Source organism: Lissotriton helveticus, chromosome 1_1 (assembly GCF_964261635.1).
Source record: "Lissotriton helveticus chromosome 1_1, aLisHel1.1, whole genome shotgun sequence".
Classification (NCBI taxonomy): Eukaryota; Metazoa; Chordata; class Amphibia; order Caudata; family Salamandridae; genus Lissotriton; species Lissotriton helveticus.
In genome coordinates this window covers 249,081,386-249,153,474 of record NC_136057.1, presented here as the reverse complement: position 1 = coordinate 249,153,474, position 72,089 = coordinate 249,081,386, and the positions used below count along the sequence as shown (strand labels likewise).

Sequence of the window (72,089 nt, the reverse complement as noted above, 5' to 3'; positions counted from 1 at the left end):
ATGCAGCCAGTGACCTATATGCAGTGTGGGGCGGGCTGGCCAGAGCAGGGGAGGAGTGGTGTGCACTCCCAAAGTGCGTATGAACTGTTGGGCCTGCCCTCTTGGGCCGACCAAACTGTTCATGTGCACTTTGCATGTTCCCCACCAGGCTGCATTACACAGCCCGGTGAGGATCATGCAAAAGCTCCCTGTTCCAGTCTGAGAACCGATCCAAGGTGCTTAGACCAATCACAACGCTGCACTGCAACATTGTGATTGGCTCAGGGGAGCCTGTGTGCCGGGTGCTTACTGCTGCCGGCTGAACTGCAGAAAGGAAGAAGGTAGAGGACACAGGGGAGGTGGTGGCTGGCCGGGCGTTGCAAGGCAAGTGTTTTATTTTGTTAATTAGCCCCTGTCCCCCCACCACCCCTGTCTGGTAGCAGTCGCTAATGGTAGGTAGAGTATCCACCAGAAAGAGCATTACTGAATGTACATAACTTGTTCTTCTGGTGCATTTCAGAGAATTGTGCATGTGTTCGTATTAAGAAAGTTCTGCCACTGCTTCACAGCTAACTTTGCACATTTTATAGTAAGATTAGAGATGCCCCATTGATGTTTCTAGCTTCAGTGACTGGCTCTCCTCTGCATTCGATAAGGTTGCCCTATACAACCCATATTCTCCACCAGACAAAAACCCTCCGCGCCTTGTTTCACCCCTGCGCTACGCACCGAATAAAGTTGGTGCAAAAAACTGGAACAAAGCTGGAGACTCACTTACAATACTGAGGCCAAAGCGATCTATAGAGCCTCAATCAAGAACTTTCATGGACTGAAGCGCACTGAAATGAAAGATTACTATGTTAAGAAGATGAACTCTGCCAGTAATTCCTCCAAAACCCTTTTTAAAATTGTCCAAGAATTTACGAAGTCTGCCGCCCTATCCAGTGTGATTCCTCCTACTCAGGAACTCTGCGATGGCCTATCAGATTTTTTTCTATGATAAAATTCTGGACACCTTCTCCATGTTAGGCCCCATGTTAGGTTTCTAATCACGGCTCATTTACCTCCTTCGCCTCCTATTCCTACAGAGCTTGCTCTTCAAAAATGGATTGCCTGCAAATCTGGCTCTCTTAAGGACCTGTGCCTGGCATCACTTTTTAACTCAGTGGCCCCCCTCATTATTCTCGCCCTTGAACTCCATATGGAATTCCTCATTAAAGTCTGGAATCTTGCCCTCTGCCTGGAAAAAGGCCATACTGATACCAATCCTGAAAAAACAAGATGCTGACCGCTCGGTTTTTAAAAAATATTGCCCCATCTCTCTCCTACCAAAACCTGCCAAAGTTCTTGAAAAAATAGTCAGGACCAGTTAGCCACCTATCTTGAATCAGGTCGCCTGCTACATGACTCTCAATCCGGGTTCAGATCCGGCTATAGCACGGAGAATTCACTACTGGAGGTTTCGGAAACTATCTGGGAATGCGTGGACACATGCGGTGCTCCTCGACTTGTTCGCAGCATTCGATACGGTCTCTTATAATATTTTGATTCAGAGACTATTCAGCCTCCGGATCCAGTGCCCCCCTCTTTCCTGGATCAGATCGTTTTTAACCGCTTACCCGCAGCGCAAATTCTGCTGCGGTGTGGCGGTTTTAATCAGTGGGCGGGCCGCGTCGGCCAACGGACGTGTGCAGCACTACGGAGGTAGTGCTCGCGACGGCCGTTGGCCGACAAGCACACTTAAGGGGTTAAATCCCCACACTCAACAGCTTTTCCTTCAGCCTTTTGTGTCCAAGCAGAAACCTCTGAACTGTGGTGTCCCTCAAGGCTCCGCACTTAGTCCATTATTCTTTAATATCTATCTGTCCCCTTGGCAACTGTAATAAAATTTTGTGGAGTCAGAGTAATCTCCTATGCTGACGACACCCAATTAGTGTTTTCTTTCAGGGACCACTCCGAAGCAACCTTCTCCAATTTTAGACGTTGATGGCTGAACATTTCCTCCTGGATGGCCCTTAATACCCTCAAGCTCAATTCGGATAAAACAGAGGTGCTATTCTTCAATCAAACCAGCCCTCCACTCCTCCTCTTTGGTGGCCATCAGAACTCAACCCCCCTCCGGAACCAGTGACGTCAGCCAGGAATCTGGTATTCCGGTTCAATAACAAAATTTCCTGTAAAAATCCAATTGATCAAGTTTCTGCAGCCTATTTTGGTAAACTCCACATGATCCCAAAAATGTTCCCCTTGCTCCCTCGGGACTCCAGGGGGACCATTGACCACGAACTGATCACCTCACATCTGGACTACGCTAATAGTCTGTATGCTGGGGCCCCTGCGTATCTGATGATTACAGCCTGTTCAGAATGCGGCTGCTAGGCTGATGTATAATATTCCTTATCCCCACTCGATCTCCCCATACCTGAAGAAGCTTCACTGGCTTCCAGTGACCAACACGCCTAATTCAAATCAATGGTTTTGGTTTTTAGATCACTGCAGGGTACGGGCCCGGCCTACCTTAGAGCTCGGCTTAAGCATGCACAATCTAGCCGCGTACTTAAATCAAACCACCTGCGCCTCCTTGTCACCACCCACTTTTTCCACGCTCAAATGGGCAGCAGAGCCTTTGCGGTGTTCTCACCCAAAACCTGGAACAGCTTCCCTCTGCCGTTGCGGCTGACCAAATCTGAATCTATCTTCCGACGTGACCTTAAGACTTTGCTCTTCTCAAGTGCTTAAACCTGCTGAGTGTACTCCCATCCATCGCCTGTCCAAGCGCCAGGACATCCCCGTTGGGGGTAGCTGCACGCTCTAAGATTCAAAATAAAAACAAATAAATACATTCTTCCTGTTGCCACTCAATAACACATATGGGGACACATCAATGGTGAATTCCCACTGTAAGGGGAACCCAAATGCTTTGTGCTGTTCCTCCATCCACTCTTTTTTGCTTTATTTGAATACGTGGGCAAAGATTTATCAACACTTTGGGCCAATGGAAAGACAGCAAAATTGATTCTAAGTGGCCCAAAGTATTTCTTTGCTACTTACTTTCCAGTGCAAATTTTGAGTTGGAAAGTTGCCTAAAAGTACTGCATACCAGTGCTTTGCACTTCTTTGTGTCAAGGGGTTGTCCTATGAGTGGTGAATGGTTCCCATGCTACCACCCATGGTTTGTGACACAAATACCTATCTACTTATCTCTGTAGAAAGGGCTTTGTGCCAAAATGAATACGTACTTGAGGCAGGCGTTAACTTGGAGAAATGTTTATGTCTCCAAACTCTTCTAAGTTTGCATGTGTGCTGCACAGTAAACCACACACACAATGGTTAAACTGTGTCAACATTTGCCTTACCAGTAAAAACCCTATGGTAGACAGCATACATACCTTTGCAGTATGTTACAAAGGTGAGAGGAGAAGCAGAGCCATATCTATGCAGGTATGGCACTGCCCTGCTCTTTCCTGCTAGAGCAATGCAGAGTAGCAACTTTGGTTACTCAACTGCATTGCGCTATGAAATAGGACATCCCCACCAGTCTTGATGTATGCTGTTCATTTTAGCTGCTGTATCAAATGCTCACAAACCAGAGAGGTGTGTGTTCTTTTCATGTGGAGCCCTTCTGTCTTTCAGTGCAGCACCTGTGCCAATGGGACTAGCCTACTACATACTGGCAGGCTAGAAACTTGCACAGAAGAACTCCAATAAGATGATTGTCCAGTCATTGATTTACCTTAGTAAGAAACAGTGCAGAATACTTCAGTCAAGAGGCAAATTATGTTGTCCCAATCATTACAGCATAATACTTGGAGGAAATGCTAATCCTGCTGGTACTAGATAGATTTTGACTTGCAGAGTGTTACATTCCAAAGAATCCAAATAGAATATATTTAAGAAATGTAGTTTAATTATAAGATCCAGAATAGTACAGCTTGTCAAGTCAGGAGCTACAGCCAATCTGACTCAGAATATAGAATGCTTAACATATCAAAGCAATCCAATACTAAGAGAGAATTCTGAAAGTATTTAAAGTCATAGCATACAAAATATAAAGAGAATATAACACACCCCTCCCCTTAACAATCCAAACATAATCCCTTATTCTAGTGGGAGGTCTGATATTCCTGATACTCGTTTTAATTCTGGAAGCAATAGAGTCAGACTCCTTGGAGATTTGGGTTCACAAAGAATGGAGCGATCCGGAGGGAAACAACATTTAGCAATTCTTCCATCTTGTGTCATTACACTGTTGAAATTAGCCAATCTGGCTCAGAATATAGAATGCTTATCATACCAAAACTATCCAATACTAACAGAGAATCCTGAAAGCATTTAAAGTCATAGCATACAAAATATAAAGAGAATATAACACAGAGTAATAAGTGATTGAGCTCTTGATCATGAGGTTGAGTCTATAAGCTTTCGGTGCTGCTGTTTTATTGCTACAAGTGCATCCCTGACAGTCTTTATGCTGGCAGATTTCTCGCAGTCCGGAGACCAGAATATTTAGAACCTCATTTATCAAACTTTTATGCAGTTCAATGTTATCCTATTGAGGAAAACAATAGTGTGGTTACAGAGGTAAGTACGCAACTTACAATTCCAGTTTTTGAGACCAAAGGTCAGCAAGGGTCAGGTAAGTACCAACACTCCACCGCCAAGCGGCACAGGTCAAAATTGGAGTTCGGCCCAATGCGTTTTAATGGAGACCGGGGTTGGCTTGAAGCCATACTGCTTGCAGGTAAGTAGATCAATAGCAGGGGCCAAGCTTTGGGGGTTAGAGCAAGCACAATAGAGAGCCCACAAGGCAGCACCAAACATACACCACCAGCGGCACGGAGCGCGGAGGCAGGGTGCACTTTCAGCATTGGACACCCAATGCTTAGTCTTAGGGTCACCGTCGATTCAGTTCACCAGGGCCCAGGGGCTTTGGGTAGAGGGGTGCCTTTAGACGTCGGAGTCTTCTTACAGGAGCCATTAGCGGCAAGAGGAACGTCTGGATTCAGGTTGCAGGCATTGTCATAGAGTCCAGGAAGGGTCAGCCAAAGCTTGACTTGAGGTCATGATCGCAGGAGAACCTGTCCTGGGTCAGTAGGCCGCCTGGATATGGGCTGCAGGCATCAGGTGCAGAGTGGGCAGGACTCGCGGATACTGAGGGAACCGGAGTACTTTGATTTGGATTCCTGGGGACAGAACTGCTGTCCTCTGGAGTTCTGGTGTTTTTCAAAGTTCAGGCAGTCTTTCTCAGGTTTCTGGCAGCTGCTGACAGAAATAATCTTCTTGCAGGGTTGTGGAAGCTGGAGACAGCCTGTCTTCAGTCTTCACTGCACTGCGTCTTTTTAGTCCTTATGTCGCGGGTAACTAGATCCAGGGTCCGAGGGAGCAGCTAAAATCTAGATTTAGGGGATGTTTTAAGGGAGTAACAGGTAGGACAATTGGCACCTCACCTGGGGTGACAACACCATCTACTATGCCATCATCCTGTGGGAGGGTAAGGTAACTTTATTGTACAGGTAATTAAAACTCACAATTTTTTAAAATCCACAGTTTAAAACGAAGTATATATCAAAATATAAAATTAATTAACAAACTTTAAAATACATGGGTCGCCGTAATCTCGCTTTGTGCGTTGGTGAATAAAGTTCATGTTTCCAATTTAATTTGTTGATGTTATTGTGTGAGCTGGAGTCCCAGTATGGTGCTCTGGAGCACTATCTGTCTATTAGTATGCTTCCTCATTTTGCTTATTCTTAAGTCTTTCCGTCACTGTATCAAAAAATTTGAGAGACGGCAGTTTAATTGGGTCTCCTGCGGGTTGAAGCATAGTTTGACTGCCTGTCTACAAGTCCTGATGCCCTTCTGGTTCCATCTTGCTCGTAGTAAGGATCTCCTTTTATCCATTAAGCCTGGGCAAATACAAATTATGTGTGTCAAATCTTCAGGTCCTTCTCTACAAAGACGGCAAATCTGATCTTCTTGTTTCCTGTTCCATGGCGCCAGATGTGGGAGGATTGGTAAAATACCAAGCCGCAGCTTAAAAAAATTATTTTATCTTCTGTTTGAATCCCCATTCCTGTGGGAGGGGGCATAATCCTAGCCCTGATTGGAAGAGTCACCTCATCTTCATGATGGAGGTGACTAAAAGGTGGACTTAACTTCGCCTCCTTCACCTGAGGGGTCGGAGTTGGTAAAGGTGGGCACCTCACAGCCTTTCTAAGTTTTCCCACCCAAAGTGGGGGTGTACACTGAGGTTCCCATCTCCTGCTAGCAGCACAGGCTGGGGGTTGCATTACAAAGGCACCAGGCCTTTGAAGCTTCCCCTTTGAGCACTGTGCCCATCCTGGGGGAGGACGTGCGAAACCTCCATCCAGGATGTGCACTGTTTCTGGTCCCAGGGGCACAAAAACATGTCTGGATGTGGTAGGTTGCCTAACTCCGGTCTGTGACCACACCAGAGTGGGTAGGTTTACATGAATTAGTAAATCCAACACTGGCATCAGTGGGGATTAGTCACAAGGAGTTGTTTGGTACCACACATGCCTGGTTTCAGTGAAGCCATTATGTTGCTGGGGAACTTGAGTCGTTGAGTTTCCAGCCCATGTACTCCTTATGGGTCCCCTGGCACTTAAAATATTTATGAATCGACTTAAGTTTTGTAGGGTCATATCTACTCATGCAGATATGCCCTCACCTGATATATAGTCCACCCTGCCTTAGGGCTGTCAGGCCTGTTAGAGGGGTGACTTACCTATCCCTTCAGGCAGTGCTGGCTGGCATGGCACCAAGCCAGGATGCCATGCCGACTTTGTTGTTTTACACCTCATATGGGCATGCAAGCTACAAGGGAAGTGGAATGGCCCCAGTGAGGGGGTCCCAGGGAACCCTCTTCAGCTTCCAGGCTCTAGGTACCCTGGGTGCCGCTTATCAGGGATTTACAGGGGGCAGAAGTACCAATTGTGGATCTTATTTTAGGGAAGAAGAACTGGCACATGGGACCTGATTGGCCGGACCCCAGTGCACTACAATCAAAACCACATCAATGTCCAGGCAGAAAATTGCAAGGTTAACTATGTCAAAAGAGGCAGTTTCTCTCAGGGGCCAAAGAAAGTTTAGAGGTTCTGGGGTAAGTGACCTCTGGGGCCTTTAGAAACACGTACATGGGGACTGCATGGCCCCCATACCCTTAAAAAAATCATCAAGCCCCAAGGGATGGGGTCCCCAGGTCTGAGTGCCCCCACCTCAAAAATGCATCTGGCCCTGGTGATAGGGCCTCTTGGGACATTAACCGGTCTGTGGAGGGTGGCCATGCGCACCCCCTCCACTCAAAAAAAATTAAAACATTCTTCCCCGGGACCTGGCCCACACCAGGGGTTCTAGAAATGAAGTGCAGGAGACCATGATTCTTTTTTTTTTTTTTTTGACCCAGATTCACCTTAAAATGTATAAGAAATGAAAACATTTTGGGCTCCATGTGGGGTTTCTCTGGGACCCCACCACCAGGCCAAGGGCGTCAATTAAACACTACCCTGCCCCCGTATGCCGTTTTTGTGGGGGGTGTAGTCCCAAGATGGCTGCTGCCACTTCCTTGTTGATGTGTTGGACACCAATCAGATCTCAGAAGGAGATATTTTTTCTCCATGGATCCTCAACATCTTAGATGTACATTGTTTTCGAGCATTATTTGCTCAAAAAATACTGAATGGATTTACACCAAATTACAAAAAGCATTGGCAAAGCCAATAGGTTTCGCCTATGCATAATCTATTGGCTTTGGCAATGTTTTATAACATTGACACACAACCAATCAACCAAACCAGTGTTGCTTTAGAAATGTTTATGGAGATTGGTTTGAACACATTTTTCCCAGAGCGTTGAGCACAAAGGCGTATGTGTGTTGCTGAGCTGCAGTGGATTAAAGGTCACTTTGTAGGCAGCAGCACAGACCTTGGCCGTATTGAATCGACGGAACACAGTTGATATGTAGTTAAACAAATAAAAATAGGCGAATGCACACTTTAGAACATCTTAAATGTAGACATTCCGCGTCATTGCTCAGAAAATCAAGCATGAATCCAATTTGACCCCATTCCACAATTTAAGGTGGCCCCACCTGAGAACCATGGACGTCAGTTCACCAAAATGCCAGGGGTAGCGGAAGAGACTTCACATGCTCCTTGACCTTCACTTTCACTCCCACATTTATACACTTATACATACACACGCACTCACGCATACACACACACTCACACATATACACACACACATTCAGTGCTTACTACAAATGCACACACATTCACAAATACACACTCTCTCTCTTACATAAACACATTCAAAACTGAAAGCATGCAAACAATATACATACATATAAAAGTATTTTCTTTTTACTTACCTCAGATGCCAAGTCATATTGCAGCTATTTGTACACCATTTTTTATTAAATTAATAGCAAATAATGTAATATTATTCACTCTTAGTATAATGAAAAACTTGACAAAAAACAAGGTGAGTGAAGCCCCCACCAATTCCCATAAGGACGAGCTGCTTCTGTTCCTGCCACTTATTTTGCAACTGCTAACGCTAGGGGTTGCAAAGGCAGTGCCATGGATTCAAGGGGCATGCCAGGGGTCGCAGCAGCGACCCCTAAATGACGTCCATGCTGAAAACACATGTTGAGCACTAGGAGTTTACACATTTGAGTTGCTCATGAAAGCTGTTTTTGTGTGGTGTCTTAAAATTTAGGGGTAGTTTTTGAATTCCTCTTTGGAAAAGATTCTAAATATGCCATAGAAGCTAATGTAATTGCAAACAAGCATTGGCAAATGCATTAGGTTTGTGATTAGCAATAAGCTGTTTTTGTTGTACGTTGTAGCTTGCTGAGTAGTTGCATACTATAAGTTACTGATAACGTTTTTTGACATTTAATGTACAAAAAGGCAATATATTGTGCTGTTACTAGTGGTATAGTGCGGGTAAGTAATAGCGACATTTTGAAAAATGAAATGAAAGAGAGAAACAGGAGAATGAATTGATGTAATAGCAAGATTATGTGTGTAGAGGAGCTCTGACAACTTTTGGGTCCGATGCCACTGCACCAGCTGCACCATTAAAATCATGCCCCTAGGGTCTGCAAGATAACTGCATTTGTGACTGCCTTTTTAGTAGTAAAACAGCAATATTTGGTGTTTAGAGGAGCTATGACAACTTTTGGCCCTGGTGCCACTGCACCTACTGTACCGTTCAAATCATGACCCTAACTGCACTTGTGACTGCCTGGTTAGTAGTACAATATTGCAATATTTAGTGTTTAGAGGGGTTCCTAGAACTTTGGGCCCTGGTGTCACTGCACCTGCTGGACTGTTGAAATCATAGTGCCTGCAAGGTAACTGCACTTTTGACTGCTTATTTAGTAGTTAAATATAGAAATATCAGGTGTTTAGAGAAGTTCAGTGAACTTTTGGCCCCGGTGCCTCTGCACCTGCAGCACTATTCAAATCAAGTCCCATTTAACTGCAAGGTCTCCACACTTGTGACTGCCTGTTTAGTAGTAACATTTTGTAATATTCTGCATTTAGGGGGGTTCCCAGAGCGTTTTGCCCCAGTGCCACAGCACCTGCTGCACCATTCAAATCAAATCAACTGCAAGATACATGCAATTGTGTCTGCCTATATAGGAGTAAAATATAGCAATATTAGGTGTTTAGTGGGGTGCCTGGAAATGTTGGTACCACTGCTACTGCACCTGCTGCACTATTCAAATCAATCCCAAATAAATTTGGGACTGTCTTGTTTAGTAGTAACATTTAGCAATAATCTGGGTTTACTGGGGTCTCTAGAGCGTTTGGTCCCAGTGCCACTGCACCTACTACACTATTGAACTCATGACCCAAGGGCTTGCTAGATAACTGCACTTGTGATTGCCTGTTTAGTTGAGAAATGGTAGAATTCTGATAACTTTGGGACGCAGTTCCACTGCACCTGGTGCACCATTCTAATATTGACCCTGTCATCTGCAAGGTAACTGCACTTGTGGCTTCCTGTTTAGTAGTAAAATACAGCAATTTTAGGTGTTTAATAGGGTGCCTAGAGATTTTAGTCCTGGTCTCACTGCACCTGCTGCTCCATTGATATCATGACCCTGGTGTTTGCAAGGTAACTGCACTTGTGACTCCCTGTTTAGTTTTACCTTTTAGCAATAATCTGGGTTTAGTGGGGTCCCTATAGCTTTTGGCCCCTGGTGCCACTGCAGCTGCTGCACTATTCAAATCAAGTCCCTTTTAACTGCAAGTTAGTAGTCAAGAATTGATGTAATAGACTGATGTATGTAGACTGCCTGTTTAGTAGTCAAGCGCTTAGAGACCCCGGGGTTATATAGCGCTATATAAATCGAAATAAATAAATAAATAAATAAATAAATATTATGGGGCATATTTACAAGGGAAAGGGGGAGCCATTCCGAAAACGAAGGGATGAGCCGTATTTACAAAGATACTGCACATCCCTTCATTTTCCCTAGCGCTGACGCATTCTGCAGCACACTTAGAAAGAGCAAATCGCCATGACTGATGATTTAGGTGTCCCTTCTTGCACATAACCAACCGTCCCTGCAACATGACACACGGGTGCCTGCGCTGGTGCTAGGCAGCTTTATGAAGACCAGCGCTCTGGAAAAATAATATAAAATATGTATTTGTAAAGCGCACGTTCACCCAAGGGCATCTCCCAGCTCCACAATTCTCCTAGCCAAAATTATGTCCACCAGAAAAAGCACCTTAAACGAAAGAACGTTTAAGTCTACTGTGTCTAGAGGCTCAAAGGGATGAGATTGTAAAGCCTGCAAATCAATAGCAAGATGCCAAGCTGAAGAAGGGGGAGTTTTCATTGGCCTCACCGCAGAAAAACACCTGCAAAGTCTAGATAACAATGAGTGTACCACCACAGCACAGAAGTTCTGAAAAGTCCCAAAAAGCCTCTGTCGCAAAAAACTGAGCTCTTAAAGTGGAAAGAGATATATTCAAGTGAAAACCATCCAGAAGAAAGTGTAAAACATCAGACAAACTACAGGAGGGCAGAAAGATCTTGAGCAGAACTGGAATCTGCAGATTATAAAAAATGTTTCTAGCTCAAATGGTTCAAAAGTTACTAAAAACGCAGTGGCACGTGTTGGGGCCATTGCAAATGTTGCCTTGTCACCTTTTTGTAGCTCATTGCCGTGTTTGGGTGTTAAACAAGTTGCATCTAATGCCCAGACAGTCTTAACAAGTTTAAAAATGAAAATAATAATGAATTACTACTATTCCAAAATTTTTCTGCATAATGCCGCACAATTTACCTTTTCTTGCAGTATAAATTACTCAACCCTTCCGCATAATTTGACCTTCACCTTCTGCATAATTAGTGGCCCTGCTTATGGCTCAACAGGTGTAGTTCTACGTTTGCCTGTTGCCTTGTCCCAGTGTTTCACGAAGAGGAGAAAAACAATAGCTTTCTCTAGCTCATTGGTAGAGCAGTGTAGCGACTGGGGATTTTGTTGGACAAGTCTAGTCTCGTCTCGTCCTTGGCTGCAGTGTCCATAAAGTACACACAGGGCTAACACCGTGTGGGTAATCAGATACTGTGACCGGCTCTGATAGGGGAACCTTGATAACAGGGCTGATTATAAGCATTGTGTGTAAACAATATTGTGACCAGCTCTACTTGAAAGCGACCTTCAGGCCACGGTGAAGGCCGCGCACTGTGCGTAAAGAGAGGGCACCGTGACCAGCTCTGATAGGGGGACCTTGAGGCCACGCTGAAGGCCGCGCACGGGGCGTAAAGTGCCGCCATGGCCTGCTATGATGTGGGGCCCTGAGGCCAGGGTGAAGGCCGCGCACTGTACGTAATTAGACGCCATGATAAGCTATGATGGGGGGCCTTGAGGCCAGGGTGAAGGCTGCGCACTGTGCGTAAAGAGACGCAATGACCATGACCAGCTCTGATAGGGGGACCTTGAGGACACGCTGAAGGCCGCGCACTGTGCGTAAAGAGACGCCATGACCAGCTTTGATGGGGGGCCTTGAGCCCACGGTGAAGGCCGCGCACTGTGCGCAAAGAGACACCATGACCAGCTATGATGAGGGGGGGGGGACCTTGAGGCCAGGGTGAAGGCCACGCACTGTGCGTAGAGACGCCGCCATGGCCAGCTCTGAAAGGGGAAACTTGGGGTCACGGTGAAGGCCGCGCACTGTGCGCAAAGAGATGCAATGACCAGGTATGATGGGGGGGCCTTGAGGCCAGAGTGAAGGCGGCGCACTGTGCTTAACCCCTCCCATGCTGATAACGGAACCGCTCCGTCATCAGCCGCGGTCGCGCTGTGCTGATGACGGAGCGGTTCCGTCATGGCCCGCCCAGCTCGATAGAACGCTCATGCGCGGCGCAAATTCCGCGCCTGCGCTGAGGGTTCTATTGAGCGGGGCGGGCCGTGACGGAACCGCTCCGTCACGAGCACAGCTCAACCGACGCTGGTGACGGAGCGGTTCCGTCACCAGCATGCGGCCGCCGCGCGGCCGCCCCGCCCCCCTTAGCACTGCGGCGGAATAGCTGCCGCAGTGAAGTGGTTAAAGAGACGTCGTGACATTCTCTGGTAGGCAGGGTTGGATTGGGATTGGAAATCAGCCCGGGAACTGCAAAAAAAAAAAATCGGCCCACATTTGCATAATGCCTTTCCTCAAATGACTGCTTCGACGTAATCTTATAAAAAAAATAAGCGGGGGGCCTAAAAAAAATGTACACGGTAGTTTACACTCCTGAAATACACCTGGAAACAAGTTAGGCCTCTTCTACTCAGGCCCCCTGCCCCCGCTCAGTATGTGCACACATTAATGGGCTGGCCAGCGAGACATAGTGAGTGATACCTCTGCCTGTTGCTAAACAGGAAGTAATGAGCGCCCATCTGCCTATAGAAAGACCACTCAGACAACCACTGGGCCGCTGGCTGTTTGAACAATAGAGACAGTGCCAAAATCGGCCCACAGACTGCTCAAAAAAGCAGCCCACAGTAGGGACTCGGTAGAGACTCGGACACCGACCCCTCGGGCATTGCCCGAATGCCCGCGTTACCAATCCGACGCTGCTGGTAGGCACCGGTGTAGCTAGGGGGTGCGGGGGGGGGGTCCACAATTTTTGAGGCGGCTGCAGAAGACTTTCACTTTATAAGCAGCAGAAACGAAACTAGTCTGTTTCCTGCATCATGGCGGCGACAGCCCAGTCTCAGAATCTGGAGGACGAAGTCACTTGTTCGATTTGTTTGGAATATTTCAAGAATCCGGTGATCATAGACTGCGTGCACAACTTCTGCCAGTCCTGCATCTCACAGTGCTGGCAGGGGATAAACACAGACTTCGCCTGTCCCCAATGCAGGGCCACATCTCCAGAGTCAAACGTCCGGCCTAACAGGCAGCTGGGAAACCTCGTGGAAATGCTAAAAATTCACCTCCCGTCCCTGAAGTTGCAGCAGAACGTGTGCGAGAAACACCAGCAGCGGCTGCAGCTCTTCTGTGAGGATAACCAGGAGCCCATCTGTGTGGTGTGTGACTGGTCCAGGGACCACCGGGCTCACACCATCGTTCCTGTAGAGGAGGCTTCCCAAGAGTACAAGGTATGTGTGAGACTCTGCAGGGATCGCAGCTTTCTTTTTTGATTTCAAAATAAATTTAGCATATACAAAAACGAAACAGTTTGTCTTATTTCTTGGCAGTTCCGACAAATGTGTACTGTTGGCTTAGTGGAGCCCGAGAGAGAAGAGAGAAGAAGAGGAGGGGGAGGAGGGGGGTGTGCTTACTGCCTCAGGTGGGCGTCAAGGGCTTCCCACATGTCTTCCCTGGCAGTGTGGTTCGCCGCCTGGTGTTTAGCGGTGATGTTGTCTGCCCCCCCGTAGGAATGTTACCCAGTTGAACCAGCGTTTGAAGGTGGCTTTGCTCGTGATTTTCCAGTTCCCCAGGATTGTTTTAATGGCTGCCGTGAGCAGAACATCGGCTAGTTCGCGTTTTTCTTTGGATTCAAGCTGGGGTGCTAGGAAGGCCGTGGCTATACCCTCTAGGCCACGTTGTATCTGGCAGCCTGTGATCGTGTCTATGAGGTTGTAGACTTTGTTCCAGAATGTTTTGACTATGGTGCAGTCGTACAGCATGTGAGCCAGGTCTCCCCTTGCTTTATGACAATTCCAGCAGGTGCCGTTTTCGCTCGCCCCCACTGTTTCTAGCTTCGCTGGTGTCCAGTGTAGCCTGTGTAATATCCAGTATTTTGTTTGTGCTAGTTGTGGGGTTACTTTGTTTTTGAACGCCGATGTCCATAGTCTGGCCCTCTCATCTTCGTTTAGTGGCCTCTGTATTTTCTATTCCCAGAAAGCTATTGTCTTGTTGTTTAGAGAGGTGGTGCGTGGTGTGATTAGTTTGTAAATCTGCGCTGTTTGGTGGCCTGTCTTGTTTAAGTTCTGTGAGTACTGTATGATGGTGGGTTTGTGTTTCGAGAGGTTTGCTTTAGTGATGGCTGCTTTGATTCTCAGGAATTCATAGAATTCCTTGTTTGGTGGTTTGTGCATCTGCTGCAGTGCTTTGTAAGTGAGTGGGTTGCTTCCTGCTTCTAGTTGTGCCGGCACCGTGATGCCACTGCTGTACCACTCTTTGTTGTCTAGAGTTTCCCCTTTGTATGTTACTTTGGGGTTATGCCATAATGACTCCCATTTGGAACCTCTGATGCTGACTTCAAGTTCTCTGTCTAATCTCATTAACGCCGTTTTTGTGTTCCGGAGTATCGCATTTTTAACTTCTGGGTGCCTGTTGGCCGTTAGTGCCATGATCGGGTCAGACCCCCCCAGGATGCCCCTTTCCAGGTCTAGCCAGACCGGCACGTACTCTGGTGTAGGGGAAATCCAGTGTATTCCCTGTTTGGCAAGGCATGCCATTTGGAAGGCCTTGTAGTTCTTGAGGTTCAGTCCTCTTGGTTCTTTTTTTAGTCTGAGCTTTGCTAAGCTGATTTTTGGCTTCCCGCCCCCCCCATAGGAACGTGTTGATTGCTTTATCTATATGTTTGTGGAAATATGTGGTTAGGGTGAGTGGCAGCAAGCTCAGCAAGTAGTTTAGCATTGGTGTGACCATCATCTTGATTGTCTCGATTCTGCCTCACCAGCTAATGAATTTGGGGCCCCATGTCTCTAGCTTGGTCCTGATCTTTTTCAGCATTGCCTCCTCGTTGTGGTCCAAGGTGGACCTAAGGTCCCTCCCGAAGAGGAGGCCTAGATATTTCAGGGGTTTTGTTTGCCACGCCAGTCCGGACGTCCCTAGGACTGTCCTAGTGGTGTGGCAGTTCATCGGTTTGCATTCGGATTTGTCCCTGTTTAGTTTATATCCTGAGACATGTGCGTACTCCTCGATTGTTTGTACCAGGGCTTCTATTGACTCTTCTGGGTTACTGGTGGTGATCAGGATGTCGTCCACGTACGCCGCCAGTTTGAAGGCTTGTCCCTCTACTTGCACTTCAGTTATACGCGGGTTAGTCCTAATCATGTGGAGGAGCGGCTCTAGTGCTAGTAGGAATAGTCCCGGTGACAGTGGACATCCTGCCTTGTCCCTCTGCCTAGGGTGAATGTTCCTGACGTGGATGCGTTGACCACCACTCGTGCATGGGGGTTTTTGTATAGAGACATGATCATGCCTCTATATTTCTCCCCTAGCCCGAACTTGCGCATACATTGGTCTAGGAATGGCCACGAGACTCTATCGAAGGCCTTTTCTGCATTAAGCGCGATCATAGCAGCCTTCTCCATGCTATTTGCGGTGCGGTTTATTAAGTGACAGAGTAGTCTGGTGCTGTCTTGTGAGAGTCTGTTTTTTAGGTAGCCCACTTGCGTTTTGTGTATGAGAAGGGGAAGATATGTGTTTAGCCTTGCGGCCATTACTTTGGCGTAGATTTTACAGTCAACGTTTATTAATGAGATTGGCCGGTAGTTTTGCGGGAACTGAGGGTCTTTCCCCTCTTTGGGGATGACAATGATGTTTGTCTCCGCCATTGAGTTGGTCATGCTGCACCTCTCCGCGCATGTCTGGAAGACTCTGACCATTGTATCTTTTAGCAGTGGTTGGAACTGTTTATAGAATGTTGCAGTGAAACCGTCTGGCCCTGGGGCTTTGTTTGCTTTCGGCGCGTCTATTGTCATACCTACTTCTGTTCTGGTTATGTCTTGCTCTAGCGCCTCTCTCTGTTCGTTGCTGAGTTTGGGTAGGTCTAGTTTATCTAGCAAGCTTGCCCCCCCGTACGCACCTAGCGATGTATCGGCTGTGTACAGTTCCTTGTAGAAATCTCTGAATGTTTCGAGAATTTGCTTGTTTACCGTGTGCGTTTTGTTGTTTTTGTCAGTAATTTCTGCGACTGAGTGCTGCCTTTGTTTAGCTTTTAGGTACCCTGCTAGCGCCCTTCCTGCTTTGTTTGCTATACATAAGTTTATGGATTTATATTTGTTAATCCATGTGGAGGCCCTCTCACTTAGTATCCTGTTCAGTTCGTACTTCTTCTTTGTGAGTGGCGTTAGTGTGTTCCTGTCTGACAGATTAGCAGTGTGGTTCCTTTCTAGTTCTTTTATCTGCCCCTCCAGTTCTCTGATTATCTTGTTCCTGCCTCTGTTCATCCTTGCCTTGATGCTCAGGAGTTTCCCTCCTATTGTGGCTTTGAGTGCTTCCCACAATGTCATGACTTCGGTGTCTTCTGTGTCATTAAATGTAAGGTATTCTCTGATTGCCTCTTCTATTTCGGTGACGTTTGTGGGGTTTTCTAGTATGTCGCTGTTGAGGCGCCATCTCCGGCTTGGTGTATCATTGTGTTTCCCGCTTATGGAGAGGGAGATATGAGCATGATCTGAAATTGTTATGGGGCCTATTTCAGTTGTGTCCGTCAGGTGTGTGTGTGTGTCAGACATGAGTATATAATCTATTCTGCTGTATGAGTTGTGTGGGTTCGAGTAGAATGTGTATTCTCTGGCGCTGGGGTGTTGTAGTCTTCATGGGTCTGATAGTGCCAGTTTGGTGCATAGGTTTTTGAGTGTGTTCTGTTCTTGCGTGGCATGGCTAGGTCTGTGCGGTAGTCTGTCTGTGGCGTTGTCCATCGCTTGGTTCATATCTCCAGCTGTGATTAGCAGTTCCCCCAATGGGATGTTGCTGAGCTCGCTTTCTACCTCTTCCCAGAATTTTTTGTCTGTTGTGTTCGGCCCATATATGTTTGCTATGTGCATGGTCTCCTCCCCCTTTTGATGCATGTGAGTAGTCTTCTGCCGTTTGTGTCAGCTTGGTGGTCATGGACCCTGAACGTTGCTTTCTTGCTAATGATAGTGATCACTCCTCCCCTCTTATTCACAGCTGGTGAGCAAACTACCTCGCTTATCCAGTTTGCCTTGAGCCTGTTTGCGTCCTCTATGGAGACTCTGGTCTCTTGGAGTACGTATATTTCTGCTTTTAACTTATTTAAGTATTCTAATGTCTTCCGTCGCTTGATGGGGTGGTTGAGGCCTTTGACATTCAGGGATACGATCTTGATGTCTGCGGCTATCCGTGCTAGGCCCTGAGTGTCGGGTATGGTCATGGTACAGTGGTTATATCGCTGCTTCCTGAGCTGGTGCCTGGGTTGGTGCCTTGTTCTAGCTGTGGTACCACAGGTACTGCCTCCCACCACGAGTAAATGAGCCCCCCCCGGGGTGTGACTAGGACTGGGAATGTGTGCCGGGACAGAAAAAAGAAGGAAAAAGGGAATAAGTAACTCCACCAGGATGTGAATGTCTGTGCTTCATGGCCTCCCCCCCCGGCCCTCTCCCCCCCAACCCCCCACCCCCTCCCCCCTGTCAACGTACTGTAAACGTGCGACAGCAACGGTTCTCCGCCCCCCCGGTGTATCAAGTCCCCCCTGCCCCTTTCCGTACTGTGCAGTTGCCAAAAGGATATTCTTTGCAGATCACTAGGGCCTGCCCGTCAGTGATCACCTCCTGAGAGTTGCATAATACTGTGTGTAGTAGTCTTTAGTACAGAGACAAAAGGATAATATGGTAGTTCAGAGTACATCGTTCGTTGAGGTAGATGGGTTGTTAATTCTCAGGCCATGAGGTAAGTGTCAGCTTCATGAATGTCTGTAGCACCTCTGTGCTTGGCATGCTGAGGTAGCCGTATTGAGGTAGCCGTTGTTCGGGTATTCGGGCTAGTGTCTGAGTCTCTCATCGACCACCTGCTTCCGCAATTTCCCCGGTTTCTGGGCCAACCGATGATGCCCTTCTGTTTGCAGTTCCTGGGCTGTTTTGTTCCATTTCCTCCGGATCCGGTTCCTGGAGATATCTGCGAAGCTCGGCCGGGTCATCGAAAGTGCGCGTGCTCTTCTGTCAGCTATCTTCATTTTCGCTGGCCCCGCAAAGCTACACGTGATCCTGGCCTTCTTCAGTGTGTCTCTCAGCGCCAGGAAGCCTTTCCTGGTTTCTACCGTACTTTTCGAGAAGTCTTGGGTGATAATTATTTTTTGGCCATTCCATTTGAGTGTTTGGCCTTTCCGCGCAAAAGCGAAAATGGCGTCGGTGTGATTTGCTCTTAGGGGCTTGCAGATGATTGCTCTTGGTCCCTTCATGTGCTGTTGCTTCATGGCCGGTACCCTATATGCTTTATCTATCTCGAAGGCTCTTTCGAAATGGAGGCCTGTCAGTTTGGGGATTAGGGTTTCAAGTAATGCTGCGCATGACCCTGCCGCCTCTTCCTCATCTTCTGGCACTCCCAGGATCCTGATGTTCCCCTTTCTGTTTCTGTCTTCCTGTTCCGCGAGCAGTTTCTGCATGTCACTCGATATCTTGGATATATATCGTATGTCTCTGTCTGTGGTAACTGCTTTGTCTTCTATGTCGCTTATTCTTCTCTCCGCCTACTCTGCTGGCGATCCTGTTCTGGTCTGCACGTATTGCAGTGAGCTCTAGCTGGACGTTGTCCATAGAGGTCTTGGTGGCCTTGGCCAGGTCATTGGCTTCCGTTATCTTTTTGACAAGCATGTCCATTGCTGCATCAGTGTTGTGGTTGTTTTTCATTTTGATTGGCGAGTCAACCAGGTCTTTCCTTATTTTTTTGTTGTCGCTGACCACTTTGTCTTCTCTGCCGGACATCCTATCAAAACCTCTTCTTTCCAGGTAGATGGACAGCCTGTCCTTCTTTTGCTGGTCTACCTGCTGGACCCCTTGTGGTGGGCTGTTGTTTGTAGTGCTTATATCTTTGTCTTTTGTGGTGCCCCCAAAGGTGAACCTGCTGGGCCACCTCACTGTCCTTGTTCTTGTTTTTCCGGACGCCAGGGCTTCTGCGGCTGTGTTTGGTGGCAGTGTGGCTGATCTGTCTGGCGACCTGCTTGTGCGTATTAGGATCGACTGTGTATACGCCGCTGCCAGGTGTTGTCGGTGCCTTGCACCACGCTCGTTAGTGACTTGTTTCTTGTTGCCTGTCTCTTGGTGCTTTGTGCTTGTTCACTTCCACCTGTACGTTATTGCGCCGCTCCTATTGCCCCTGTGTAGCCACCGCCAGGCTCCTTGCCTGATGCTCGCTTGTGACTTTTAGCTTGCCGGCGAACTACGTGTTGTCCTCGTTCATGCGCCTGCCTTATGCCCCAGTTGAGATGGCCGCCGCCCTTTTTGCCTCAGCGTTGTTTGCCCCACTTAAGATGGCCGCCGTACTTGTCCGGTTGATATTGGGTGTAGGGGTTTTGTGCGTCCTTCGGCCGGTGTTAGCCACTGAGCTCTTAGTTCGGCAAAACCGCAAGAACTACCCCCTGTTTGCTTGCTTTCCTTTCTTTTCATTCTGTCCTTCTGACCCCTTGTCGGTACGAGCAGCCGTACGCCCTCCTTAAGATGGCCGCCGCCTTTTGCTCTTTGAACTACGGTATGTGGCTGTTAGTCTTTAAGCTGTTTGAGTTCTTTGAGTTCTTTTGGGGTCTGGGTCTGATGCTTGCCAATTGCCGATTGCCGATGCGCCCACGCGGGGGCTGGCCCTGTGAGCCTGCGCGCTTTGTTTGCCTCGCTTCCTGACGCCGCTTCCTATGTTGTAGTTCAGCTGTTAAGAAGGCCGCCCTAGGCTGATCAGATTCGGTTTCGCTTTCTCCTGTATCGGAGCTTCCAGTGCTTGCCTGCGGGGGATGTTGCTTTCCGCGATCTCTGCCGCCTTTGCCCTTACCTCCGCTCTTGTTTCCAGCGTTCTGAGGATTCCGGACGCGTCTGGTGCCAGTGTCAGTGTCGCGGTCCTCGCCCTCTCTCCTTCAGCCCCTCTCAGTGCTCCGCCATCTTGGTCCGCCTCCTTTCTTGATCGCTCTCTCAGAGATCTTTACGTTTTCTTCCTTCTTTCCTGTTGCTATGATGGCGCAAGATCTTCCTGCCTTCTGCTCTTTGTGTTCCCACACCCTCCGCTCTGCTTCACATGAGGATTGGGGCTCCTTTCGCTATGTTGCTCGCCGTTCTTTTACCCGGGGGTACGGAGCTCTTGAACTTAGGCAACCGCCTGCGTTGCCATCCAAGCCACGCCCCGGGATCGCAGCTTTCACTACAAACTGTACTGCTTGACTGACTGTGCCCAGGAGAACAAGGTACGTGTGAGGTGCTTCTGGGAACACAGTTCTTTTACTGGGCCTAATTACAACCTGGGGTACAGGGAATGTGCGAGATAATGCTGGTTAAGTAATTGTTATACTGTAGCTCCTTATCTATCCATAGCTGCCAAGGCGTCAGAATGCTATGTGTGACATTTTCATAATTTCAGTGTAATTTCGAGTGACATTTCAATAAATACGACACTTTCTCACAAGCAAAATCAAGCAATGAAAATGAGGGACACCGTTGCGGCCGCGGCAACTTACAAATTATTTGGGAACGAACACAGTTGTCCCCAAATAAATTATAAAGGCAGCCGCGGCCGCAACGGACCTCCAGTGCCGCGGCTGCCCGCGGCCCAGTTTAAATGTGTCTGTGCTGCAGACTCGAGTGGCATGCAACGCGTGTATGCACCTGAATGCCACTCAATACCCGCTACCCACCCTTCAGTATCTCGCCACTGGGTGAGGTGGAGCCAGCGAGGTTCACAGACCACACCTCACCCTGTGAAAGGGTGGGTTTAGGAAGCATGCGTAAGACGCCACAGACAAAGCTACTACGTCAGTCTGTGGCGTCAACTCAGGCTTGAGTTATTGTGTTTCTTTACGGACATCCCAGGACGTGCTCTTTCATACTTAGTGGCAGCTTGCATATTTGAGAACTCATCCGATACGGCACTGCGAGCTGCCTGAACACCATAAACAACGGAGGCAAATAAATGTGGGAGCTGCGTCACATAAAGAAACGGAACATACAGCGGGACAGACAGTGCAAGAATCACAGCACATTGAGGGGAGTTCAGTTTCACTTATGAAGCAGGAAAGGCACTGGAAACATTATTATACAGGTAGGAATGCGCCTCACTAAGTAGAACAGGTTTGTCTGAGGTGAGAAATGTCCAAACCTGCATTCTGGACGTCTTGGTTTAGTGAAGTTTATCTGGCTTGAAACCTTTTTTCATCTTTATACCGTGCCACACAAAAAGCTGTAAATTTTGGCAATATTAATAAAAGTGTGATGTAAAGACTGTGGAACTGGAGAGCCTCGTTAGGGTAAAAGTAAAAAAAAAGTAAAGTCCACATTTGTAAAGCGCACAATCACCCGTAAGGGTCTCTAGGCGCTGGGGGGCCGTTGGGAAGATTAAGCGAGCTATTGCCCAGAGTCACATGGTGCTGGGCTAACCTGCCGCCGGAGCCGGGAACCACACCTCTCCCACAGGTTCATGGGGGCAGCTTAATTAACATTCTATGATTCTGGGCTAATCACTTAGTCAACCCTGCCTAAAAAAAACAACACAAATGTGCTCGTGTAACATAACAGGCGCTCATGTGAAGGGCCATAAAACCCCTTTGGGTCAAGCTTCTACTAAATAAAAGTTAAAAACTGTAAAAAAGAAATCCTGATGAGTGTGAGGTAACGTTAAGTTTTCAGGTAAAATGACCGTATCAGCAGCTCCTTCAAAAAAACTCCACAAATAAGCTGGAGAAAAAAGTAAAAATCTATTCCTTTCTAACTGCTGTGCTGTCTTCTCTGCAGCACAAATGGGGTCATTACAAAGCTATCTACTGTTACAACTACAGATGGTTCTTTTATCTCATTTGCAGATCAAATGTGCTTAATGTTGTGGCATTAGACATTACTAGATGTAATCTGCAGGGAGAATAAAACAAGCACTAACAACGACACTTAGTGTAGCTTTTTATTAATGAAATTGTTGGTTACTCAATGGGTGATGTTTGGTGTATGAGAGTGTGAATGGGTGAGTAACTGAATGTGGGGGATGACTGTGTGGGTAGGTAAATTAGACGACTGGTTATATGAATTGGTTGGATAACCATAGGAAGCTTGATACGGATGGGTGAATATGAGTGAGTAAGTGAATGATGTAAGGTGGGAGAAAGTGAAATAATTGTTGGATGTGGGTAGGTAGGTAGGGGAATGATCTTAAGTGAGTAGTTGAGTGAGTAACTGAGTGGATGACTGTGAGAATGATACGGTGGATAGACGAAAGCTTGTTAAAACAACATGAGTTGACTGAAATTCAACCTGCTGTCTTCAATAACCTATTTTAATGACTGAAAATATAGCAGTGAGTGGGAATGGCAATGTGAATTAGGTGAATGAGTGGAAGGGTAGTTAGAGGAGAATGTATGATTGAGTGAGTGAACAAGTGTGAGTGGGTGAACAGTAGAATGGGTGTGTAGCCTTTGACTGTGTCATGTATTTGCATGTAACTTGCATGATCGAGGTAACTATTAGCGGCAATACTACGTGTCTCTCGGACATCTTTCCAGTGCTCGCCGTCCTCCCCCCCCCGCCCCCCGCACTCCCTCCCCCGAAGGGGCGGCAAGCTGAGGGATAGTCCCGGGCGCCACAAGCTCTAGCTACGCCTCTGCTGGTAGGGGGACCTTGAGGCGAGGGTGAAGGCTGCAAACCTGCATGTAAAGAGATGCTCTGATAATGTGCCCTTGATGATAGGGCAGAGAGCAGCCAGTGTGTGTAAAAAGTGGCGTGATCAGCTCTAACAGGGAGACAGACCTTGAGCACGGGGCGAAGGCCGCGCGCTCGCGCGCTGTGCGCAAAGAGACGGCCTGACCAGCTCCGAAGGGGACGTTTGAGAACAGGCGTGCTGCCTGCAGCACTGACAGGGAGCTATTGTGTGAGTGAACGACGGACCTTGTCTGATACCTTGAAAGTGTTGGCATGTGGAGGATAGACCTTTATAGAGGCCTCTGGTAACTTATTGACAGGGCCTGGCCAAAGGCCGACATACTCAGCATAGAAAGCAGAACTCACCTCGGCTGAGAGAGAGGGATTTGTGAAGAGCGCACAGACTTTCCAAGGCCATCTGGACCAGAGGGAAAAAGGTAAAAGCATTTTGGACAGTGTGGAGGGTGGTTACAGATAGGAAAACTATGGTGTTGTATCATACTGAAGAAAGACCCCTTACCTGGTTGTAGAACCTCAACTCGGTGTCACTTGTATTTAAGTCATGTAGGAGGTTTTAAGTTTACTGTGTGATTTCTTGTACCATTTACTACAAATATTGCCTAAAAACTCTCCAGCCAAACTCAAGTGCAGGCGACTTACATACTACTGCGTCAGAACTCTGTAATTACTAACGTTTCCCAACAACACGGTAAATCTGTGTTTCAAAGCACGGATGAACACATAGTGAGCATGCTCTAAAGATACTGGCTGATGGGGAATATCTGAGGAGGCATTGAGCGTTAATATATGGTGGTGATAATCTGAAGACACAGCATTACTGAGCTGGGTGCATTAAACGTTACAGAGTGGAGCGGCAAAGCGGGACATGCATTCAGTGTTGATGAGTGATGCTGACATCTGAGCAGGCAGGTAGTATTACTGGGTGATGTGGCAAATGTGAGCACGCTCCAGGGATTACTGAGTGATGGTGCAAATATGTATATGCACTGAGGAGCGCTGGTTGAAAGTGCAAAACCGAACATTCATTTAGCATCAACCAATCAGAATTCTTTATTTTAGCTCTAAAGAGCCATAACAGTCATATCATAAAATACACAATACAAAGGGGTTCATACATGATTAAAAGGCAGGGAGAAGACTATTATGAAAATACACCATAAAAACTTCAGAAAGGTCCATTAATAGTGTAATGGCAGCAAAATACCAAGCAATTTCAAAATGTAGATCATAGGCTCAAGGAACTTTAGATGTAATTTAAAACAACAATAACAACAGTTTCAATTCCAAGGCACTGTAAGTTAGAAAAGGCTGCCATGTGGGATCTAAAATCCAATGCATGCAATATGGAGCGCAGGAACTGCCTTCGTTGAGGGAGGTAAAATGTACAAAATAAAGCAAAGTGCAAATTGCTTTGTTCGGCTGGGATCTCACAATGACAAAGGGGTAAGGATGGGATGGGCCACCAAAAAGTGTATGGTTTGTAGTCAAAACCTTTTAAGTAAGAACTTCAGTCTTTTATCGACAATAAACTGTAATTAAAGTGCTGGGCGTAGTAGTAGAGCCCAAAAGTAGACTCTGCACTCTTCCCGCCTATCACCCCGTCGGGACTTGTGCGCATGTTGATAAAAGAGATTTGTTATGTGTGCTGTGGAGATGTTAGATAAAAGAGCCGGGTTATGATAAAAAGCTGGGATGCCTATACTTTCAATGCTGTTTTTGACAGATTTGAGGATTGCATGAGGGTGCAGATATATACATGCACTGAGGAGCACTGGCTGAAAGTGAAAAACTGAACATTCCTGTAGGATTATTGAGTGATGGTGCATATCTGAGTGGTCACTAATGATCAGTGCGTGATGGGAAAATCTGAAAGTGCACTAAGGACTCATGAATGATGGTGCAAATCTGAACATGCACCTGGGCTTGCTGAGTGATGGTGCAAATATATACATGCACTGAGGAACTGTGACTAAGGGTGCAAACTGAACATTGATGTTGCATATCTGGGCAGTCACTAATGATTACTGGGAAAATCTGAACATGCACGAAGGACTCTTGATTGATGCTGCAAATCTGAACATGCACTAAGTGTTATTAAGTGATGGTGCAAATCACATTATGGGCTGTGGCAGGAAACAAGAACAACACCAGCTGCCACGCATTTACTTATTAGTTAATCCACAAACTCATCCATTCACTGGGCCGCTCACTGTTTCATCCATTTATGCACTCCCTAATTCATCCAGCAATGAACTCGCTCAACCATTCATCCATCCACTCATCCATGCAGTTAATCATTCATCCATTCTTCGTCCTTGCATTTAGCCACTCACCCCTTTGCTCATCCATGCACTCACTCATGTACACATGTACGCACCCATTCTTTTTCACCCACTCACCCACCCACACCTGGCCAGTGAATGACAATGCATTTTCCCTTTTCATAAAAGACAGACCTGCTGTCTTAGTCCATGTCTGTTTAAACTCCAGTTAGCAATCCAACATCCTTGTGAGGGAAGGCTGAAAGTCAGTGTGGGAAATGCATCTTAAGCAGGCCACTGGAATTTTGCGATTATGTGGCTGCAGCGATTTTCGCCTAATTGTAGATTTGCCGCATTTGACACATAATCCATAATCTGCTGCATAATGTGCGATTTTTAACAAAAAAATACATTTTGTTTCTAGCTCAAATAGTTTACGAGTCACTTAAAATGTGATGAAACGTGTTGCCCTTCAGTGGAAGGCTCTTGGCTAAGCTAGACTGCACAATTTTCTGTTGTTTATTGCTATATTTGGATGTTAAACTGGTACTAATGAGGTGCAGCCAATACCCAGAGAGAGTTACCACGTTATAAATTGATGAAATAAAGAAGTAATACTATTCCAAAATGTGGCTCATTGTGCCGCATAATTTGCCCTTTCCTGCTGCATAATTTACTGAACCCTGCTGCATAATCTGACCCTCCCCTGCCGCATAATCCCAGTGACCCTGATTTTAAGGCATGATCTGTGAGATGGTTTGAGCATCTTATGATCGAGCTACAGCGGTGTTTCCAATTACAGTGTTTGCAAAATGTTGTTTATTATCTGCTCCTTTAATGGGATGTGATGGTTGTGCAGCTAACAGCAGGTTTGTTGAAGTTTGTAAAAAACATATACAGCACAACATGAAAGAACACAATTATTACAAAATAACGCAACACAATAAGACAACCCTACAACAGAAACATAAAAACACAACAGCAAAACAACAGTACAACCACAGTGCAACTTAACAGTCAACAGATCTCAACAGTAGCACAAAGACAACACATAAACAGCTCATTATTTATTTATTTTTGGATTTGTAATGCGCATGGCTGCCTCAGCAACGAGGCGTCCCAGCGCAACCAGAAACTAAGATACAGGAGACCAAGGAGAGCGGGGTCTAGAATTAGACGGCCAATGTAGGAAAAAAACAGGTCTTTAACGCTTTACGAAAGGCCAGATGATTCGTAGTGCTTCTCATAAAGACTGGAAGTGAATTCCAAAGCTTTGCCGCCAGGTAACAAAAGGAGCGACCTCCGGCTCTCGCTTTCCAGACTCACGGAATGTGGGCCAGTGCAAGATCCGCGGAGCGTAGTAGACGCCCCGGCTCAAAAGGCGCCAGCAAATGAAGTAACTCTGCTGGAGCCTGATGTGTCAGAATCTTATGAGAAAAACATAACACCTTAAACTCGATGCGCTTTTCAACCGATAGCCAATGGAGTTTAGGGAGCACATGCGCCACTGAGCAGGATCTAGGCAGTGCAACCAAAAGCCAGGCCACCGCGTTCTGAACCCTCTGCAGCCGCCTTGATACTCGCCTTATTTGCACCCAAGTAAAGAGAGTTACTGTGGTCCAATCTGGACAAGATAGAAGCCTGTACAATGGTCTGGCGCACCTTGGGAGGGGAAAAAACCCAGCAGCGGTCTTAGACCACGCAACAGCCCAAAACAAACCCCAGCCTCGGCTTTTGTTTGTTTATCAAAGGTCAAGCCATTATCAAACCACACACCGAGGTTCTTCACAACCTCCTGGGGCGGGTTTGAGACGATCCCGCCAGCACTGCTCAGATCAAAGCTCCCCGTCCTTGCCGAACAACAAGATCTCCGACTTGCTGGCGTTAAGCTGCAAACAATTCGCTGCCATTCAGTCTGAGATGGCCAGGAGATCGTCCTTGAACTTCCCCAAACTGGCTTTGCACTTCTTAGAGAAAGCAATTACCAGTTGGGTGTCGTCTGCATATGACACCAGGGACAGCCCTCTGCCCTTTGCCACCTCCGCCAGCGGTCTAACATACAGGTTAAACAAAAGTGGACTTAGGACCAAGCCCTGTGGCACCCCCCGCTGCAGGACAAACTCCTGGGAATTAAATGGAGGAACTGAAACCTGGAAGGACCTATCTTTAAGAAAGGACCGAATCCATGCTAAGGCCATGTCTCCAATCCCAACTTCCAGGAGGCGTTTCAGGAGTATGTCATGGGAAACGGTGTAAAATGCGGCACTAAAGTCCAAAAGAACCAGTGCCGCCGAGTCCCCGACATCCAAGCTGCCCCGAATGGCCTCCGACACAACCAAAAGCGCAGACTCAGTGCTATGCCTGGGTTGGCAGATCAAAAATGGCGTTCTGCTCAATGAAATTCGCTAGAGTAGGTGACCGTATAAGGTGACCGCATAAGAACAAGTGGAGAACATATAGGAGAGGTGGAAGGCTGAAAATCCTCCAGGACTGGGGCACTTGCCATTCTCTGATGGCCCAAGCACAACCCTCCTTTAAATAATGTCCCAGTGTGTCTGTAGCGCCCTCTTCCTGTTGTGCCATCCTAAGCAGCTAGGTGTGCACAGCAGGGCGGCTATATGCCGCAAGCATCTGGGTGAGTTGCAGGTGCAAGAGCCTCCCGGTTTGTCAATCTGGAGTCTGTGCTTCCGCCCAGAGCCAATGCTGTGCTTAGAACCACAAACTCAGACCCACAGGGTCAGATGATGAAAGGCGGAGTCATGCTAAATGACAGCACTACCTGGGAGCTCTTGGCTGAAAGGACACCATCCATTTAAGGCTAAAAAATATGGCCCTTTATCATGAAAATAACCTTTTGTTTGTGGGAATAAAATTATTGTGCAAAATGAAACGTGTCTTTTGATAGTGAAATGCCAGTATTTTCTGAAAGTGGCTTGCTGCTTTTCAGATACAAAGATTGTGATTGTGGTTCCTTCGTACCAGAGGACACTGGCTGCTATAGAGTTGTTATTCCATGACACATCAGGAGGCTCCTCTATATTGCTAAACTTTCAGTGATATTATTGTTACTATCATTGCACCTGAGGCTTCAGCATGTGAGATTGCTGTAAGGAGTCTGCTGCCTGATGCTGTGAGCTCTAAATAATTTGACAGTGACGTTACAGTAAAAGCCTGAAGGACTTGTCGTCTGCTTCCTACCCCCTGTGATTGTGAGATTTGAGAATGTTTCATTCATCCACCCGACCTCTCCCAATTAGAAATCAAGTGATAACATATAGCTGAGAGTAAGCTTTAAAGAGACAGGAAGGAAAAATGATTTGAAAAAGATGGCATGTGGCATTGCATAATCAGATTTCTTTGGGACAGTTTGTAATGCATTTAGCCCTTTAGCCAATAATTGAATTATGCTGAAAATCCACTGTTTTGCCATATTTTGTATGAAAGTTTTCTGGGGGACTTGGAGGGGTTGGCGAATGAGCCCAACATACGCCAGGTGAGTGAGTCTTGCCTGCCATATGACAGACATAATAAGAATATTTCATCACTGCTCATTCAGACCCTCTGTATTTTTAGGTAATGTATTGTGAAAATTGTTCGGTAAAACGCTGCATTTTTACATGATTTGTTCAAGATGTTCACAAGAAGCATAAACCCCCATGAACCCATATTTAAAGTCAGATTTGTTTGCTTCAGCCACTTCCTTGTGGAAATTTGAAGAAGATATTTACGCCCCACCCCTTTCACAGCTCACCAGCCTCCCCGGTGTAAAACTCATCAATTATCACTGCTGCCCTTGAGACTTCAAACTGAAGATACAACTCAATCCTCGACCCCTTCTAAGCCATGTCCTTGGTTAGTAGAGCACGACACACACACACACACACACACACACACACACACACACACACAGACACACATGCACACACGCACACACCTCTCTCTCTGAACTAAAGCTTCTGCTCTCTCTATACTAGGAGCTCTGGGGCATATTAACAAGGAACAGGGAAAATTAATGCTAAGGGCGCTTAGCGTTAACTTTTTTGACGCCCGCTATCGCTGGATAATATCGCCTGGTTATCGCGTTATTAACAACGCTAACGGCCTAGGCGATGCAAAATCCAGCGATAGCGGCATTTTTGGGAGGTTATCGCTGGTAATGCAGCGATAAAACTACAAGGATAGGGATACCCTTGTTGATAGCCCATGGTGGACTTAGCCATGTAATCCACCTCCCATTGGATTACATGGTTAAGTCTGAAAATTAGCAGACGTAAAAAAGCAGCGTTAACCGTGGGTAGCGCTGCTTTTTTTGTTTCTAACAGGGTTAGCGTGAAGCTTGAATATAGGAGAAATGTCGCTTAGCGACATTTCTCCTATTATTTTGCTCTGGAACGCCCACTTTGCATCTCATTAGAGATGCAAAGGAAGCGTAGTGAAAAAGGGTGCTAACATGGGATTTTGCATGTTAGCACCCTGTTGTTGATAGGGCGATATTTTTATAAACCCCTTGTTAATATGCCCCTATATGTGTTAGCAACAACACAGGTGGGCACCTTTAGCCCTGTGTTACTTGTGTTTCTCACCACTTGATCTGGTGGAGCATTGGAACAAGCTGTGAGACTATGTCATACCACTCCCATACCAACCATGGGATGAGGGTCACATGCTTCTACCCCCTTGGTGGCATGCCTCTTCATCCTAACCTAGCTAGCCACCGCCAACTCTTCAGAGTAAGGGTAGGAGGCACATTGTGGACAAATCAGATGCATCCCTCCACACAAACCTGTTGGAAATGAAGGAAATCTGGATGCTGAGGGCTTTCCTATCAGTTCTGAAATCCAAGGTTGTGACGGTCAACACACTCACAACAACCTTTTCTGCACCTGGACACTTGGGAATTCAGGCATGCCATTTGACTTGGGCTCTATGGTGAATTTACCCTCATTGTGAGACTGGGGAACAGCTAGGACTTGGCACTAGGATAAAGTTATCTTCATGGTAACTGGGGTACTCTCTCAGACTCTGATAAGGAGTGTTCCAAAAATTTCCACTGCATGCGCAAACTCCCATTTACACGAGGATTGCACTTATATCTTATGTGGTAATTACCGCATGTCCTTAATTTTCCCAGGTAAATTCAACTAATCTCATCTGAAATTTAACAGAGCAAAAATGCTTCTTCAACATTGGCATATGTGACATTTGATTGATTGATTTTAGAGCTTGTATAGCGCATACTGTCACCCTACGGGTATCCTGGCGCTTCAGACTAATATGGTATTACCAGAGTGGAAACAGGTCGTAGCAGAGAGAAAAGAGAGGGACAGGAACTTAAGCCTTGGGATAGATCCAGGTATTTAGGTTCCTGCGAAACTCCAACAGGGAGTTAACTTGTCTGAGGCTCTGAGGGAGTTCATTCCACAAACGGGCGCCAACCACGCTGAAAGCCCTTCCTCCTAACCTAGACTGTTTAAATCGGGGAATCGTCAGTAGGCCAACACTAGAGGAGCGGAGCTGCCTTGTAGGACGATACCATGTAAACCTTTCCTGTAGGGGGACAGGACCTAGCTCATGCACTGCTCTAAAAACCAGACACAGAGCTTTAAAGTGGACCCTTACCCTAATAGGCAGCCAGTGTAGCTCTCTCAGAGCCAAGGTTGTAGAAGAACTCCGTGGCCTACCAAAGGCCAGTTTAGCTGCTGCAGACTGGATTCTTTGCAACCCCTGAAGAATGTACAAGGGGGCCCCAAATATAGGGAGTTGCAATAATCCAGCCTGCTTCCCACATTTGGTATGGAAAGCACCAAAATCCATGTTATTTGCAATTTTACACGGGTACACTTGTAAAAGATTCCTTTTGGCGCACACTGTAAATTCTAAACACAGAGTATCAGACTTTATTAAAAGCTAAAAGCAGAAAATATCAATATCCAATTTGGGGTACTCGTAATAGGATTTTTTAACACCCTCTCACCATTATCAACACCCTAACACAATTACCAACACCCTCACACCAAGACATCAGCCACTGCTTGCTTCCTTAATTACTTCCAGGTAATCCCAGATGTGCTGGTTTGGGGGTGTATACCTGCCTACGTGGCACTGTCATGCTGACCTCTGTATCATAATAGCTATCCAAGCAGTTTTTGATCCTGCTACTAATAAGATAATAAGAAAAAAGGCTACAGAATCAGGATCTCATTAAGACACAACATGGTTTTATTTACACCTCCTCTGCTCCCTCATTCCTTCACTTCAGTAACACTGGAGGCATAGTTACTGGTTGTTACATATGCTTTCTGTAAATGGAGCCCCTGGGTGAAGGACACCTGATCCACACATCTACCATGGATTAATAATTCTGATGGGGTTCATGACTCCTGTTACTGCCTCCATTGGAATTACAAAGCAGTGTGTAAGTAAGCCCTATGCATAACAGCATCACCATAAAGGTAGCTTTATACTTCTTGGCTTTGCATTGTTTACACCATTCCCAACACTCCTCATATTCTCATTGTGCTCGGCTCGTCACTTCTGTTCAAGCCTAATCAGCCTTCTTTTAACCTCTGCAGATTCCACCTTTGAAGAACCTGCCATTGAGAGATTGACAGAGGACTGATCGTTGGCCATGTCGCGTCTCATTGTGACACCAGAGGTCTCCCTAGCGGATGAGCATCTCAGAATACGTGTTTCCGGCCTCTCGTCCCGCCAGCTTGTGACCCTCCAGGCATCGCTGACTGATGAGAAGGGAGTCGCGTTCAGCTCCAAGGCATTCTACAGGGCGGATGAGGATGGGGAGCTGGACCTGGACCAAGCAAGTGCCACAGGAGGGTATTACAGGGGCGTGGTGCCCATGGGTCTCATTTGGTTCCTCAAACCAGAGAAGCCTTACCGTCAGCTTGTGAAGCGAGACGTCATGGGCAGTCCTTTCCGTATCACACTGGATCTTTACGACTCCTTCCAAACAGTGCCGAGCCATGAAGTTCAGCCCATGGCCAGCCAGACAGTAGAGAGGTGGTATGCTACTCCAGGGGTACAGAGAATACCTATCAAGGACGGCAGAGTCCGTGGCGCCCTTTTCCTTCCACCAGGTGAACACAAATGTTATAACATATGTATTCCTATTTTTAGGTATGGGCACTTGCGTCACCCACCGTTGGCGAAAACATTGGAAACAGAGATAAGAGTACATATGATGTATAAGTGCACATACATGTAGAGTTCTTTGGTATAAACCTAGGGCATCTCCTTTTGACTGCTGGTTCACAGGATTGGAGTTTCTTGGCATAGAAAAGACAAGTGTAGTAGAAGTTAATTGTTACAGAGCCCCATCTCATCCCCTGTGCCTGTGTAGACCTGCCTTACTGATCTCAACAACCTCTTACATTCATTAGTTGTCACACAGAGCTCTACCTCACACTCTGTACCTGAATGACATGCCTAAATGAGCTCAACATCCTCTTTACACTCATTAGGTGACCCACAGAGCTCTACCTCACACTCTGTATCTAAATGGCATGCCTTACTGAGGTTACCCATCCTCTGTACATGCTTTAGATGTTCTCAATGTTTTAACTAAAAGGTTCAATGTATTGAGTCACAGTATTGAGGCCTTGTGAGTCCCACAGGACAGTGGGCCCTTGCCATTAAAGAAAACCTACACAGGGCAAAATCCAAAGTCAAATTTATAAAGGTTTACTAAATAATTAAGAGTCGTTAAAGAAGGCAAAAATGTATTTGTTAAATTTATTATCAATAATCAATCAAAAATACAAATGTGAAAGGATCAACATAAGGTTTACTTCCAATCACATAAATAGGCAATTCAATTCTAAGGTAAAGAAAAAGTCTAAGTATAGAATCAATAAACAGTCTGACACAGAGATTGCTCAATCTGAAATGCAAGAAAAGTCTGGCATACATCCCAGAAAGGGCGTATTTTATAGGTTTTCAGACAGTGAAAAGCACACTCTAGACATTGTGTGAAATGAGATCATAGAACTAACAACAAATCATCATTAGTAAAGACATCACACATGAAATAAGAATCATTTAGGATTACCTGCTTTGTGTGTATAATTAATCATTAGATCATAAGGCAATAACTTTGCAACACCAAACAATAAGAGACTCATGATATAAACAGGCCACTAAACACGCCCGAGCAAATGACTTTAAATTGTAACTGTACTAGTACATCCTGAAATGGTTTCCTTCTACGGTGTAATACATTTTATACAATACTAGAAAAACGTCACCAAGAAAATTTCTCTCATTTTCTGAAATGGAAGATTACAGGAGAGAAAATATGCATGAAGGACAGCGTCTCACATTTTACAATGATTTGTGCATGTCAGTGCGAGAAAGCTGAGGCACAGCAGATGCTAACTTGAGGCCTGGTGATTTAAATTACTGCCTACTTGTGTTAACTTTAACACATCATAATAAACATTATTTTCTAATTATCAAAAGTGCTCTTATAATGTGCTACTGAGCTCGACCTCACTCTCTGGGCCCGATTCACAGAATGAACTTAAGACTCAATCCTAAACTTACTACTATTTTGGTATTCACAGAATACACTTACTACTTTTGGCATTCACAGAATGAACTTACTACTTTTGGTATTCACAGAAGTTAGGATTTTGTCTTAAGTTTGTCTCAAGACAAACTTAAGACAGACTTAAGACAAAATCCTAACTTCTGTGAATACCAAAAGTAGTAAGTGCATTCTGTGAATACCAAAATAGTAGTAAGTTTAGGATTGAGTCTTAAGTTCATTCTGTGAATCGGGCCCTCTGTACCTGTATGACATACTGAGAACCAACTCCTCTGTACATGCATCAGGTGTGCCACTGAGCTCTACTTCATCCTCTGTACCTGTATAAAGTGCCTTATTGAGCTCCTTATCCTCTGAACATGGATACAATGTGCCGCAGAGACCTACTGCACACTGTGTATGTGTATAATATGCTTTACGGAGCAACTTACCCCCTGTACACACATTCAATAAGCCACTGAGCTCAACGTCACCCTCTGTACCTGTGTAACATGTTTTCTTAGCTCCCTTTCCTCTGTACATGCAATAGATGTGCCACTTAGCTCTATTTCACCCTCTGGACCTGTGTGAGATACTGGTATGAGCTCCCCATACCATTACATGGATAAAATATAAGAAGCTTTATCCCATCCACTGCACCTGTCTGAAATATTACTAAATTCACTTATTTTGTAATCCCTGTATGAAATGCTACTTTGCTTCACTGTATAAAATGTTCTGAGGTCTTACTTTTCACCTGTACCTTTCTGAAACGGATGAGATTTGCTTATCCTCATTTAACCCCTTGGACGCTCATGACGAGCTCAGCTCGTCATGAGTTACGCCTCTCGTAGGCTCATGACGAGCTGAGCTCGTCATGAACCGCGGGTTTTTGAAAAAGTCAGCGCACAGCGGGAAAATGCGCCGCACGCATGGGGTTAATAAAACGTTATCTGTTTCCCGCTTTTCTACTGCCCAAGTATGAAATGTCACTGAGTCGCTTTTCATCTCTTTTACTTCTCTGAAATGCTACTGACCTCTATCCATCTCATCCACTATAACTGTATGAGCTCCCTCTTGCCCACACACTCAGGATTGCACCCTGCTTACCTGGTGTGTAGGTGCCTCACTGACAGACACCAGCCCAATGATTGATGGCAGGACACTCTTGAGTGAAACTCACACAAGAACAGATGATGAAAAGGGAAACACATAACAAGTGTTGCCCCTCTTCATGCCAAGAGGGGAGAAAGTGAAATACACCTCAGTAGCATATTTTGTATTTCTTCAAAGTGAGAGAGTCAGAAGGGCCTTTATGGTGACTCCAGGGGCTATAAAAACTGCGGCATTATGAGTTCGACCCTGAGATTGCACTTATAAAAGGGGAGGACCTTGCATATGAATTTACCACATGTTATGGTTTTTTATGTGTATCTATAAAGCACACTTTCTCCCACAAAGCTATCTTGATGCTGAGCAGGTGTGTGTGCTTAGCCCAACCTACGGTAGGTTGGTTAATTAAAAAGCCAGGTCTTCAGCTTTTTTCGAAGTACAAGAAGAGAGGAGGAGGCTCTGATGTGGAGTGGGAGGTCATTCCACTCTCAAGGAGTGATGTAAGAGATAGCCCGTCCTGATCTGGTTCTGGGTATGCATGGGGTCTGTGCGAGTCGGAGTCCCGTGGAGTGGAGGTGTTTGGGTGGCTGATGGAAGGAGATGCCACTGTTCAGGTAGGTGTGTCCTAAGTTCTGTAGTGCCTTGAATTTCTGTGTGAAGATTTTGAATTGAGCCTGTTTGTTGTCTGGAGCCATTGTAGCTGCCTGAGGTGTGGTGTGATGTGACTTCTGGCTGCCGAGTACAGGATGGTTTGTAGTCTTCTACTGAATTGCTTGGTGATCTCAGCGTATAGGGTGTTCCCATAGTCCAATTTGCTGTTGACTGCAGCATGAGTAAGTTTTTCTAGTGTTGCTTACGAGCCCTTCTTCAGCATCTTGAGGGTGTAGAAGTAGTATGCAGCGACGGTGTTCACTTGTGCGTTCATATCCAGTTTGCTGTTGGTGATTATTTCAAGGTTCCTGGCATGGGCTCTGGGTGTGGGTATGTGTCTCAGCTTGACCAACCCACACCCACACCATTTGGAGTCCTATGTTAGGGTGTTCTTCAGAAGATTACCACTTTTGTCTTGTCTGAGTTGAGCTTGAGAAAGTTGACTTTCATCCAGTTAGCAACTTTGGTCATGCAGATGGTGAACTTGTCTCTTGAGTTGGGGGTCTTGTCCAAGAGGGAGAGTATGAGTTTTGTATCATCTGTGAAGGAGAGGATGTTGATGTTGTGTGTGCGTATGGTGTTGGACAGAGAGATCATGTATGCTTTGAAGAGGGTGGATCTGAGCTATGAATTTTGAAGCACAATGCAGATGAGTTTGCGGGGGTTCCTAGGAGTCCTCATTTATGGTTTCATTTTCAGCAGGAGATTTCAACTGCTTTGAATAGCCATAGTCCTCAGGGGGAGAGTACACTCGCATGAGGTCTTTCCACATTTCGCATAATCCCTAGTTACCTGGCAACTTCAACTACAGGGCCCATCTGAGATTATGAGAAACTCTCAAAGACAGCCTATGTTCTCATGATACCCTACATTTGTGCGATTGTTTGGCAGCCACTGTTAACCCTAGATTAACAAAATACGTTTTATAGCTGTGTGTGGCATTGCTATCCCAAATTCCCAATATCATCCTTCTACCGGACACCCAGTGTTCAATGATGACTCTCACATGAGAACAGTGACATGATGTTTACATCATTACATGCACTTCTACAGCCGTGTACTTGACCATAACAGTTATATACACACTTTTAAACTGCTGCCCTACAGCAAAAGAAAAGGGCAAGAATGCTCTGTATCCATTACATACGGTGCATTCCTGTTTTTTCCCCTGCGCCTGCACAAAAAGAATCACAAGAGGCTTTTTTCTCTTTCTATGTGGGCTGCAGCAACACCCATGTAACGCCCCTTTCACACAAGTTGTTGCATGAAAGGGGTACATATTCATATGGCCATGAAAATTCACGTAACATGGCTTTATGTGGCCTCATAAATATGCCAGTGGCACATTGCGCCACCAGAATGTAAAAAATGTGACGTTCTAGCGATACAAAAGTGCCGCCAGTACTTACTGTTTAAAAGTTCATGGCAGAGGCGGGGCCTTCTGCGTTACCTCCAGCTTCCTATACCATTTAAATAAATCTTTTGTGGTGCCAGTGTCTCTCCTTGGAGCACCACAACAAAGAATAAATGGAAAACCCCTTGCAGGTAATTATGGGGTGCAACTATCTAGAGCAATGAATATTTTATGAGCGGCTACCCAGGGAACCTACACCTCATCATAATGTGGTGACTGAGGGGGGAGACCCACGGCCCGTGGTCTGCGGACCCCCAGACAGCTCCCAGGATGGGTGCTAGTGGAAGCCGGCTAAGCATTTTTTGGGTGAGTGCCTCAGTCCCACCCAGGACACCTAAAACATTTGTATCAGTTGAGGGCTGCAGGTGGTGGCTCAATGTCCTCATGGCCCTGCGGACTTCGCAGCCAAAACTCATCCTGGGTGCCAGTTCCAGCCAGCAATAGTGAATGCGCTCTTGCCCTACAGGAGCAGCCTGAATTTCTGCTCATGCACCAGGAGCAATGCACTGTTTCCTGCCCGGGCTTTCGTGGGTAGGGGGTACATTTCTGTATCGCACAGCAGAAGTCTTATCATGCTTGTCGGCTCCAAGGGATGAGGTTCCTGTGGCCAATACCTGGCAAAAGTTGCGGGGAGGCACACACAGTCCCCCCCCAATCCATAATGATATACTTTAATTAAAAAAACAAATTGCACAGGCCAGAGGTAAGGTGGGGTCCCCAGGGATTATACTTGGCTCCTCCTCCCCATATTTTAAGTATAAATGAATGCACTGGCCCAGTGGTACTGACCGTGGGCCACTCCAGGGGGATTATAATAGAAATGGGCGGTACTACATTTTTGTTTCTAATTTTGACCTCTCGGTATCCCTACCTTGGCCCCTATATGGTATTTACTTTTTTCCAGGACACAGGTATTAAGCTCCCAAGTCCTAACCTGGCTGCTCAACTACTTTGCTGATGTTGCAGGCAGCCAACCAAATCCGATCTTTTGATTTTCAGGCCCTACAAGAGTCCCACACTGCTAGATATCTATACATTTCGAACCTTACTTTCTCAAAAACTACTTACCAGATTGACACCAAATCCTAAAAAGCACAACTTATGGTAAAGATCTATCTTGATGTTAAATTTGGTATAATTCTGTTCAGCTATTATTTCTGTATCATTGTCTAATTTCCCTAAGGAAAGTGCATGAAGAAAGCTTTTTGGCACCACGTTTTCTTGACTCCTCTTCATGGTTCGGCCTGAAACTTTCCACAAAGGAGCTGAGGTGGACGATATTTTTTGGGGATCGTTTTGTGAATATTCTACAAATGGCACCAAAGTTATAAGCAAAACAAAAAACGACACGAGAGATAGAGAAAAAGAAAAATATATATATATATGTAAATATATATATATATATTTATAATTCACTGAAAAAACGAGACAGAGGAAAAAAAAAAATATATATATTTAATATTCACTGACAAAACATAAGGTTAAAGGGATGTTATACTTAGGTTAAAATGTCAGTTAAAAAATACCATTTTAAACCACTGAAATGTATCAGTTATAGTTATCTCAAGTTACGATAAGGTATGCCCTAAGGTAACTATAATGTGCACCCTCGCCCGGAGGAAGCAGCTGTTTTTGCTTGCTCTCTTTTGGGGGGAAGCAGTGTGTGTTTTCATGCCTGCATTTTCATAGCTCCCGTCAGGTGGGTTGAACTCTCAAATTCCAAAGACATTAATTACAATTACAATTCAAACGTTGGTTCAACAACAATTTTCAAGAACGAAGGGGGATAGAAGGGAACACACCACAGAAGCGATGCAATTTAGACCAAAGTAAAATTATTTACTAGAATATAATATACAACAGACAATGAATATGGCTGTCAGTGAAACATTACATAGACAGCGAGAGGTGATTAAAGTGCAGAATAAGTGACTTATGGTGATATGTGAAGTCAAAAGTGCTATGCATATATTATCAACATGGGTGACACATAAAACAATGAAAACAATTGTATTCTTCTCTGTCCATTCCTTAATGTAATGTAATTGTATCTTAGCTAATATTGCGCATTTCTGCTATCTTCCTTTCACGGAATATAGCGCAGCAATTTTGCCTGCTGCCCTGTGTGAAAAATGTGTAAATCTGCCTCTAAGTGCCCAAACAGATGGAACCTCTTCATGCACAGATCAGAACACTTTTTAGGATAAGACCTAGAGTCTCTCCATGTTTATGTTTTCAGATCTATTCCTCACTGAAAAACACATACATATAAGGATACAAAGAGGGGCTTTCAGTCAGCGGTCTTGTCCATTGGTGTGTTAGGCAGTCATTCACATTTTAATTTCGTCCACTGCAGCATAAAGGATGGGGAAGTTGGTCAATTCGCTTTAGTCACTGGCTTTTCTCACTGTAAGTGGCAGCATTTTGACTCTGAACATGTGCATATCCCAATATGACATCCTGTGCATCCGCACACATTTGGTCGCATATGTATGCCATGGCAGCCATCCTGGAATGCCCTCTGTATGTTTACTATACCAAGATGGCGGACATGGGGCTTTTTTGGAATACTATACTAACAATAAACCATAGCAAAGGAAACACATATGGGTAAAGTCAAAATCTCCGTTGCATGAATCATTATAGGTCTTAACCTCATCCATGCTGGTGACGAGCTCAGCTCGTCGTGGATTACAGTTGAGCTCCACTCATGACGAGCTGAGCTCGTCACGGGCGTTGGAACCTTCGCACGCGGGGCTAATTTCCCCGCTGTGCTGAACGTTCTAAAAACAGGTGCGACCGTGACGAGCTCAGCCCGTCATGAGGGCAGCTCCGCTTTGCCTCATGAGGCTCAGCTCGTCACCAGCATGGGGGCGCTGCACGCAGCCCCCCCCCCTCACAGTGGGGGGAAAACACCCCGCAGCGAAGGGGTTAATGAAGGGCACTGGAAAGCTTTACTATCACAAAGTCAACAGTAAATCAATACAATTCCTGAACATAATCACTGCCTTATATTTGATTGCAATCAGTGCGCATTGTTAGCACTGCCTTGTAAGCAGAACTTTAACTTCTATTGCAAAAATGTATTTTCTATAGAAAAACTATTTTTACCTGAAGTCCTTTATTCTTAACTACATAATTAAATATGTGTCTCTATGGACAGTCATTCAGCAGTCTAGTTAAGTACTTTACAAACAATTTTCAATAAATCTTCAGTGTTGGTAAAACAAGATTGTTGACATGCTAATTGCTCCGAAAGAAACCTGTAACATAAAGGTATATAGCAGATAATTGTAATATGTTCCTTTATTGCCATCTTAGAATTTGGTTGATATTTACAAACCACTCAACCTTTCAATCAATCAATCAGGTGTTTTTATAGCGTGGCTTATCACCTGAAAGATTATCCATGCGCTGTGCTGCGGGTCTTAGTCGAAGAGTCAGGTCTTGAGTCCCTACCTGAAATGGGTCAGTGGGAGTAAAGTGCGTAGGTGGAGGGATATCCAGGATTTGGCGGCGAGATGGGAGAAAGAATATCCTCGTGAGCGGCAGCAGCGGATGTGTGGTGTCTGTGCGAGGGCAAGATGAGCAGAGCTGAGGTTCCCGATGGTTGGTGGAAATTCAGGCAGTGGTTCGTGTAAGCGGGCCCTTGGTCGTGGAGGGCTTTGTAAGCGTGGGTCAGAAGCTTTTTTTTTTGTTTAAGAGTTTTATATAGCACGAACTAGACCCAAGACATCGGGTATCAGAGCGCCTCAGATGAGCACCAGTGTCATTACAGAAGGACACATTCATTTTGTTAGGCACAGGGAGATTAAGTGATTTGCCCAGAACCACAGGATGTTGAGCATCGTTGCAGAGACTCGAATCTGGTTCCCCAGATTCGAGGTTGACCGCTCTAGCCATAGGGCTACATCCTCTTCCCAAAAGCTTGAATTGGCATCTCTTCTGGACGGGGAGCCAGTGGATGTCCTTCATGATCTGGGTGATGTGGTTCCTCTTGGGTCGGTTGGGGATCAGTCTTGCTGCTGCGTTTTGGATAGTCTGGAGTCTTTTCATGAGTTCAGTGGTGGTGCCCGCATAGAATGTGTTGCCGTTGTCCAGCTGGCTGGTGAATAGGGCAAGCGTTACCGTTTTCCTGGTGCTGAAGGGGAGCCACTTGAAGACTTTGCGGGTATGCGGAGAGTGTGGAAACAGTCTGAGGAGACAGCATTGACCTGACGTTTCATGGAGAGTTTGCTGTCCAGGATAATGCCAAGGTTGTGGGCATGATCATTTGGCGCTGGGGCGTGTCTGAGTTCTGATTGTCACCAGAGTTCCTTGGTTTGGCTGGTGCTGGTCTCTATTCGGCAGTTAAGGCCTCTTTTTATTGTGGCTTTGAGCTGGTGGTGGTAGTTGATGAGGGCGAACTTGAAGGTGGCTTGGTCAGTGTGGTTCATGCTGGTGCGCCATTTTCTCACCAGTTAATAGCATCTGCGTTTCGATGTGCTGAGCTTCGGAAGGTGCCAATTGGTACATTTGGTTGATCTGTGCATTTAGCTGTTCTAGTGGGATTTACTCGGTTGGCAGTGCAGGTGATCCAGGCGTTCAAGTTGTTGGTGGTGTTGGGCTGTGTGATGCTGTGGGCGTGAAATCAAAGGTGCTCAGTGACCTTGGCCCAGCTGTGGAGCGGGACAGTGTGGCAGTTGGGGGTGATACAAGGGGATCCAGCGAGGGTGAAGTGTACGATGGAGTGGTCCAACTAGGTGAGTTTTGTGGAATGGCTGTATCTGATTCTATTGCTGGACGTGAATTTGGGGTCCAGTATGTGCCCTGCTATGTGCATAGGGTCTGTGACCAGTTGCTTGAGGCCAATGTTGTCCAATCATATCAGTGGGTCAGTGGAGTTGGTGTCGGTGGGGTCTTCAAGTTGGAAGTGGAGGTTCCCAGGAAGACATATTGTACAGATTCTATAGCAAGCTGGGTGATGAATTTGGCGATTGCGTCGCTGAGGCCGGTTTGCGGACCTGGTGGTTTGTAAGCGAGGGTACCTTTGATGGTGGTTTTGTTGTTTGGTGCGGAGCTTGAAGTTCATGTGTTTCATGATTGGCATGGTCTCGTCGCAGGATTGTGCAGGTGATCAATTTCTTGTGTACCATGGCAATGCCACCTGTGTTTCGTCTTGTAGCCGATCAATGTTGCGATGGCTATGTTAGGGGCCAATGCAGGGGTGATCCAGGTCTCCCTAATGAAGGTTACGTTGTGGATGAGGGAGGAGATAGTGTCCCAGACTTCGGTGGCGTGTATGCAGAGCTATCTGGCTTCGATCAGGATTCAGCTGAGTTGTTCCGGGTAGGTCTCGGCAGACAAGTTGGCGTGACTGTGGTTGCCACGGTGGTGGACAGTGCTGGGGTGGAGGTGTACCAGAAGTGGGCGCAGGTGAAAGGTCCCTTTGTGGTACGAGGCGATGCCAGGCAGCAGTTGTTGTTGAGTCCAGGGTTCAGGGCACAGAGATATGCGGTGGAGTATCTGTGGGAAAGCAGGGGGCCGGGTTCCTGGTGCTGGGCACGGTCCAGGCGTGGACAGGTTCAGACGGGCTTGCTTTTGGCCTCATGGTTCATGATGTCACCAGAATTGTTGAGGGCAATTCAGGACCATATGACACATTTACAGTTTTTCATTAGTTAATGTCCTATTGTTGTCCAGTGTTTGCATATTGTACTTCTAGCATATTGTATGATAAAATCTCATGGTGCAGAACAGTTGGTATTGGGTTACACCAGGGTGTAGCACCAAATTTAGCATCTGTCACAATGGAAGAGAAAGAACAAGTCACTGTGTTATTGTGCTTAATCTACTCTTGTATTCACCACACGTTTGTAGATGGTAAAAACTGAAGCTCACACTTTGTGCACAATCAGGACTTGGTCAATATGAAGTCTATAGAGAGCGGGGGATCTTCCTAGACTGCAAAGATATATCATGAGAGTTATCACGTTTCATTCTTACACTTGTTCTTGTTTTCAGGGAACCACAAGTTTCCAGGAGTGATCGATATGTCCGGTGGCACTGGTGGTCTGGTTGAGTACCGAGCGAGTCTTCTGGCTAGCCGTGGCTATGCCACTCTAGCGCTGGCATACTTCGGCTACGAGGACCTGCCCAAATCAGCAAAGGAGCTGGACCTGGAGTACTTCGAAGAAGCAGCTAATCTCCTGCTGGCCCACCCCAAGGTCTGGGCAACAGGGCCATTGATTGTATTTACCCAAAACTAACACTGTGAGGGAAGGAGAAGGACAGGCTTGTGGTGAAAGATTAGATAGAGGCAGAAGGCATGTAGAAGAATAACAGAGAAAAGTGAAAACAATGTGAGACAAGAGCGGGAGAGAAAATATACAAACAGGTGGGAAAGATAAGACAGACATGGAGGGGAGGATCAGAGAAAACAGAAAGGCGGTAAAAACAGAGCGAGGAAGGACAGAGAGAAGATGAAATGAGATTGACCAGGAAAGCAACTTAACAGAGACGGTATGGGAAAGTTGAGAGATAACAGAGAAGTAAAAACAGAAATGGAACAGGAGGGAATTTATTAAAAGTAGAGGATAAGTTGAAACGCAGAGGGGATAAATGCACCATGCAAACAATAAGGAACTAACTAACGAATAAAGAGAGTAAAGGACAAGAAGGATAACAAAACAAAGAGAATGGAATGGATTATTATACAGGTATAAAAAGGATATATTGAAAGGATAATGAATAAAGAAAAGGCAATAATTGTATCAGATTTCAAAATCAGAGAAAGGCTATATGAGTGAGACAAGACAGTACACCAGGAAATTACAGACAAAAACAGTAGTGTAAAGGCCTCTGTAGCTGGTACATCACAATAAAAGGGAGTAATTCAGGCTGCTTACTTGTGCAGAAGAGAGGAACAAGGGAAATAAAGTGATAGTAGAGAAAGTAAATGGAGAAAAACATATCAAAATGTCAAGGATAGAAATGGCAGAGTAAAACACAGAGAAGAAGGGAAATTACTCAGAGACGACTGATTCTAAACTGAAAGAATGATAGAAAACAGTATAAGAAAGAAAATGAAGATAATAGTAAAATACGTGATTAGCGATAAACAACAAATAAACAGAAGACAGATAGAGGAGCGAGAAACAGAAGGGAAATAGAGATGGAGGGATACATAGAACAGTACATAATAAAAAAAGAACACCATTGGAAAGACAATAAAAAAGTAGCACAAAAACAGCATAGAGCACAAGAAGACAGATAGCTCAATGAAGGGGAAGAGGAGCAGAAACAGTTGGGGAGCCGAATGGAACATTCGCAGGGTGAAGAAGAAATAAGAAGAACAAGGAAAGAAATGAAAGGTGGAGAGGAAAGTAAGCAAGACGAATGTTTGATTAAAGATAGCATAAGAGACAGATTGCAGAGAAAGAAAAAGAGGGGAAAAAAAAAGAAAAATGGCAACCCGCAGGCAAAAACAGGAGAAGAACTGATAAAGACAAGTGGGAACAGAAGGAGGAGCGAGAGTGAGCAAGTGAGAAAAATAGGGGGAAATCAAGGATAGAGAAGAGATAAGAGACTGCCAGTAAGGAAAGGTGAATTAAAAACAACATAGATACTACAAAAAAATACAGGAGAGAAAACAACTGGTAATGTAGGTAGTAAAAGACAGAGAAGAGAGAGAACAAAAGTGTAAGAGAGAAAACGAGAGACAGAGAAAGGGAGAGGGAGAGAAAGTGAGGGAGCTAATGAAACAGAATAAAACAGGAGAGAAGAAAGGAAAACAGGAAAGATAATTAAAGATGCAAAGGTGAGAACACAGAACTTGAGAGCATGTGTGACAAAAAGTGAGAGCCCGAGAAGTAGTAAAAAAAGAGCATAAAACAAAGTGTGAGCGAGACATGACAAGGGACAAGAAAGAGCTAGGAAAGAAAAGAGAATTGAAAAACAAAGCTAATACTGAATAGAAAGAATGACAATGGCAGAGGAAAACAACAGATGCATCTAGGTAGGGAAATACAGGGGGGTGCTGAGGGAGGAAGAGAGAGTAAGAGAGGAATGATAGGCTACAAATAAAAGACAATCAAGAAATGGAGAGTGCAAGGAAAGGAAAGAAAGAAATAAGGGAGGTACTACAATGAAAGACAGAAGAGAATTCAACAGGGAAACTAGCAAAAAACAGCAGAAAACAATAATATGAAGAAAGAATCAGAGAGAGTGAAAAGACAACATAGACAGGTAAACAAAACACAGTTAGGAATGAGATACTGACTCAGTTACTTACAGGTAATCTTTATCACTCTGAATCATAGTTGTCGTCACCACAGTCCTTAATGATTTAGCTATTCCATAGCTCGTGCACAGTGTCTCACCCATACCATAAAATAAGTTTAACCCAGCCCTCAATATCTACAAAAAGTTGATTACCATGCAACCACATAGTTGGGGCTTACCCTTAACACTTCCTGTAATTGACAAGCGAACCAAAAGAAAAAGAGACAACAAATTCCACTCACCTATCATAGAAGGAGAAAGTAGGGAGGGAATGCAGGAATGTGTCGAGGAAGACTATGACTCAGAGTAATGAAGATTACCGGTAAGTACCCGAGTCATTATCTACCTTGTCCATCTTCCTTGACACAGTCCTTAGCAGTTCAGTGTTTTCAAAGCTAAAATAACAGAAAGAAATTGATGACCTGAGCCAATCGTTCGTGACACCAAGTGTTTATTGAAAACTGAAATCAGAACATTATGTGTGCACATATTATTCTACTGCAGAAAAGCCCATTCTCCCTCCCTTGAAGATATATCGCTCTCAGAGACATCAAGTTCAGTGTCTTCTGCCAGAGAGGCCAGCTAGGGAGATCTGGTGCCTCCCAGATGGTTCACACAGCCCAGTGCCACTTGATTGTCTGTTCTGGTTTGCACAGGACAGTCCTGGATCAGAGAGGAGAAGAACAGGTGTGCTCAGTAAATCACCAACATTTTCCTCTAATTGGATGATTGACTGACTTTTGGTGTGGTCCACAGGCCTTGGGCTGAACAGTTCCCAAAGTTTCTCCCCATCGGAGAATGCTAGATTTTGTACTCATTTGAGAAACTTTTGGAGAGACTGGAACTAGCAGGGTTCTCCAAAGTCAGTCATCGAGGGCCAGATTTTTAAGATAACTACTTTTATCTAAATGGGGATATGCTAAAAATCTGACATGGACCCCGCCCTCCAGGACTGACTTTGGGGAACCCTGGACTAGAGTGTCATAATCCTGTGAACTGGGATCCCACAGAGAATGAAGATGAGGCACTTGGTGATACAATTGGAGGTGAGCCCACGGAAATAGAAACGGGGAGGCTATCAATCATATTGCCCTGAACCGACAGCCACTCTATTGTTGGGACTTGCTGAAGAGGCATGAGGTGTGAGGCCCTGGATATCACTTTCTGTTGACGGGCCTTCCGGGTGGAAAACCCTCTAGACTTTGTATCCAACAGGGTGTTGTTGAAATGAAGTTATTGTGTAGGAAACAGGTGGGACTTCATTGGGTTCATAGGGAAACCATGGCATTCAAGGCACTCACAGTCATATGAACAGCTTGCTGAGCCTAAAAAAAGCATAGGTTAGCTAGTCAGACCCAAGGAATAAAGGTTTTCAACCAAGGGTACAAGAGTCTTAGTGATTACCTACGACACTGAAGAGAGCCTGAAAGGAAGAACACTGATTTGCAAATGATGACACAATGCAAACAATGAAGGACATTTTCTGAGAAGAAGGATGAATCGGGATGTGCAAATACGCGTCCATCAGATTTAGAGAGGCCAAAAACATGCCAGGAGAAACAAGTGGCAAGATATGCTGCAAAAAGGGAAATAAAGGTTCACTTGCTTCAAATAGAGCACTGGGCGGACTTGCCTGAATTATTCTATTCTATAAACATCAGAGAACAGTATCCTGACCCAATTATTCTTTTGGAACTAAAAAAATATCTCCCTGTGCAAGAAGGTCTCTGATCCCTTTCTGTAAGGCCTTCAATTTGTCCAGGAGCTGGGGTTTGGATGAAGAAATTGATTGAAGGGGTTAGGAATTCGATTATGTAGCCCTCTCTTATCAACTGAAACATCTTTTTCCAACACTGAGGAAAATGCCCACATCCTTTCACCCACAGTGCTTGGATAGTCGTGATTTTGGGATTGTTGAAGGAGCAATTGGAGGCTGCAGCTGGGATTTATGTCCGCAGCCCTCAAACGGCTGACATGCTCACTTAGCAGTTGAGGAATTTCCAAAAGCTCCAGGGAACCCGAACCCTCTTACTCTAGATGATGGCCTCACTGGCATTAGCAATTTGCGGTCCTCTGCTGACTTTTTCACCATGTCTTCCAGCTGAGAACCGAAGAACTTAGTGACCTGAAATGGAAGATAAGGCAGAAAAGCTTTTTGAGAATTGTCAGCCTTCCAAGTCTGCATCCAAATGTGGTATCTTGCGGGATGGCAGAAGTTGTAGCCGCTGCAGCAGCTGACAAGGAATCAAAGATCAAGTCTGAGAGGAAGTTAACATCCTACTCTATTATTGATCATTTAGACGTTCCATCACCTCAATCAATCGGCTCCTCCGCTAAGTCCTGGAAGTCATGCAACACGGTTTGTCCAACATAAGTTACATAAGCCCGGATCCTTAGCACACATTTTATGGCAGAACAGGCTCCTTTATTTGCCCCCTCTACTTTTTATCCACTTGTTCTGGAGGAGAAGCGTCCTCTGAAATGACGGAGCTGCTGAATATGCCAGACCCACAAACAGGGAGTCAACTGAAACTAAAGTAGGAAATTGGTCAGCAACATTTTGAAGAGGATACATTTTAGATAGAAAATATGGAAACCCAGGGGCATATTAGCAACAAAGTGGTGAAGAGAGGTGTTAGCCGCCTTGGCTTAACGCCTCTCTTTGCCACTTCGGAAACGCTAGGCTGCACCATATTACCAAGGATATGGTGCAGCCTAGCGTTTCCCCCTGCGATGGCAATACGTTTTACAACTTAACGCCAGCGCAGGCAAGGAAGGTTTGTTTATGTACAGGAAGGAGTTCCTTCCTGCACATAAACAAAGCTTAAATGCCATTTTGTAACTTACATGCGTGCTGCTTTATGCAGCACACATGTAAGTTACAAATTGGCATTTTTAAAAAGAGGTTTGTTTATGTACAGGAAGGGACACCTTCCTGTACATAAACAAGCCTTGGCATTTTGCTTTTTGCATGTGTGTTGCACAAGGCAGCACACATGGAAAAAGCAAACATTAGGAGAATTTTTTTTTTTTTTAATTGTTTTTATTGTGGCGAAGATAAGAAGAAGGCACAAAATATACAATCATCGACTCAGTTCTCATGTAAACAGTAGGAACAAGAAGTCCCAGAAGCAATACACAGCCGTGTATGGCCCACATCCCGGAGGCAGGGCGGCACAGGAGTAAACATACATATGAAGAGGGAGAAAGCGCAATTGTGCCTCAAAGAACAATAAAACAGTGTCAATGTCTACGCCATTTTTCTTGTGTTGCATTCCTACTCTACAAAACCACTTGAACTATAACGAACTACCCCATAGATGACATTTTAGTGCAGATCCGAACATAGAAGGAGAAATATACAAGGGCCAGCTAGGGCGCAGTCACTACAATGTTGTGTGGCCTACAGGGAATCTCATCCAATCCAAACATAGCTGTCAAGGAACAGTGGCGTGACTACCAGGGGGCGCTGCACCTGCTCAGACACCTCACTCTAGACCCCCTCCTCCCCCTCACCCTCACCAGACTCCGAGGACGCAGAGGAAAACAGCTCTGCGCTAGTGGCGTCTGAGTCATCCTCCCTCATCCCTTCCATACACATAGTTCTCCAGGCGAGTAAGTCATCCTGGAGTTTCTCGTCTCTGCGAGAGCGCTGCATGTGTGTCTCCTCCGCCAAGGTCCATTCCTTGACATCTCGCAGCCAATGAGGAAATTCAGGCGCCCTCTGACCCATCCAGGTAATGGCCACCCGTCTCCTTGCCAACACCAACAGAAGTTGCAGCAGTTTATAAGACAGACCTTTCTTTTTTGGCTTAGGCACTAATGCTAGCAGGCAGGGAAGTGGGTCCAGCTGCAATCTAAGAGGGGTGGTACGGGTAATGAATACCACCACCCTGCGCCAAAAATCCTGGACCAATGGACATTCCCACGCTAGGTGTAAGAACCCCGCCCTCGCCATCCCACACCTAGGGCAATTGTGACGTCTATCTGACGATATACGGTGGAGGGAGACAGGTGTCATGTAAGCATGGTGAACAAAATTAAAGTGTATAAGTTTAAAGCGGGCATTGCAAGACACTTTACGAGTCAACAATCCAATCCGCTTCCTCTGGGCCGGGTCCAATTCTATTCCCAGATCCGCCTCCCATGCCGCCCAGGCCGGCGCTAATAGGGGAGTCGAGTCTCGGCGCATGGCGGAGTAAAGGAGGGAGATCAGGCGCCTACCTCTCCCACACGACAAGATGACGTCCAGCGTATGAGTGAGCTGGGGTGCCTCTGGGAATGGGGGCCACGTCGTCCTGGCCACCTCCCTAAGACTTCCATAGTGTAGGTATTGGCCCTCCACAAGATTAAAGGAGTCCCTGGCCCTCTCAAAAGACACAAAGGAGTCATCTGGGTAGAGATCCGCCAGGGTCTCGCAGCCGCCCGAGCGCCATTCCCTAAAAGACATATTCTCCTCCAGTGCGAGCACCGGGGCCAGGATCCAAAGTGGGAGCTCCCTATGGAACGGCGCGCGTCGCAGTATCTTCTCAACGAAGCGCTGCCAAATGTTGGCCGTGTGCCTCACCACATAGGGCAGGGAATCGTCGGCGCCCCGACCCTGCATCAAGGCCTCCTGTAGGTCCTTTGCAGTAGCCACGCCTGCAAGTAGTGCCAGCTCCCAGTTCTCGTGGTCAGCAAACCACCGGGCGGCCGGGAGAAGCTGTGCCGCATAGTAGTACAAGTCAAACCTTGGGGCCTCGAGACCACCTTCGTCCCAGCACCTCGTTACCGTGTGCAGCGCGACCCTGCTTCGTCCACCCGCCCAGAGTAGGGAGGTGAGAAGCGATTTCAGGGTACGGAACACTCGGGGCGGCAACGGACACAGAGTATTCTGCAACACATAAAGGACTCTGGGGAGCATCACCATCTTGGCGACTGCCAGCCGCCCCATGAGGGAGAGGGGAAGTGTATTCCAGAAGGCAATGGATTTACCGAGGGCTGCGAGGATTTTGTCTATATTGTGCGCCAGGAGGGCGTCGTCAGAAGCCGCCACCTGAATACCCAAGTACCGAAACGCCACCCGTTCACATCTGAGGCCGGAATATTGGTGATCCACGTCTGGGACCGGGACAGCGTCCGTCAGAGGAAACACCAGAGACTTGTTGACATTCATACGCAGCCCAGAGGCCGCACCAAAATGGTCCAATAGCCTCATTAAGACGGGGAGGGCCTCCACCGGGGAAGTCAAGTAAAAGAGCGCATCATCCGCGTAAAGCGAGATAACATTCGTAGTATCCCCCACCACTATGCCCCAGTCCTGCAGGTCCCTACGGGCAACAACTGCGAGGGGCTCAATGGCAAGAGCGAATAAGAGGGGGGAGAGGGGGCACCCCTGTCGGGTACCTCTCCCCAATGACCATTCATCGGATCGGGCCGACCCCAGTCGCACCGAGGCTCGGGGCGCCTTGTAGAGTATCCGGATCCAGTTGCAAAATCCAGGGCTCAACCCCATTTTCAGGAGCACGTGGAAAAGATAATCCCAATGCACCGTATCAAAGGCTTTGGCCAGGTCAACAGAGACCAGCACGCAGGGACCCTCACGTCCTCGTACCTCATGCAGTATGTGGTTTAGGCGGCGCAGATTCATCGCCGTATTGCGGCCCGGTATGAAGCCGCACTGGTCGGGATGAACGAGGTGGGACATGTGCGGGGCCAGGCGATTGGCCAGCATTTTAGTAAGGATTTTTGCATCTGAGTTGATCAATGTGATAGGCCGATAAGCTGCGGGGTCCGTTTTTTCACCACCCGGCTTCAAGATCATACACACCTCACCCTGATTCATGGAAGGCGGGAGGTTGCCAGTACGCAGAGCCTCGTTATAGACTTGTAAGAGTGGGGGGGCCAGGATATCTCCAAAGGCCTGGTAAAACTCAGCCGGGTATCCATCTCCACCAGGTGTCCTGGCTCGGGGGAGGGCGGCTATCGCCGCGGTAATCTCACCCAGCGTCAGCTTGATATCGAGTTCCTTCGCGACAGTTTCCGGCAGGGTCTGTAGGTGGAGGCCCTCAAGATACGATTGGTAGGCGTCCGCCGATATGGACGGGTCAGTGGCATACACAATTTGCAGATGACTGCCAAGGACTGTAAGAACATCCGCCTCCGAGTGGACCATAGTGCCACTGGGGTTCCGTAGGGCCACGATTCGTTCAGGCGTGAACTCCCGATGAAGAATCCAGGCCAATAATCGGCCCGACTTGTCCCCTTCACGGTGTAGACGTTGCCTATATTGGCCTAGCGTAAATTTATCAAGTCGCGTTAATATGTCGTGGATGGATACCAGGGCAAGACCCTCCGCCTGTTGATCTAACGCATTCGGGTCAGGCTGGGATTGGGCGCGCAGGAGTGCATCCTCCGCGGTTCGCAAGTCAGAGAGCAACTGCTTCCTGACCCCATATGATAAGCCCATACACGCTCCACGTACGACTGCCTTAAGAGCCTCCCATCGGGTGGAGTAGGACAGGTCATTCCCCGTCCAATTGAGTTCCAAGTAGCCAGAGAGCGACGTTGCTACATGATCCCTGGCCACCTGATCCTGGAGCAGGTCAGGCGGCAGTTGCCACGTGCGTGGTCGCGATGTTCGATCAGGCCATTGCGCCACGCACGTAACCGGGGCATGATCCGACAGATATCGGGCTTGGTGTGTGACCGTCAATATGAGTGAGGAAGGAAGGTTAGCTGCGAGGACCCGGTCTAGCCGACTGTGTGTACCGTGTGTCGGAGTATAGCATGTGTAAAGCTTCTGTGTGGGGTGGCAAGTACGCCACACGTCCGTTGCCCCAAGATTGTGCATCACTTCTCGTAAGCGCGCCGTCATGCGGGGCTTAGTGCCCACTCTGGACGGGAGACGGTCCAGCTCATGGTGCAAGACGCAATTAAAGTCCCCGAACCAAAGGAGGGGCGCGTCTAAACCTGGAGCCACAACATCTTGCATCTGGGAAAAGAACGCCGGATCATCAATATTCGGGGCATATGTATTCAGAAGTAGGAGGTCTTTGTCATCTAATTTGATTCTCGCCAATATGTACCTGCCTTCAATATCCGCGTCAATATATTGAACAGCACAGGGTATCCCTGGGGCCACCCAAATAAGAACCCCCCTAGCATATGTAGAGTATGAGGAATGGAAAACCTGGCCCCTCCACTTTCTAGCTAGGCGTTGTGCGCCTTCATCATCCAGGTGCAAGCAATCGAAACCCCATGAGGACCCTGTGTCTCTTGGTGCATGTGCCCAAGCCACGCACATTCCATGTTAAAAACTTAAATCCCATGTCCAATGCGTACGCCCAAACGGGCTACAGTGGAGGCGCAATTCGGACCACCTCCAAGCGACCCATGTCACTTTTAACTCTAGGGATGCAGCTTTGAGGTCAAGCTTCCCACAAATCGGAACCAATACGCACATAATGTCAGTGTCATCCGTTTCACAATCCCAACCCCACCCCCCAACAACCCCAAAACATGAAACTTTTGCAAGAACACCCTCCTCCCCACCACCCACGAGCAATAGGATAGCAACAACCAAAAACGCCACCCCGCCCTTCCCCCGCCAGTGCCAGGACGTGCACAGCCACCCCATACCACACATCCCACACTCACTCACACAAAGCAATACAACCCCACCCACCCAACCACCCAGCTCCCCGAGAGACCAAGGTATCTGAGAAGAACACCCTGGCATCACCCCAGTCGCAACAGTAAGGTAAACACGACAATAGTGAATTCCACTTTAGACCCCCCATAGCACACATGACCCAAATTGAATCTCAAGGTACCGACCAGAGTTCGGAAGGTCCCGGTGACAATGTTGAACTGCTACAGGCCATAGGATCACAGGTGAGAGGAGCCCCGCTCACCCGAGAGTAAACACATAAAAGCGCCACAGTAGTTTAAACAAGGATCATTCCGACTCCTGCGCCGATGCGGCAGTCTCGGGGACCACCGGGGCCGTAGAAGCCGTGTCCAGCAGTACGTCCTGCAAAGTGTCCGGCACCAGGATGTCGCATGGGGCAGCCGCCCCCGACGGGCTCGAGCCAGCCCTCGTCGGCGAGGTATTCATGAGGATGGCTCCATCTGGACCCACCGTGGGCCGAGCCTCAGGGGAGCTCGGGGACCTGGAGCGACGATTTCTCCTACCACGACGCCGTCTCTGCGGCCTGGTACCCCAAGTGTCACGTGAGCCCCCTCGTTCTCCCGGGGGCAAGTCATCCCCTCTGATCTCCAGCCATTCCCAGACCTCCGCAGGCGTCTCAAAGAAATGTGCCCGGCCCTGGGCAAGCACCTTCAGCTTGGCTGGATACAGGAGCATGTACTGAAGCTGCATATCACGGAGTTTTTGTTTAACCCCCAAGTAGGATTTCCTCTGCTCCTGCACTTGTTGGGTATAATCCGGGTATATGGAGATGCGACAGTTCTCTATCATGTGGGGCCCCGTCTCCCTCGCCGCCTTGAGGATACAATCGCGGTCCTTGTAATTCAGAATTTTCGCAATGATGGCTCTAGGAGCCTCTCCCGGTCGCGGAGGGGGCACCAAGGCTCTGTGCGCCCGTTCCACAATGAAGACGTTGGACAATCCAGACACAGGCGCTCACGGATCCAGGTCTCTAGGAAGCGCTCAGGGTTCCCCGCCTCCAGTCGTTCCGGTACTCCCAGTACTCGTATGTTGCTCCGACGCGCCCGTCGCTCCGCATCCTCAGCGCGCCTTTCTAGTGCCCGGGTAGTAGAGGAGAGCTGGGCAAGTGACTTTTGTAGGGAAGCGACCTCCCCCTGCAGCTGAGTGATATTGCCTTCCCCATCCGAGACCTTGTCCGCGACGTTGCGAAGGTCCGTTCTCAGGAGGTTGACATCTATGGAGACTGTCTCAATCTGGTGTTCCAGGGCCGCATGGGAACCCTGAATAGCCTTTAGGAGTTCAGCTCTGGTCGGTTCCGGCGGATCCCCACCCCTGTCGTCAGGGCCCGTCTGCCGCGTGATCCTCTGCGGTTGATGGCGGGGGGTGGTGTATTGGACGATTGTATTGGGTTGGGAGGTCTTCGAACCCCGACCCGTGTGGCCCGTCATGGAGAGCAGCTCAGGTTTGTGTGATCCAAAGTGCGCACCCCCAGTCCAGCCGATCAAGGAGGGCCCCCCCCGAACCGGTCTAAGTCAGAGATGGCAGGCGCCCCCCGCGTCACACAGGCAACGCGATACCAGTGGGTCAAGGGGGCCGGGAGGCCAAACAACGCAGGGGCAGCACTCGTCCACCACCCGTCAATGGGGGTCAGGATATGGGATTCCACCTAGGGAGCAATGGGCAGTGGGAACACGGGCTGCAGCGTCACCTCACCCCCAGTACTCACTGTTGGCAGTCCACCAGGGGATCCCCCAGGCTCCGCAGATCTGGGCCGAGAGGAACAGGGGTGTTCTTCGCCTCCAACCGCCGCAAACTCCCCAGAGGCAGCTCGGCACAGGCCCCAAGATGGCGGGCGTGTGGGGGGGGTGGGGATCCGTCCAACAGTGGGCCCAGCGACGCTGTCCTAGAGTCCCCCCCGGAGGCAGCAGGGCAGCAAGGAGCCAAAGGAGTAGACAGGTTGGGGCTCGGCAGGGGGAGGGAAGCAGGCCCCCAGTCCGTGCAAGGATCCGCAATGGCGTCGGGTCCAGCCAGGCACTCAGTTGCTCAGGGGCTCCCGCAGTCACCAGGCGCCGCAAAGCAGGACAAGTGCAGATGGCACTCGCGGCCTCCCCCACCAGGTGTGCCGCCACTTCAGGTCCGGGACGCAGCACCCGGCAACGGTAGGAGAAAAAGGGGGGGGAGGGGGTCCAGAGCTCCGACTCAGGGCCGATGTTCAAGATGGACGGCGCCTCCGTCCAGGCTTCCTCCGCACCACGCAGCAGCAGGGTCGCAGAGCTGGCGCTCCCCAATCTTCCACTCACCGCGCGGGAGTCACAGGCAGATTCTCGGCGGGCACTAGGGGGCTCGTCCAGGTCAGGAGCCCCGGGTAGCGCACTCGTAGTCCGGCCTCACCATGCAGGCCCAGACCCCGGTGTAGCGTGATTCAGTACGACGACTCCGCCCTCAAGGAGCACCCATGTCGGCGTTTGCAGCGGAGCGCAGGTCGTGGGCCCGTTTTTCAGGCTCATGGGACCCAGCGGGGTCACAGCTCCACTCGACAAGCCTGTCCAGCGACCAGGGGAGCCCGGGCAGGATCAGTGATAGGATGATGCTGGTCTTCGGGACGGAGCTGGAGGAGCTCACGTCCTGCCGGCCATGCTGCTTGGCCACGCCCCCCAAAATTAGGAGAAATTAAGTATTTCTCCTCGTTTCGCCACCTTAAGAAGAGGTCTGACCTGTTTTAAAATTTGGCACTGCCCCTATTATCGCCAAGCTTGATAATAGGTGGCAGTGTCGAATTGAATGGGTCTTGTGGTGGAACGTCCACCGCAACACCCACTGCACGCCCCCTTTCACGATGAGTTTATCGTGAAAGGGGCCCTATTACCAAGGCAGCGTTAAGTCAATTAACGTGGCTTTAAGCCACGTTAATTGACTTAATGCTGCCTTGATAATAGGACGATGCAGATATTGCCGCGTTATAGGCACAAAAGTGCCGATAACGCAGTGATAAGGGGCTTGTTAATATGCCCCTTAGTTCGTTGCACATCTGACCATTCTCTAGTCAAAAGTCTCTAAATGGCCTTATGAATGGGAAGGGGCTCAGGATCCTTCTTTCTATATTTAAAAAGTATAGAAAGCCACTGCTTGCACAACTCTGAAGTTTTGGTATACAGGCTATCATCCCCTGAATGATGTGAAATCATGCATCTTTCTGCTGACGGATGGGGGGGGGGGAGGCTTCTTGATGACCACGCCATGGATCCAGAGCCTGAACATGTTGAAGTATCTTTGGTTAGGATTTACAGTGACCAACAAGGAAAAAATAGACAAATGAGGAGAACAGCATAGGCAAGAGAAATAACTAAAATTATTATGGGCAGCAGAGGAAGAGAACAAATAACTAAAACCGAGTGGTAACAGGAGAAAAACAAAAAAGAGAGAACAAATAAACAGGAGAGAGAAGGAAAATAAAAAAAATGATAGAAAGATAGGTGATAAAAATAATAGGGGAGAGAAGACCTGAAATATAAATAGAAAGTGTCAAAGAGAAAAAATGAGAGAGGCACATCAAGCAATTGACTCGGGTGGTGCATAGAAAATAGAGACAGATAATATGAAGATGATTGGGCGAAGAGAAAGAATATGTGACATTGCACAGACAAAGCTATGGGAAAAAGTATAAGATCTGGTTCCTGGGAGCCCAGGGGAGGTGAGTTTACTTGGCTACAAATGTAACAATTAGAGTAATTTACCACTGGTATCCTCAGATCACAATAATGCTGGACCTCAAACTGGGTAAAGAAGTACTCTCCTTCACACCGACTCTCCATGGATTGCAAGGAAGACCGGTCCAAAGCTTACTCTTGAAGTTGATGTTGGTTTGCGTTGCCATCTCCCATGTAACTTCTTATGATAAAAATCTGAGTCAGGCAAAGGACCGCTTTTCATTTGTTATGAAAGAAATTGCCAACTGGATGACTAAAAACGATCTCCAGTTGACTACTGGAAAAACAGATATTATGCTGTCGGCAAAGCCCAATAACTTTGGGCCTCTGATTGGTGGCCTTCTGAATTAGACATCCCTCCTACCCCTCAACTGGTAGTTAAGAATTTAGTGGTACACATTGATCATTCTCTCACTATGAAAGAGCAGGTTTTGTCGAATACTGCTCACTGCTTCCATACTATACATCTACCAAGGTGAGCCTTCTTCCCTCTCCCTTCACGGAAAACATCGGCTCAGACACTTTTCATCTCCTGTCTGGATTATGGTAATGCCTTATTGTCCTCTGCAAATAAGACATTGGTATCTAAGCTACAAGTTGTCGAAAACACAGCAGCCTTCCTTCCGGGACGGCTTTCTTACCCCCAACCCTCACCTTTATACTCCTTTCATTGGCTAGCAATTTGGAAAATAATTGTTTTAAATGTGCTGCCTAACCCATAGTTCTTTGATTGGAAATGGACCCAGGTACTTATCTTCAAGTCTCACTCACCAGCGTCCAGCGAGACTTCTAAGACCAAGTGACAAAGATGTCCCTCAGATCAAAAAGTCTCTCATGGGAGGCAGACCCTTCTCCTAACTAGTCCCTATTTTACGGAATAAACTGCCTTATTGCGTTCATACCTGCATTGATTATGCCAGATTACAGAAGACAGTACTGTTTTAAACGATTTCCTTCCTGCTGAGTCTCTGCTTTGCGCCTAGATACCCCTCCAGGGGGTGATTCACGAGCGCTAGAAATTAAACTAATAATATTGTAAGTATTCTCTTGAGTGTTTCTCCCCCTGCCAAACTCTCATTCTCCCCCATTATTTGTGTTACATTATCACGTGTGCACTTCTCCCCCTGCACCATTACCCTCCCTCGTGCACTGTCTGCTTTTCCCCTCCTCGACAGCTCTCTGTTGGTCTCCCCTACTCGCTCTTCCATTGCACCACCAGCACAACCACCATCTTTTTTTTGGGTGGGAGAGCCAAGTCGCAAGGTGCTGCTGGCTCCTCCACCTTAAAAAAGCACTAGACAAGTAGCTGTGCCTTAGTGAAGCCTACCTTCCTTTATAGATGTGCTCTCTTTCACTTAGCACAGTAGTACTAAAACAATACAATACAATAGTAGATGGGGTCCCTTCCAATGAGTGCAGCCACTACAGCCTATCATTGTTAATACTCTGGTCTCTCTCTGCCCCTTGAGGACTGTGTTACCCTGTACTTCTGTAGGGAAGGTGTTGGAATAGTAAATCTACTATTCCTTAGTATCTAGCGCCATCCAACGCAAGTCGTTGTAACGACTTGCATTGTGATGGCAGCGTCGTAATGGCAGCGCGGTGTAAATCCCGCGTTGTCATTGCTGTCTCCCGTACTTCTAACATCTAGGCAGTGCTGCTGTAACCCTCCCTAGGTCAGGACATGCCCTCTGACTGTTAGTGCAGGGTTGTTTCACTCTATAATTAGGCTAACATCTCTTTAGAACAAGGTATCACATTCTTAAATAAGGCTATCCGCCTATGCTCAAAGTCACTACCCTCCAATCTGTCAATCTTCCTTCCTGCACCATGTTGATGTTCCTCAGGGCCTCTGTACCTTTAGGCAAACTGTTTATTTTTACAGCATCCACCTCGTAGTGCATTGTGCCTTCTGTTTGGGATAGGGTCTCTTGCATTTAGTGCAGAGTGCCAGATTCCCCCCATAGTCAGGACTTCCATCCTTTATTGCAGATTGCCCTGCCTCCCCTGTATTCATCCCCCCTCCCTTGGTGCAGTCTGGCCTGGCATACACTATAATTACACCCTCTGGCCGGTAGAACACCCTGGCTTGGCCCTCACTATAATTAGGGCTTCAGCTTCTTAGTGCAGGCTGGACTGTCTCCCCACCATGTATGCCCTCTGCCCCCTTACTGCTGGCTAGCCTGGCTCCAATAATGGTCAGGGTCTCTGCCCATAAGTGCAGATAGCTCCACTATCCCTTATAGGTATGACTCTACCAACCACTAAAGGCGTGCCTGGACTAACTGTAGTTAGGGGTTCTTGCCCTTCAAGACACTCTGGAGTGTTGCTCCATTTGGCTAGAGCTTCCCTATAGTGCGGTCATATATCCCTTGGTATAAGCAGCCACGTCCATCGCAATAGGAAGGCTCTATTCTCTTTAGTGTAGAGAATCATCTATAGTTATGGATTCTGCCCTTTGGTACAGGCTCGTCTGGCTCACCCTATAGTGAGCTAGTGTGCCTCTTGGCGCCCCCACTTCCATGGATTCTGCTCCTTAGTGCAGCCACCCTCATTCCACTGTACTTGGGGCCTACCCTGTTGAGTGCATGTGGCCTGGCCTGCTCTTCAGTGAGGGTGTATGCCCCTCAGTGCCAGCTGCCCTGGCTGTTTAGCACAAAATTAAGCATTTTGGTTCAGGCTCTGCCTACAGTTTGGACCTCTGTCCATTCTTGCTGGCTGGCCTGACTTCCACTACAGTCAACCCCCACCCCCCATTTGTATAGGCAGTCCCAGCTCCTTATGGTTATGAAGTCAGCCCTTTATCCTAGGTGGCTTGGCTTGCGCTTTGTTTAGGGTCTGTGGCCTTAGTGCAGACAGGCCTGGTTACCCATATAGTCAGGGGGTCTGCCAATGTCTTTCGATTGCCAGGTTCCTATCTTCACCATCATGACTATATGCAATGTTATTAAAAGACATTAAGCGCTCAATAATTATTAACTTAGAGTATTCTACCCACAGTTTGTTTCAATGTAAAATGCAGCAAAACTCCTAGTTGAATGGTGCTGGAGAAAAAATTAAAATACAAAAATTAATTAATTTACTTGGGGACTCTGCACTTTAGGACAGCGGCTTGCCTACTTATAGCCATGACCTCTGCCCTTCAGTTCAAACACCCTGGCATTTCTGGAGTTAGGGCTTCTATCCCTTAGAGCAGCTGCTTGTCTCCATTTTAGCTTAGGATATTTACCTCTTCACATTCACTATGTGTCCCTCTTTCTTTGGGCTGATTGCCCTCCAACTATGAAAGTGCATTTAATTGTAGCACATAATTTGTGACTGTACAGGTTGTTATAAAAATGTATATATGGCTCTTTATTTAAAATTTGTCAGAAACTTGCTTTAATCTTTGAGTGCAAAGACTGCAGCAATACATGGAACATTAGATTAGGTTGGACAATTGTTTTGGCTGGTTATTCTAATAATTAGCCCCTACCTTATCATACAAATATGTATAAATGGGTTTCGGCTTAAGATTCCAGGCCTACCTTCCTGCCCTTCTTCAGTACAATACACTTACATGCAGGGATTCAAATAGTACAGTAACATAGGAATTAAAACCAGGATCCGTTTTATACATTGTGCCCTAGGGTGCATGTGCACCCGCTTTGTGTTCCCCTGGGGCACAATGGTATTACTGAAGGGGCCTTCAGAAACTAGTGCGACCCCATCTATAATACTGATAGTGCTGGCATTTATTTTGCGTCATCGCTAATAATGACAGGTTGTTCCCTCATTTATATAGGGGTGTGGCCCCATGCAAATGAGTGAATCTCTTTGCCTCTCCGTCAGTACCGTATTATAGACGTGGGTGCAGATGCAAACTGGTATTTGGGAGGTGCACAGTGTTACAGTGAGGATCAATGCAAGTGTTAGGCTTATAATAAGAGATAAGGTAAAGATGAGGGCAAAGTGTAGTATTAGGGTTGGGTGTAGAAGCTCTGCTGACGTGGTGCTGTTAGTATTGTGGTTAATTACATTTTATACACATTGGGCACCTGTAGACTTAGCCTTATGTATGACACCAGCCATTAGTCTCATACTGCCAAAGTCCAGACTCTTACATCCGTCAATAGTAGACTCTACCTATTGGTGCCAACTTACAATCATTTGTTTAGGGGCTCCATGACTTAGTGCAGACTGTTTTCTACCATAGTTATGGCCTTTGTTCCTTAGTACAGGCTGCGCCTCCTACTTAGAGCCTATATTCCACAGTCCAGGCTGTAGTGCGTTTACGTAATGGGCTCTGTACCAGTTCCAGTCTCTGACCCTTTGCAAACTGTCTCCATCTATGGAGAGGATCTATTTCTCTTAGTTCAGAATGTCTTCCAACATAGTTAGGAGCTATGTCTCCCTCTATAGCTAGTAAATATGCATCTTAGTGCAGACTGCCTCTCTCAATAGCTAGTGCATATGGCACTTGGTGCAGACTACCTCCCTCTATAGTTATGACCTGTGGCTCTTGGTGGAGACTGCCTCCATAGGTAGTACATAACCTCTTGAAGAAGACTGCCTCCCTATGTACATATGGTGCCTGGGGCATGCTGCCTCTCTCTATAGTCATGACCTATGCCTCTCTGTGCAGACTGACTCCCTCTATACCTATGACCTATGGCTCTTGGTGGAGACTGCCTCCATAGCTAGTACATAGGCCACTTGGAGAAGACGGCCTTCCTCTGTCTATATGGTGCATGCTGCCTCTCTCTATAGTCATGACCTATGACTCTCTGTGCAGACTGACTCCCTCTATAATAATATATATGCCTCATAGTGCAGATTGCCTCTCTCAATGGTTAGTATATACGCCTCTTGATGCAGAGTACCCCGGTCTGTAGCTTGTAAATATGTCCTTTGGTGCAGACTGTCTCTGAGTGAATGAGGCCCTCCATGTTGCTGCCTGATTCTCCTCCTAAATTCTTTTGGGACTCCTTAGGTCCAGCCCTGTCTGGGAGATCTGAATGACCCGGTAGGAACTTGTGAACGGCATGCACATGACACAAGGCAGGAGGCTTGTACGCCATTGGACTGAGGTAGTCCGGCTAAGCTAACGACAGACTAGTATCCAGACTATCTCTGTAGCCTTCTAAATACAAGGTGTCTTTTTGTAATTTCAGGTCAAGGGACCTGGAATTGGAGTCGTCGGCAGCTCCAAGGGGGCGGAGCTTGGACTGGCAATGGCAGCCTTTCTCAAGCAAGTGTCAGCGACTGTGTCCATCAATGGCATCCCCGCTCTCTATGGAACCGTGCTGCGTTATCGGGGGCGCTGCATGCAGGGTGCCCCTTACTATGTTGAGCGAACTCTTTTCAGCGACAGAGGGTCTCTAGACTCCACCGGCTTGTATGGAGCACACCGTGAAGAGGCACATGCTGGGGCAGTAATCCCCGTGGAAAAGGCCCAGGGTGGTATCCTCTTCGTGGCGGGAGAGGAGGACAAGAGTGCCAATAGTGCAGAATTTGCACTTGAGGCACTAGAAAGGATGAGGAAATATGGAAGAGAAGAAGGGAAACTGCTGTCCTACCCAGGCGCTGGGCACCTCTTTGAGCCCCCAGGATTACCCTTGTGCAGGGAGACCCTCATGGGCCGCAGCCCCTTTCCCTTACTCTGGGGAGGAGAGGAGCTGTCCCATGCCAGGGCGCAGGAGCATGCTTGGCAAGAGATTCAAAACTTCCTCCACAGCCACCTTGGACAATCAGCGGGCAGCAAGCTTTGATCGCCTAGACCCCCAGCGCCTGTGCTTTGAAATAAGTGAATCCCCAGACTCCTCCCATCCTATTATATTCTTCTGATATCATTGACCCAAGGCAAGTCCTGCCTGTCCGACTGTAGTGTAAAGCCCCACAAGGGTCTGCCCTACATCTATACTCTTCAGCATCTACCTCATCCACCCCTGAAGAACACCGATGTCCTTGCGCCCCTCTAGCCCTCCTGTGCTAATGACATACAGATGTACCTTTACATCAGCAATGAGCAAAACCAATGCTGGGCCCTAGAAAGTGCAGATTATTGAAAAATGTATAGACACAAGTTTCTCGACTATTTGCGGCTACGATCCAGAGCACGATCTGAAAACTCTTATTCAATCATTAGTGCTATCAAGAATCAACTACTGTAACTCTATCTTAACTGGTCTCTCAGAGACCTCCTCAATCACTCCTCTACAATCCGCAGCACATTTCATCTATAGGGACAAAAGGAATGAACACGTCACCAAGGATGTCTACTCTCCGTTGGCTGCCCATTGAAGCCAGGCTCATATACAAGACGCCTTGTATCAGTCACGAGGCGCTACACACATCCACCCCAGGTTACCTGGCAGCCAAACTTAAGCTATGGTGTGGAGGGGGCTATAGACCATCATGACATTTTTGAATTCCTACTGCTAGAACCCAAGACCATTAGAAAGGAACGACTCACAATGCGAACCTTTTCAGGAAGTTTGACCAGAATATGGAACCCGTGTACTTTACAACTGCGAAGGGTATCTTTAAATCGGCGAAGGGTGTCTTTAAATCGGACCTTAAATCCCTTCTCCTTTAAAGACATTTTAGATAACCCTTCCTCCTCACTTCTAACCTCCATGGTGAAATCTCAACAATGATAACAGCCCTGGGATCTAATGTGCTACTTCCTCATCCTGAACATGGCATCAATAGACAACCTGTTACTCAACTGTTATCACTGCTGCATTATATAGTATATTCCAATGTTAATGGCTTTGTCAATGCTCAAAAGTCTTCAGATAATGTTATTCTATGCAATGATCTGCTGTCATTCTCTAATGTATCAATATCTTCGGATTCTATCATTTTATACTTTATGAAACAAGCCTTGTATATAGTAAAACGCTCTATCACCTTTTCGTACTGTCCGTGCAATATAAAAATGTATAAATAAATAAAAAAGCAATAAATAAATGAACTTCCAATCTCCGAAACAATGAATCTCAACGACACACTCCAGTTCAGCCTGTGACCTCCAACTGAAGAAAGAGCCGCAGACGAGCTAGTCCGCTGCTCTCAGTCTTATCCGTCGTGTATCTTTGTAAAACAGAATAAGCAGCTTCCTGTAAAAAGAAGGGCTGATGAAGCACAGCATGGCCGTAAATAAAGTCCATCACCAATGTGCATTTTGCCCTTCAGATGAATTTGCCATTTAAAATAAAATAATAAAGTAGAAAAATGCCTCACTGCAATAGGTTTAGTTTTGTTGTCAGCCTGCAATCTGAGTGCATGCTGCAAACCCCATATGTGGCCTTAGGATGCCTTGTTTATTTATTGCACTGCTTTTATTGAGGTGTGGACCTCCTTCTGAGATAGTTGTGTGCGATCACAGTGACACACCATGTACACTGATGAGCTTATTAATGAGAGGCATTCGCTGCCGGAGCATTCTTATTTTTTGTGCTCCGGCAGCGTAAGGTTCTCAATCATATATATGAGGCCACGCAAATCCACTCTGCGTGGCTTCACATGGCCTCTTGGGACCCGATTCACAGAATGAACTTAAGACTCAATCCTAAACTTACTACTATTTTGGTATTTGTCTTAAGTCTGTCTTCAGACAGACTTAAGACAGACTTAAGACAGACTCAAGACAAAATCCTAACTTCTGTGAATACCAAAAGTAGTAAGTTCATTCGGTGAATGGCAAAAGTAGTAAGTGCATTCTGTGAATACCAAAATAGTAGTAAGTTTAGGATTGAGTCTTAAGTTCATTCTGTGAATCAGGCCCGTAGTTACGGAGTAATACAAAGCAGCGCTAGTTGCTGTGTTGCCTTACTCTGCACCAGGGAGGTGTTCAATTGGCGTGGATTTTGAAGCTGCCCCAGATTTACTTAATTACGTAAACCTGGAGCAGCACCAAAACCGTACACCTCCCCAGAGCAGGTGTAATGAGGAGAAATATTTTTATTTCTCCTCGTCTTTTCCTCTTTCCAGCGTGCTGCATTCTGCAGCACACTAGAAAGAGGAAAACGCCTCTCAAGATTGTTTTTGTTCAAGAAAGTGCCCCTTCCTGCACACAAACAATCCTGCATGCAATGAAGGCACATTTGGACCATGGTGCAAGAGTGCCTGGGTTGGCTCTAGGCAGCAAATTGTGTGCCGGGAAAGGAGAGGAATGTACTATAGTTCATAAATAAGGTGCATTTCTGCCCTTTCACATTGGTGTAGGGAAGCGTAGGATGAAGACGTGTGGCGCTGCCCTACACAAATTCCCTGTAAATGGGGGCCTGAGTGCTGTTAATCCTTAAATCGAACTTTCTGCTATGGAGAGCAGCTCAGATGCATGTATTAATCAATATAGTTTGGAAGAGGGCTTTATGCTATAATTTGTGGTGGATCACAGATTGTTTACTCAAGATTAATGTTTCTATTTAGCGTGTTGTAGATTTATAATGTAATTTTTATTTACTGCCTGCCACTTTTATTGAAAGCAAAGCCCCCTGAAACATTTCTTCTGTATTAAGACAAAATGTGTATTCCTGTGCTAACAACGTAACTGTAGTTCATTTTCTTTAAATGCAAAATATGGTGACATTGTCATGAAAATCAGCCCAAATGTAGCCTTATATAGAAGACTGTATTTGTGTATAGGTAATAAGAAAGTATTATTGCTCCATATATATAGGGGGCGGGGCTTGCCAAGCCTGAGGATGGCTGCTCCTTGAGCGAGCTCCTTCGGCTGCAAATATAATCCTACAATATCCTGTGTCAGAATGACACCGAAGTAACACCACCAAGTAGCCTCTGCCCATCTGGGGATCGTGCATCTGAGGGCGCCTTATAAGCACATCGGAAAACAAGGGGAGATGACCACAGCCGCCTGCGAGTCTACTGGCTGTGAGAGGCCCAGTGAGGAAACAGTCAAGTCAAGTCAAGTCAATAAATTTATATAGCGCTCTACATACCCAGAGGGTCTCAAGGCGCTTGGAGAAGGGTGGGGAATTACTTGTCAAATATCCATGTTTTAAGTTGCTTTCTGAATGCTAGGTTGTTCTGAGTAAGGCGAAGGTGAGTGGGAAGTGAGTTCCAGGTTTTAGCTGCCAGGTAGGAGAAGGATCTACCTCCCATTGTGGTTTTGTTGATGCGAGGTACAGTGGCAAGGGCTTGGTTGGCGGATCGTAGTTGGCGGGAGGGGGTGTAGAAGGACAGTCTTGTGTTGAGGCATTCGGGTCCGATTTCGTAGAGCGCTTTGTGTGCGTGGGTTAGGAGCCGGAAAGTAATCCTTTTATTGACGGGGAGCCAGTGGAGGTTTTTCAGGTGTCCAGAGATGTGATCTTTACGCGGGATGTCTAATATGAGCCTGGCTGAAGTGTTCTGGATGCGTTGGAGTTTTTTCTGGAGTTTTGCGGTGGTCCCGTCGTAGAGGGTGTTTCCGTAGTCCAGACGGCTCGTGACCAGAGCGTGGGTGACTGTTTTTCTAGTGTCGGTGGGGATCCAGCGAAATGTTTTTTTGAGCATGCGAAGAATGTTGAAGCAAGATGAGGAAACGGCGTTGACTTGTCTGTTCATCGAGAGTGAGGAATCCAGGATGACGCCCAGGTTCCGTGCGTGGTCCGTCGGGATGGGTGCTTTTCCAAGGGCCTCTGGCCACCAAGAGTCATCCCAGGCGGAGGGGGAGGTGCCTAGGATGAGGACTTCTGTTTTGTCTGAGTTCAGTTCCAGATGGCTGTGATTCATCCATTCGGCTACTTCTTTCATTCCTTCATGCAGGTTGGTTTTGGTGGTGTTAGGGTCTTTGGTGAGTGAGAGGATCAGTTGAGTGTTATCAGCGTAGGAGATGATGTTGAGGTTATGTTGGCGTGCGATGGCCGCGAGAGGGCTCATGTATACGTTGAAGAGGGTGGGGCTGAGTGAAGATCCTTGTGGTACGCCGCAGATGACTTCAGTGGCCTCTGATTTGAATGGTGGAAGGCGGACTCTCTGGGTTCTTCCGGTGAGGAACGAGGTGATCCATTCCAGTGCTTTTCCTTGGATTCCGACGTTTCTGAGGCGTTGTAAAAGGGTGTTATGACAGACCGTGTCGAAGGCTGCGGAGAGGTCGAGGAGGATGAGGGCGACTGTGTCTCCATTGTCCAGTAGAGTTTGAATGTCGTCTGTTGCTGCGATGAGGGCGGTTTCAGTGCTGTGCTTGGCTCGGAAGCCGGATTGTGAGGAGTCGAGGGTTTTGTTGGTTTCGAGGAATGCGGTGAGCTGGTTGTTGACCGCTTTCTCAATGACTTTGGCCGGGAATGGAAGGAGTGAGATAGGGCGGTAGTTTTTGAGTTCGGTGGGGTCAGCTGTGGGTTTCTTCAGGAGGGCGCTGAGTTCGGCATGTTTCCAGCTTTCCGGGAAGGTTGCGGAGTTGAGGGAGCAGTTGATGACGTCTCGGAGGTGCGGAGCTATAATGGAGTTTGCTTTGTTAAAGATGTGGTTGCGGGCATGGGTCTGTGGGGGATCCTGAGTGGATAGAGTTCATCAGACGGATGGTGTCCTCAGTGGAGATTGGCTTCCAGTCATTGAGGATGTTCAGGGGGGGTGGGGGTCCTGCAGGGGGTTGGGTGGGTTGGTCTTCGGGTCGGTTGTTGAAGCTGTTGTGGATGTCAGCAATTTTATTGTGGAAGAATGAGGCCAGGGAGTCGCAGAGGGCTTGAGAGGGGGTGATGTCGTTGGAGTTGGCTGAGGGGTTGGTGAATTCCTTGACGATGTTGAATAATTCCTTGCTGTTGTGGGCGTTGTTATCTAGTCGGTCCTTGAAGGCGGCTTTCTTGGCATTCCGGATCAGTCGGTGGTGAATGCGGGTGGCGTTTTTGAAGGCGTCCTTGGTGCTGGTGGTTGGGTCTTTTTTCCAGGCCTTCTCCAGGGAGCGACAGAGTTTCTTGGATTTCTTAAGATCATCGTTGAACCAGGAGGCCTTCTTGCTGCCTAGTTTGATTTGTCGTTTTTTCAGTGGTGCTAGGATGTCGGCGCTGTTGGATAACCATTGGGTGAGGTTGGTGGCTGCTTGGTCTGGGTTTGAGGAGTGGGCTGGGGGGTTTTGAAGAAGCGATGAGGAGATCTGGTCGATGGTGATTTTGTTCCAGTTTCTTTGTCTTTGCAGAGTGGGTTGGGGGTGGTTGTTGGGTGTGGGCTTGTTGTAGGTAAAGTGAACGCAGCTGTGGTCAGTCCAAAGGAGAGCTGTGGTGTGGCTGAAGGAGACATGTTTGCTGGAGGTGAAGATAGGGTCGAGTGTGTGGCCTGCGATGTGGGTGGGGGTAGTGACAAGTTGTTTAAGTCCGAGGTTGGCGAGGTTGTCCAAAAGGGAGGTGGTGTTGCGGTCGTTGTCCTTTTCAAGGTGAAAGTTGAGGTCTCCCAGAAGGATGTAATCCTCGGAGGGGAGCGCGTGCGGAGTGATGAAGTCCGTGATGTCTTCACTAAATTGTGCGCGGGGTCCTGGTGGCCTGTAAAGGAGGGTGCCTCTGAGTGTGGTTATGGGGTCGGTCTGGATCTGGAAGTGGAGGTGTTCAGAGTTGGCGAGATTGACGTCTGAGCTGGTAGAGATGCGGATGGATTTCTTGTGGACGATAGCGATGCCTCCTCCTGTGTGGCCGGTACGGTCCTTGCGGATGATCTTGTAGCCTTCCGGGATGGCAATGGTGATGTCTGGGGCTGATGTGGCGTTCATCCATGTTTCTGTTAGGAAGGCGACAGCCGGAGAGATGGTGTCTAGTAGATTCCAGAGGTCGATGGCGTGCCTGTGGACCGAGCGGGTGTTGAGCAGGATGCATTGTAGGTGGTTGGGCTCGGATATCTGTTGTGTGTTCGTAGATGAGGAGTTGTTCTCGGTGGCGTCGAACTTGCAGGAGTTGCAGGAGAAGGGTCCATGGGTGTGTCCAGGAGCGGCTTGGATGCAGTTGGGGGAACGGCCGGGGTTGAGGGCTAGGAGGGTGGTGGCATCGTAAGTAATGCGGATGGGGTGGGTGGTACGAGGGGCAGGGGGTCTGGCGCTGGGCGCGGTCCAGGCGCGGACGGGCGTAGACGGGCTTACCTTTGGCGCACCTTCGGCGCGAATGGGGCGCGATCGCTGCGCGTGAACGCTGCGCGATGTGTCATTGGACATAAATGGTGTAAGGGGAGGGGCGAGGCAGGGTCAGCTGGGAGGCGGGCGCGGGGTGGAGCTACGTCCTGGGAGTCAACAACAAGCCACAAAATGGATGTTAAAGGGGAAAGCGAAACTCGGCGAGCCTGGGTGCAAACACAGTCCAAATGGAGCACTATCGCTTCAAAGCGCTACTACAATGCGTGTTCTTACAGCGCAGCACAAAGATGCATACAGGGACAATGCACAAATAGCGCTACAAATATCACAGATCGAACAATGCAGGCAGCGGAAGTATTGCGGGAGAGGACGCGCTGAGGAGTCAGCTGGAGGCGCTACGATACCGCAGGGTGGTTGAGAGGCGCTTCTGAGTCAGCACTCTTTTAGGAGCGTAGAGCGAGGAGGGGAGCGACCTCTTCCCAAGCAGGTCAGGAGAGTCACGGCGAGGGGAAGGAGTGTTACGGCTATTACAGTCTGTGGGAGGCAGGGTCAGCTGGGAGGCGGGCGCGGGGTGGAGCTACGTCCTGGGAGTCAACAACAAGCCACAAAATGGATGTTAAAGGGGAAAGCGAAACTCGGCGAGCCTGGGTGCAAACACAGTCCAAATGGAGCACTATCGCTTCAAAGCGCTACTACAATGCGTGTTCTTACAGCGCAGCACAAAGATGCATACAGGGACAATGCACAAATAGCGCTACAAATATCACAGATCGAACAATGCAGGCAGCGGAAGTATTGCGGGAGAGGACGCGCTGATGAGTCAGCTGGAGGCGCTACGATACCGCAGGGTGGTTGAGAGGCGCTTCTGAGTCAGCACTCTTTTAGGAGCGTAGAGCGAGGAGGGGAGCGACCTCTTCCCAAGCAGGTCAGGAGAGTCACGGCGAGGGGAAGGAGGGTTACGGCTATTACAGTCTGTGGGAGGCAGGGTCAGCTGGGAGGCGGGCGCGGGGTGGAGCTACGTCCTGGGAGTCAACAACAAGCCACAAAATGGATGTTAAAGGGGAAAGCGAAACTCGGCGAGCCTGGGTGCAAACACAGTCCAAATGGAGCACTATCGCTTCAAAGCGCTACTACAATGCGTGTTCTTACAGCGCAGCACAAAGATGCATACAGGGACAATGCACAAATAGCGCTACAAATATCACAGATCGAACAATGCAGGCAGCGGAAGTATTGCGGGAGAGGACGCGCTGAGGAGTCAGCTGGAGGCGCTACGATACCGCAGGGTGGTTGAGAGGCGCTTCTGAGTCAGCACTCTTTTAGGAGCGTAGAGCGAGGAGGGGAGCGACCTCTTCCCAAGCAGGTCAGGAGAGTCACAGAAACACAGAAAGAGTGACCCCTTCACGCAAAATCGACAGCCCCAGGCCATGGTGCGGAGTGAAGAACCGGACCTTTTAATGGCCCAGCGGCGCAGGGCACGCCTGAAATGTTCGAGTTCACCTGTCCAGGTATACAGAGACACGGAACACTCTATTCGTGAGAAAGAGTAAATATTTATTTGTCTGCAGCCATGAACAGTGGTCCCAGAAGTAAAATATTGTAAGTTCTCGGGAGACTGCTGCTTCAGTCCGCAGCGTACAATCTTTTATAGCAGTAGACCCACCCATATCCAACCCACACTTAAACAAATCTGAACCAATCAACAGTGACTTACTTGTTTGCCAGAGTGCGGCGTGATCATCGCGTGCTTTAGTTTTTTACTCGTGCAACGTCTTTTGCAACATGGTTAATCATGAACGTATCTAGTGACTTATACCACCCGCCACAAGGACAGACGAGCCCAACCACAAACATGAGCCACAATGCACAAAGACAGACGAACTCTACCACAAACATGAGCCATAATGCGGGTCGGGATTTTACACAATCCCCTTTGTGTAAAGGATTGATCCGGATGTATGACGTTATAACGCATACTATTACTCCGCATACCATTACAACGCGACTTTTACTCCGCATACCGTTACAACGCATAGCGCCTTGGGGCGCTGGATAGTGGTAAGTATAATTTTCTATTCCAACACCAGTCCCCGTGGACACTAGGGAAGGTGTTGGATAGAAAATTAAACTTATTCCCTATCCTACAGCGCCCCCCAGCGCAATGCGTTGTAATGGTATGCGGAGTAAAAGTCGCGTTGTAATGGTAGTGCGGAGTAAAAAATGCGTTGTAACAGGTGTATACCGATTGATCCTCTCAAGCAGAGCCAACAAGGAATAGTTTGCTTTTTTAGCGAGCGTTGCATGTGTTTTCAGGGACAAGGAATGCTGAGCGCGTAACTCGAAAAACTAGGCCAGGGTAATGCCAATACAAAATGGAGTCTAAATACAAGATGGACGCGGTATTTGGACATTTCATATTTCCTCAGTCCTCCCTTTTGCTATGCACAGGCAAATCCTAGTCCGAATCTACATTAATGGCCATCAGTTGGGAGACTTGTTTTTGTAGCATTATTTGTGTATTCTTTTCTTTCTTCTTACTTATTGGTCGGGGTATACATAATGTGGCACAAAGGCCGCAGATGGCCGGGCCGCATTGTAGGCAGAGGCAACAGGTAACTATCACAGCTAAAATGGCTCCAATAAATGTCATAATCCTCCAACCCCAAGTGGACAGCATTCCCCAGAACCATCCTGTTAATGACCAATTCCCTTCGTCTTGATGGATAGACTCAGCTATCTTATGTAGTTTTGAAAAGGTCTGGTATACCGTAGGGGCATTATCAGGAATATAAATACAGCAGCTAGATCCGATCAATTTGCATACGCCTCCACAGTCAGCAAGGATAATGTCTAATACCATCCTATTTTGGAGCATGATAAGGCGGTCAGCAGCAAGCTCTGCTGTAATATTACCTAGAGCTCCAGCTGTTTCATTGACAGTTGCCTCGACAATTCGAATAAGTTGTCTAATGTCTCTACTGTTGGCTATTGGACCCGAGAAGGGAAAGAGCCCTTTTAAGAAATCTCCTGCTTCTTGTCCTGCTGTATCTGCGGTAGACACCACTCCTCTTTTCTGCAGGTAGTGTTTGGCATCTGCTGTATACGTAGGGGGCAGTAACCAAGCAATATAACAGGTGCCTTTCAGGTTACTGGGTAAAGAAGTGTAGGACTTACTCACACACATGAAATATGTGTTACGTGAGGGTACCATGCGAGGCCAGTCTGGTCCATTACAACATACAGACACTTACTAGTACCCTTGTTCTTTGATCCCCCCTTTTTAATACAAAATGGTGCCTGTTCGGACGTTACTAAAAGAGTTTGTCGTTTACGAGTAGTCTTATCAGAGGGCAAGAAATACAAGTCTGTAGACCTGTTCTGGCGATCAGCATATTCTGACTTTTCACTGG

The 72,089-nt window shown here is 47.2% G+C and overlaps 1 protein-coding gene across 1 annotated transcript; it reads left to right on the top strand.

The window, feature by feature from the left end:
* Positions 1-23,120: 23,120 nt before the first annotated feature.
* Positions 23,121-63,607, top strand: LOC144790060 (acyl-coenzyme A amino acid N-acyltransferase 2-like). The gene is made up of 4 exons (XM_078665355.1): positions 23,121-23,460; positions 31,878-32,396; positions 43,026-43,228; positions 61,796-63,607. Exons 2-4 carry the CDS (start codon positions 31,934-31,936, stop codon positions 62,390-62,392), a joined length of 1,263 nt encoding a protein of 420 aa, XP_078521481.1. The 5' UTR covers positions 23,121-23,460; positions 31,878-31,933; the 3' UTR covers positions 62,393-63,607.
* Positions 63,608-72,089: the final 8,482 nt, after the last annotated feature.

Excerpts from the sequence above, each read along its gene's own strand:
- LOC144790060 (XM_078665355.1), top strand. The coding sequence starts at position 31,934 with ATGTCGCGTCTCATTGTGACACCAGAGGTCTCCCTAGCGGATGAGCAT. Across the intron at positions 32,397-43,025 it reads CGCCCTTTTCCTTCCACCAG|GGAACCACAAGTTTCCAGGA; the intron begins GTGAACACAAAT and ends TCTTGTTTTCAG. Across the intron at positions 43,229-61,795 it reads TCCTGCTGGCCCACCCCAAG|GTCAAGGGACCTGGAATTGG; the intron begins GTCTGGGCAACA and ends TTGTAATTTCAG.